Here is a 72,089-nt window from a genome sequence, read left to right on the forward strand (position 1 = left end):
AACACTATACTTAGTAACACATGTACATACAATTAAACTATAAATTTACAATGCCGACAAGAAAATGACAGGTAATATTATATATAACAACTTTGGTTGATGCTATACTATTATTAGTAACTATAGAACTATTATAGTGTTCAAAGCATTGACGTTGATTGGCACAATCCACTGGCAGAACAATAGGTTGTTGGAAGTTTATCAGCTGTGATGCCTGAGCATATATAATATTTATATACCCACATCCAAACATTACAGCTAGCTACACAGCTATCACACCTGATCTAAATGATGTGTATGTCATATGCTTTAGTTAATACATATGCTCTTGGAAAGGTAATGCCATGTTGTTGACATGAAACATTAAATGATTAAATTAGGAGCCAGAGTTAACTCTACGTACAAGTACAGTAAGAACTTCACTGATCTCACACATAACACAATCCAGTCCATGAGCAGTCATAAAGTCCCCAGGAAGGTCTGAATTGATATGTAGCAGTTGTAAACTGGTCAATTAACTATAATTTCACTTATATATCTGAACTACAATTAAAGTACTCGAGCTCTTTACAGCTACCAACAATATCCTGCATAACCGAGGAGTATAATACACAAGAGAACATCATTTACTAATCAACCATATGATTCAAGAAATGGAAAGCATACAATACTCGTTATCACAATATAGTTTGAAATAAAGGTAAAATAATATTCAAATGTCAGACTGAGTTTTTGTCAAAAATATTTCTTGTACAACTCAACCAGCATGTACTCTACTGGCTCCACACACACAAGTATACTGACTATCTACTGCTAAGTAAGCCAGTCTAACATCACTGAGTTTCTGTAGATTATCTTCACTGAATTGCATATTTAATACAGTAAGCTGTTGAAATACAAGGAACCAGCATTTCATTTACAAAGACAGACAAACGGTATGGTCATGAAATGGCACTGTGGATGCAACTTCTCATACTCAGCTACTGCATGTGGAGGATTCTTAATCGAGTGTTAGACTCTACATGTGGTGACTGTTCTATTAGAGTATGTGACTAAAGTTTGTCCTGTGCTGCACTTACTTAACATGACACATAATTGTGTGCCATAATGCATGGATAGCATAAAATGCAGTGGAACTTTAGTTATCCAGACCCCACTTATCCGGATTCTTGGTTAACCGAACTACGGAAATGACTGCTCTACTAGAGTAGTCACTGTATTTTGAGGTTATTTATACAGTTTCAGTGATACGGACTTTTCAGACTTATGGATCACCCCTGGTCTTAAGGGGTTTGGATAATTGAGATCATTGAGATTCCACTGTAATATTTTCCCCTAGGCTACCACACTTCTTGCCATCACCCTTAATTATCACTGGATGTAGTGGCAAATCCCCAATCACAGAGTGGGCACCTGATCTTTTACCAGAGAAAGGTCAAGTACCACAACATCACTAACAGGACTTACCCCAATCTGGCTCCGTTCAGGTACATTATGGCACATCTCAACAAGCTATAGCTTGATTTGAATTGATTTGATTTTTTGTTTAAACTCATGACGTTTGGCATAGCCGTTCTTCCACATCAGAGTACACTGAGACACAAACAAATACACAAGTACAAAACTGAAAAACATACAAGACATGACACATACAAAGCAATACATTTAAATAATACACAAATTAACTATTATTAGTCATATGTAATACACAAATTAACTATTATTAGTCATACATATAATTAGCTATTGTTAGCTGATTCTGCATCGACCATTACACAGTTGTAGAGGTGCACCGATATGGAAATTTTCCAATATACCGATAACCGATATATTGGCTACAAAAATTACCAAGTCTGATATTGATACCGATATCTGAAAATAAAAGGTTTTCAGTATGGACACTACAATAAATGTTTAAAAAATTTGACAAAAAGCTTAAAAGGTGGTCACTAAAACCTACGTAAAGAAAAAACAATGAATTGTGAAAAGGTAATGATAAAAAGGTGTGCAAAAAAGAAAAAAAAGTGTGAGCAACTCACCCTGGCCATCATGAAAACCTCTACAACTTGAGCCCTACGCTTTAACCATTATGCTACCAAGTCAACTATAGCATGCTTTTGACAATTATAGTATTTATGTGTAATGTCTGCTCATATCTGCTAAAAAGTCAACTTTTCACCGATACCGATATCGCGATTCGATACCGATATTGATATCGGTGCACCTCTACACAGTTGTAAGGCTTGCTTGCTGAGCGCCAATGAAGCAAGTCTCTTAAATAACAAATTAACAAAATGGTAAATAAGCACATTTAAAATTTTCTGATACATTGTTTGTATTTCTGTTGCTTCTCTTCTTCAAAGTGACAATACAGGGAGGAAACCTGGGCTCCCCAATAGCAGGGGGCGTCAGTATTATTTCTGCTGGCAGATCCCCTGGCAGGTACATCAACATGGGTACCATCCTCAACATTAGCAGTGGCAAATGTAAATGCATATGTACATTCACCAGTAAGAGGCTGTAAGGGAGGTGCAACTCTCACATCAGCGAAGCTGTAAAATCCTGCAACTCATTATGGCGGAGGGTATGAAATCCACCAGTAAGGCAGTTCATGGTTACATGCATTGGAAACTATGGAGGTCTGATGACCATGCATACACAGAGTGGCAGACAAAAGGTATCCCTGAAGGAGGACTTATGAAGAGCTATATAACCCATGCATCTCAACAGGCAACCCAATCTCACTGGCAGGGTTGAGAGTGTCAGATGGCAATGAAGAGTAGCCAAAATGTATTGTTTCTGGCTACCACACTTAGCTCAATCTGACATTGGAGATCCAGTACAGGGAAGTTAAACCATTACTGTATGCTGTTTCAACCAATGGATTATAGTCACCCTTTCACATTACAATTGAGACATCAAATTTGCCAATTCAGCTACATACAACAGAAAATCTGATCCATCATACAAACATCTCGAGTTATGTAGCTTGCTAGTAGCTCTCCAAGAAATGATTGTGAGAAAATTGTGCTTAGTGCACAGCAGCACATGCTTATATAAAATGCACACTTATGAGATAGCATTTGTATCTTAACCACTTTGACAATTTAGTTGGTAGCTCTCCATTCATTTAACTGCCAATCAATTAACTGTTATTATTTTTGTGTGCTGTAGTATAAATAAAATACCATGCACCCTCTTCCTAGTGCCTACCACATTATTCGAGCACATTTACAAAAGGGCACCATTTCAGTAGCAGTATATATGCAAAAACACACCAGGATTATGGCATAATCATACAGCTACTCCTAACATACCAATTATGGTTCAGTGACTGTTACACTACTATACATGATCTGTTGAGGAAGTCTATACATGGTGTTATTGGAGCCTTTTGTGCTAGTTCAGTTATGCTTTCTTTTGTTGGGCCTTTTGTTTAGAGAAGTGCACAACTTGTGACCATGATTATTATGCAACTCTAATTGCCCATATCAGCTATTGAGATATCTGAGTCCAACTTGATTTATGTTAGGAATCTCCTGTCCAGATGACTCTGATCAGTAGCTAGGAAAGATGATTGCATGCATATGTCTGTACAATTTCTTTGTGATCATACAGAGGTGAAATTGAGCAGTAGTTGAAGGCTTATTATACAGTTTAATTGCCTGATGATTAATGATCCCAAAGGTCTGATGTGATCAAAAAAGAATCATAAAAACTATAATGTTGATCCTGTGTTAGATTATGCTGGGAATAACAAGTTGCTGCATTCTGCAGCAGCTACCTGTTTAGATGAGTGTTGTACAATGATTCATGCAATGTAAGCTTGGTAACGCAAAAGCATGGATACAGTCACTGTTGCATACACCAGGTTCAGGACCAGCTATTATTACATACATATTGTATAACCTGCTAATAGACCTTGTACTATTAATTGTACAGCTATTTAATAGCATTTGCTATGAAGTATGTACTGGTTCCCTGCATGGTAACTAGCATGAAGTTACCTTCAATGGTGCAATCAGAGTTGAGTGCATGGTCTACTTGTAGGATGTGTCCAGCTGTGTATCATTTGTTCCATGTAACTGCCTGTATACAGCAGCTATAATATATAGCAGTGTGTGACTTTGTCGTGGTGACACCAGATTATCCAGAGTGATTGATTTTACCTTTATAGTTAATATTTAATCATATTCACTACTTGTCATATCATATACATCCACACACTGTGCTACCCACTCCACCACATCATGTGACAAACTTGTATAGGACTAAATGGGTGATCATGATGCATTGCAACACTATATGCAGCTGCAGAGAATATGCAAAAATTGCCAAGATAAACATTTTGTTTCCAGTTAACTATACTGAGCAGGTACGTAGGATAGCTAGTAGTTATGAGATAATAATTATGCCTTTAACACTAAAGCCATCCATTCAAACAAGAATGAAAATCAATACAAATAAAATACAGTAATGAATTATTTACTTTTATTTAATAGGTAACTATCCCAGGGGCGGATCTAGGATTTATAAAAGGGGGGGGGGGGGCTAACTCAAGGTACTAATCTCTTGGGTTCCAGCATGCAAAGCATGCTGGAACTAGGGGGGTCTGGGGGCATGCCCCCCAGGAAATTTTTGAAAAATAGATGCTAAAATACTGCAATTTGGAGACATTTCCACATAAAATGCATATTTCAGCCTGTAGATATCTTAATTATATGCCTTTATATATATATATATATATATGGTTCTCTGCAGCATTTGCTAACGGAAAGGTTTGGGTAGGTTCAGACAACCAAGTACATGATGCACCCTCTCACAATTGTATGCATGATAGAATAATAATGTTGAAACTGATATTTGAATGATACGAGATCGCGAGATTGAACCTTTTCAATGGATTGATTGAGCATTTTCAATGGAAATTGTGTACCTGAATAAAGTATATCAGTACCAGTAATAACTACACAAGTAGATGAGCAAACTTTTTAAACAGACCAATGTGCTTCATTGTATGTATAGGATTTTGCTAACTCTAAGAAATTTTGGAATTTTCTTAATTCCATAAAGGGCCGTTGTCATCCAATTCCGCCTCTCAAACATAATGATTCATCAGTCTCAGATGATAGTAGCAAGGCCAACATTTTCAACCAATTCTTTCATTCTGTCTTTACTATTGAAGATAACAACAGTCTCTCTGAACTGCGTCAATCCTTGGAAGTCCACCCTGAACTGATCAATTCAATAGATTTTTCTATGGATGAAGTTCATCAAGAGCTAGTAAGTCTCCAGAAAGACAAAGCCTGTGGTCCTGACTGTGTTTCTGCCTATTTACTTCAAATAGGTGCTGATTTTCTTGCTGCACCACTCAGCTAATTATTTCAACTTTCCCTCTCCATTGGGTCTCTACCCAGGGATTGGGTTACAGCTAACATTGTACCAGTTTATGAAAAAGGTGATAGTCATCTTTCATCCAACTACCGCCCAATTAGTCTAACATCAATTGTAATTAAAGTAATGGAGAGAATAATTCATCGTCACTTGTCAAAGCATTGGAGTCTCACAATCTTATCAGTAACTATCAGCATGGTTTCTGTGGTCGTCGTTCCACTGTCAGCCTGTTACTGACAGCAATTCATGATTGGGCAGCTTGTCTGGAAAAGCGTCACTCAATATACTGTATTTTTCTTGACCTAGCTAAAGCCTTTGACTCTGTGTCTCACTCCCGTTTATTATTAAAACTTGAATGTTTAGGAATCAAAGGTGATCTTCTGCGATGGCTAAAGTATTTCCTTACCAAGAGGTCTCAGAGGGTGATTATTAATGGATCATTTTCAAATTGGCTACCTGTATTATCTGGAGTGCCCCAGGGATCTGTTCTTGGGCCTCTATTGTTTTTATTGTACATTGATGACATCTACCAATCTATTTCTCATAGTTCAGTTCTAATGTTTGCAAATGACATAGCCCTCTACAAGGAAATTGTATCTTCGTCAGACCAAGCTATGCTTCAAGCTGATTTGTCAAAAGTTTTTGAATGGTCTCGTAAATGGCAACTAAACTTAAATCCTTCTAAATGTGAGACAATCTGCATTTCTTATAAACGTTCACCTCCTCCTGCAAGCTACAGATTAAATAATCATCTTTTATCCACCACATCTGTTGTACGATACCTTGGTGTATTCATCAATTCCCACCTTAAGTGGTCGGACCATGTCAAGTATACCGCTGCAAAGGCAACTAGATCCTTAAATATTCTTCGGCATTCTCTTTATACATGTCCATCTTCTGTTAAAGCTGCAGTCTATAAATGTATTGTCCGTCCTATACTGGAGTATGCTTCTCCAGTATGGTACCTGCACTCATCTGGTGACATCAAACAGCTGGAAAGTGTTCAGCGCAGGGCAGCCAGATGGGTTTGTGGAAGTCGTTGGAATCCTGCTTGCAAACAATGGTCCAGATCATCTGACTGTTGCTTAGATCAATTGGAGTGGCCATTATTACACCAGAGACAAAACTACTTCACTATCTGTCAAGTACATAAAATCTTGCACCACCAATCAGCTATCTCTTCATGGTATTTCTCTGCAGTTAATAGACAATCAAATCCATCAGCCATAGACACCTCTATGTCCACCACCAATGCTTATCGGTTTTCCTTTTTCATCAACTCACCTTTCCTTTGGAACAACGCACCTTACAATATCTTACAGATAACTGACCCCAAACTTTTCCGTGTTGCCCTCCAGCGCTTTCTTTTTTAACTAAATGTTGCTATGTATTTATCTGCTATTGTACTGTTTTATTTGTTGTTTTTGTATTTGTGTATTGTCCTTGTATCTTGTACCGTTTTGTCCTTTTGGGGAGCACGTTTGCAGGCTCAGCCTTTTGTGCAACCCTTGTCATTTGACTAAAATTGATAATAATAATAATAATAATAGGCACAGGCAGATTTGGAAAAGTTCCATAACAGAACCAAGTTTTATGCTTACACTGAATGTTCTATTAGAGTAGTTAGGTGACTGTTCTATTAGAGTATCTCGATCTTGTTTGATTGATTATAACTTTACAGTACTGCATACAAGTATAGAATAAGGGATGTACAATTAATAATAATAATAATAATAATAATGAACTTTACAGTGTACATATACATACATACAAGTTGCAGATGTTGATATGATAGAATCGAAACATATGGCAGCACACTGATGGTCCACTGACATCCTGTGTCAGTGGCCGGAAGCTAAATTGTAGTAATCATTAGCTACAAAGCTGAGTTTACTTACTAGATTACTTAAAAGGGGGGAAAATTAACAGTTAAAGGGAGATGAAGTTAGGTTGGTGAAGGATCTTTGAACACTTTGAGCATGGACATAGAAATGAAAAAGAGCAGGTGTTGTTGGAGGTGAAATTGGCAGTGAAATGATTCCACAGATAATCTAAAAGTTTGGCCTTTACAGTGCACCAAGGCATAAACTTCCAAAATTTAGTACCGATTTTTAAAATTCTGTAACTCTGTAATGGAAAGTGCTATTACCACAAACTTTGGAACAGTTATACAAAATTATTCACCTACAATTGGAGCCAATTTTCAGGTTGTTTCAAAGTTGTATTCCTAAGTTATAGATCTATCACTTCTTAAAAATCCTGATTTTTCATGAAACGCATCAAATCAGTAACAGTTTAAGATAAACTAGATTTATGGCATTTAATGTGTTCACCTATGGTACTGTGAAAAAGTTACAGAGCATTTTCTTGATTGCTGTTTTAGAATAAGTTATACAAGCGAATATCTGAAAAACTTAACAACGCATCAACTACTGCATGCTTGCAGGGATCCAAATTCTTTTCACAGAATAGAATATATATTATATATGTACAAAAGTTACAGAACCATTTTAGCATAGCTTATTTGGTTGGGTAAATATTGCTCAATCTTTGCAAGCGTGTAGAAATTTTCACTTTAAAAGTTTGTAAAATTGATTTAAAATATTTGATAATTTAAGTTAATTGGCCTATAAATTTCAATCAAAAGCAGCACAAAAAGTGTGAGAGGTGGTAAGAAGTTGCAGTGTTGCAGTTTTAAAGTTGAAAAAAAAAATTTATAAATATTTTGGAAGTTTATGCCTTGGCACACTGTATCTTGAGTGGGTTATCCTGATAGTTGATAACGGGAAGGGCATTCCAGATGCGAGGAAGCCGGTTAAAATAAAAGTTACTAGTGGAATTGTCAGGTGATCTTGTTTGGAGTAGCTTGTTTCCAGAAGCTAGACGTGTGTGACCAGTTGCAAATTTAATGAATTATTGATGTCAAATCCATTGTGGGGGTTGTTGAGATTTTTAAGAAAGAACATCACATCATTTACATCAAGAATGTACATCAGGGGTAGCATATGGAGATTTATAAGACGAGACTTGTAGTCAGTAGAGTAATCATTTAGAATGTATTTAGTTGCACGCCTCTGAACACGTTCAAGTTGTTGAATGTGCTTAATTAGGTGGGGTTTCCAGATGACCGAGCAGTAGAAAAACTGGGATCTAACAAGAGAGGTATATAGTCGAGATTTGGCTTGGACATAATTTTGTAGGGAGAAAGATCTTCTTATAAGTCCAAGTACCTGATAGGATTTGGAGATAATGTGGTTATAGTGAGCGTCCCATGACAGGTCGCTTGATACCATAATTCCTAGATCTTTGTATGTATCAACACAAGAAATCTGGGAGGTGCCGATATTGTAAGATGTTGGAGATTTCCTTTTAAAAGATAGCAGAAAGATTTTTGATAGACCGAATAGAAGATTCCAGTGGGTACTCCAAAAGTTTAAATTATTTAAGTATTCTTGAAGTTTAAGTGAATCTAGTGGTGAGGAGATAGTTTTGATGCATTTGGCGTCATCTGCAAATAGAAACAATAGACAAAATTTAATGATGTCCGCATTGTCCGGAACATCATTAACATATATGAGAAATAGAAGTGGGCCAAGTATACTTCCCTGTGGGATTCCAGATAGAACTGGGAGAAGGTGAGACAAAGAGTTGTCAATCTTCACACACTGATAACGATTAAGTAGGTATGATTCAAACCATGACCAAAGCTTGCCAGAAATCCCAAGTGATCGAAGTTTGGATAACAGTTCCCTGTGGGGGACACTGTCAAAAGCCTTTTTGAAGTCAAGATAGACTACATCAGTTTGGTCATTAGTACTATGTATGGTGTTCAACATGAGAAGTAACTGTTGCACTGTGGATCAATTTTTTAAGAAGCCAAACTGCTGAGGTGAGAGAAAACTTGAAATGTAAGAAATGGTTTTGTTGTAAACTAGTTGTTCTAATACCTTAGATGTTATACAGAGTAGAGAAATTGGACGATAGTTAGTAACTTGAGTCTTGTCACCAGATTTATGTACAGGAACAATCGTGTGTATGCGCCATTCATAAGGTATGGAACAACTATTTAAACTGATTGTAAACAAATGGTGCAATGGCTTAGCAAGAATGTTAGCATATTGTTTGAGAATCCTTGGGCCAATACCATCAATACCAGTGGCCTTGTCAGAGACGAGTGCTTCATATACCTCCTGTTCAGATATTTGGATTGATACTAAGTGACATCTGACAGATGGGTCAATTTTGTCAGGGTAGGGTGGGAGTACGAAGTCTGAGGAGGTAGACACAGAGAAGAAATATTCATTAAAAAGAGAGGCTTTATCAGCACTGTCAGTGGCAGGAGCACCGTTATAAAGGACAGAGGATGGTATAAAGCTGACACTTCTTATATATTTGTAGATCATGGAGTTATTATTATAATAAAATCTTTAGGGTACAGTACTGATGGTCCGCTAGCTCAAGGCTACCAGCCATTAAAAAATTATACTTACCATATTACATTACTTATAAAAATTACATTACTTATAAAAATTACATTACTTATACTTAAAGAGTTACATTAAAGGGGGACGGGGTGTGTTGGAACATCTACTACATGGACATAAAAATGAAATTGTACATCTCCAATGCTGATCCGGGTCCTTGTTACATAACCTTTAGCATAAATCCACTGATAATGCCTTGGAAAGATGTTTATAAGGTGGTTTTATGAGTATTTGTATTATTAGTGATCATATAATTATGCTAAGACAAAATTTCATTGTAATCCTCAGCATATTAATCCAGTAAAGCCTAAAGTGAAGGGGGGGGCTTCAGCCCCCAAAGCCCACCCCCTAGATCCGCCCCTGTATCCCTTTAGGGACCTGCAAGGAGGCTAATAATAAGCCTGTGAGGCAGCTCAGGAGTCATAAACCTCTATCAATTGTACGAACCACATATTAACACTTGCTTGTAGCACATACAGCCTGGCCCAACCTTGTGTCTAGAAAAAGCAACTACACACATATATATATATATATATAATTCTCTGTAGATATACTGCATATATCCAGGAGCATTAGTATGTACCCTTCAGGTACTTGATCTAACCACCACTACTTCATAACTTATTGCATATACATGCACACACACTTAATTATACAAGTAATAAATTGCATGAAATAACACACTTGAAGCTAGAATATAATTAATCAATATGTTTAAGAAATGATTCCCGAAACTGATTGCATTCTTCTAAGTCCTGTTCATAAAGGGTAAATCCATTGTCTTGGTGATGGCTATGGTTCAAGCTTTTGAAGAATTTGCACCTGAGTAAGTAGTCTCTCTGTACTTGAAACAGTTTATAGTGTAGCAGTTCTCCAGTTTTTGTGTTCTTGATTCTATAATCATATGCATGATAAATGACAATAAAACAAAACAGCACGAAAGCAAAATATCCAAGAATGTTCACAACACTATATATCTCATTGTCACCTTGAAAAAGTATATGTGTAGCAATACATAAAATTAAAAGTATTCCCATGAACAAGAGATCCAATACATTTGACAGCAGTGTTTTAAATGGCAGTATAAAAGTTTGTGCAAAGGCAAAAAAACCTACAACAAATATATTTGACAACAATAAAGCCTGTTCATTTGAAAATAGTACAGCTTCTGTCAAAGCCAAGTACATAAGGAGAACTGCTTTTGTTCCAAACCAGTAACGATAGTTATCTTTAAACGGAGCAGCAAAACAGTCCACCAATGGATAGAAATAGTTTATTAGTCGGTACCTCATAAATCTGTTAGGAAAGGTCAAAATCAATGCAAATGGAACAACAAAGAAGATCAAAAATAACAAAGCTATAATAAATAGTGCGACATGACCATCTGTAACGTAAGACACAGTAGGATCTGGCCGCCATGCAATAATAGATCCTTGTTTGGAAGATGAAATATCTGTGTAGGTAAATACGTCAATGACTGCATGTAAAATTTTTGCATATGAAAGCAAAAACAGTGTTGCAAACACTTGGACAGTGTGGGCCGGAATAGAAATTCTTTTGTGAGCAAAAATAATTACTATCATCAGCAACCACAAGTATACTGGAAACACAAACTGTAGCCCTGATTTAGCTAGTTGAGTCATTCCATCATAAAAGCATATTTCAAATCCCAAGTCCAGATTGATTAATGAAATAAACACTCTTAAAAATGAAAAATTTGATCTCTTGGTATTAAAAAATAATTGTTCATTGATGCTCATAACATTACAGAAGAATATCAATCCATTGATCATTCCAAGTGTGACAGTAATCTTCAATGCAAACAATATCAACACCAATACAATTCCCAGAATAGCATACAATACTATTGTGGCTAGCCAAGTGTTATCACATTTCTTGCATGTATCACTACCAAACACCCTACTAAAATTATCCAAACAGGCACCACATGCTCGTCCTGCATGATTATTCTCACACAACAGATCAATATCTGGAGTATCCAAGCTAAATGTGCGGGTGACACCATCACAATACGTTGGTAAACACAGTTCAACATATAATAAATCATCACCAATAGCACCAAACCATGATTTTGTTTGTACACGTTGTATTATACCAGTGTTAGAATCACAGAGAATGTCATTGTTAACATTGCTGAAGAAATCACTGCATACGCAACCAGCTGCAGTTTTGCTGAAATTAAATCCAACTGGACAACATTCAGAGAAATTAAAAAGAACTTTAAGCTCAGTTGGCCTATCAGATGATAAGGCAAGTATGCCTTCTGTAGGTTTGCTAGATGATAATGTATAAGATATTGTGAATTCCACTTTAGTACAGCTGTGGTTAACAGTAGAAAACTCTCTTCTAGACTGACCATCATCCAATGACAGTTCTTTATCAGCTACCGACGTATGATAGACTTCCGCATACAAGACAGTAGAAAAAGCAACTGATCCAACTTCATCAAGAGTAATGATTGAAAGATTAAATGAACGTCCAGGAATCACTGGATTTTGATGCTTCACTTCTCTATCTATTAGACATTGTGTAACATTGTAGTTACCATCTTCATCACACAAACAGGGCACATAGGCTAACACATATATATGATCATGAGGATTAGTGTCTGGGAGAAAATTGAATAATGAATGATAAACCGAAGGTCTTGTGTTATTGACAAAAGGCTCTTGTAAGCCAAATGGAAACAGTACAAGTGTTTCAGTGAACCAAGAACAAACATAGAATAAGTTAGACGAGATAGACTGCAATTCACCATTCACTGTGTTGTTATTGAAAGTTATGTTAAAATGTTGAGTCAAATTAGACAAATCACTAACTTGAAAGATGGGCTGCACTGGATGCTGCTGACTTTCATCAGGGATAAACTGAATTGGGCACACCCTCTGAGATTTTACATCTGTTCCTGTCATAGTGATGTCAATAGCTCCCCCTCGTTCATTTGCTTTATTATTACTGAAGTAAATATGAGACCCTGCTTTAATGTACAGGACACTGGAATGAAGACAGATCGCTCCTCCTAATCGAGCAGTATTATTATTGAAAGTGGCTTTACCAAACATCCGCATCACCAAGGAATACCCATACAAAGCAGAAGGTTGATTGTTTGTGAAATAACACTGCTTTGTACATATGAGGGAACATTGGCAATTCACAAAAAAGAATACACCAGTGACATCATTTACCTGAGAAATTTCTAAAGTTGTACCGGGCAGCAAATAATTATCTGTTGCTTTCACGTTATTTATAATTACATGAAGACTTCCACCACTAAAAGTTAATGAGGAAGTTGTTGTATCAACTGCATGCAAAGCAGAGCCACGATTGGCTGTGATTTCATTAAATAAACAATCTTCAATTCTGACAATTATTGTCAACCTATCTGGTGAAACTTTTTCTATGTGCATAGCTGCACCATAAGCACCATTTAGTCTGGTAAAACTACAATTGGATACCTTGTATAGTTCAATGTCACTTGTAGAATCATCATCAAATACTATGATGTCTCTTTCGACACCATCAAACAAAAGAAAATAGAACCCTATTCCACCCACAGCTCGTCTTTCACTGTTTTCATCAAAAATCAAATGGTTATCTTCAAACTCACAATTGTAAAATGATGTGATTGATTCAATTGAAGAAACAGAATATATGCTAACCCCTGAACAAACAGTACTGTTATTGTTGTTAAACTTTGTATTGGAAACTACAGTGGTGACATGAAAGAATCTCTGTACATAGTACACTGAAAATACTCCTTCTCCAACAAAAGGTATTTTTGTATTAAAGTAACCAGTGGTGAGGGCTTGATAATGGACATCTAGTGGTTCTTGTGGATAGAAGACTTGATTGTTGCTAAAACTACATCTGTCAAGAATCATTGAATTGTTAACACTTCCATTAAAACCTTGTGGATCGTTCACATAAACAGTTACCATACCACTTCCAGTGCACAAATAATCTGCAGCATTTGTTCTATAATAGTTATTGCTATTGTTATTGCACCGAGGGTCATTTTCAAAATTTGTATTTTCAATGTGTACATCAGTGATATTAGTAATACCAAATGGGTTTAAAAATATCATGCTGTACCCTAATGATTGTTGCATGTTTAGTTGACTCAGTGTTGTATTAACAGATCTGAAGAACATGAATACAGCTCGGGTCTTGCTAACAATGTAAGAGAAAGGAACGAGCTGTATGTAACTTGCATTGACTTTTTCATTTACAAAATCTCCACAATTCGTCATTTCGATGTTACTAATTAAAATATTTTCTGACCACATAAATACGAGGCTAAAGTTATTACATAATATTCTTGTATCAAGTGGTGTAGAACCCATTCCAATCATTTCAAATTTTGTTTTGTTATTGATTATGCATTGGTCTTTGCTACTTAGGAAATGGTCTCCTGGTAAAAGATAAAAGGTAACTTCAGGAATGGAATCCAAGCAGGAACAGAGAAAATGTCCCAGTGGTCCTGAGCAGTTTCCATCTGATACTGTCTTCCCAGGTGTTATACTGTACTCAACATCAGATGCTGACACCAGTGGAAGAATTAGGAGAAACAAAGTATTAAGAACCTTCATGTCTGAAATTATGTAAAGATATGTACAAGTTAGCAGCACCACATACATGATTGCTATATACTAACATTGTAAATGTTCATGGCACAGACACATGGCTTTTGTTGTTGTTGTTGTTGTTTAATTCCTACTTCATGCAGTCATACAGAATATAGCCATGACCAATGTAGGAATTAAAAGTCCACTTAGTATATACCTGTATAGCTATACAGCTGCATGTAGATTACTTCAGTATCATAGAAGTAAAAAGTGATGAAACAACATCAATTTTTCCTTAAGACTTATTTTTTGTAACACAATTTATGACTGGCAAGCCACAACACATACAGTATCAAAGGAAAGAATGGTGCCAGCCAGGCATATTGTAAAAATTGAGCAACTAATTATTGATATGTGAAGTGGCCATTCCACTTCTTTTCAGCTTTGTTCCACCTGTTATACAGCATTACAAGTGAAGAACAGTACAAGAAGCACATTTGCAATCAATCCAGCCACTACGAAAAATGTGTACTCTGACTAAAGGAATTAACCATAGTTGAGTAATGTTTGGCTGAAGGTATCAGTTAGTTAGTCAGTTAATAGAAATTCAGTGAAATAGGAAGTTTTAAAATTCCATAGAAGCTTATTTGAAGGATTTGGGGTCACTCAAGGCCAACCCATTAGTTCCAACCCAATGGTGTCAAGCAGTCATGAAGGGTGATCTTTTTGGATAAGAAAACCCATAACCTCAATGATCCCTACTATACAGTGCTACCACACTGTATGATAAATTATCAACACAGCAATAATAAAGCTAGTTATACTGCTACTGCATAAGCCAAATTTAAGGGGCTTCACCTGAAGCCAGAGTAGATCCATCACTGGATTTTGTCTTCTTCACCCTCCAGTAGTAAATAAATCACTGGTGTAGTTGCAGGTGTTAATGCATGGCCTCCCTCCTTTCATTGCTTTAATCCCTACTCACTAACCACTATAACTTAAGCAAAATCTTTTGTATAAAGTGAAATGGGACAACTTATTACAGGGATTAACTGCACATCACTAAGTATTAACCAACTTGGTCACTTTATTCCTTGCATAAAGTTCTGTCACAAACTTATATTCTTCATAGTAAGGTGACTTAAAATTCCCCATAATCATATTCACTCCATGTGATAGACATATGTGCTCTGAATGCCACTGTACCATACATGTCTATACTGTACTACCCACCACTACACCATCCCACACTCTCTGTAACCACTAATGACCTCCTACATACAGGACCATAGCATATCACAAAGACTCTAGTGTTTAGAAGTACAAGTAGCTAGGGATATTACAGGACAATATTCCAGGATGGCATTATTTAGCGCTATGCTGTGCTCACTTTGTTTGCTTGCCGTTTGCTTTTATTTGCTTTATCAGTTAGGCACTAGGAGGCAGAGCCTGTATGAGGAGCCAAGGAATCTATAAGCAAAAGCCTTTAACTACAGTGAAACGAGACAGAAAGGTTTGAAAAAATCCAACCCCAGCATGACTCAATCCACAGACTACCTGAATACTAGCTAAGCATCACACTCAGTAGTTAGTCAAACCGGGGAAACCATGCAGCTAAGTAGGAGAAGTTGTTGTTTGCATAGTTACTATAATCATCTGTATCAGCTGTCTTAACAAATAGTGTCTCAAGATTGCTGATTCATGCAGATTTTGGTACACTATAGCATTACCAAAAGTTTATAATGGTGCACCATTATAAACTCTTGGCATTATACTAAAAGCCAATATAACATGATGAAAATGATCAATGTAGCCAATCTGCACAATATGGCGCATCTAGACTATATATATACATAGGATTTTCAGCCTAATTTGATTATCTAGTAATGACAAACACTCTGTCAGTAATGTACAATTAAAGGCATGCTGACACGGGTGCCCTGCTGGCACTAAAGGCAAACCATGTCAAGGTGCTGCAGCTGTTTGAGTAAGGTGGATGGCAAAATACTTGAGTGGTTTTCTTGTTAGCAAGCACCACTGAGCGTGTGGACCTAAGAAATGGCCTAGTATAATCAACCAAATAGCATTTTAAGAATTCGGTTAGCTAATCAGTGAACTTTCACAACTGAGGTCACAAAAAATATAGCTAGGACTGATACTATACAGGCTGTGGCTTTTACCCCTTAATAACACATCATTGCTATATGTACTATGCTGGCTTCAGTATTTATGCACATTTAATTAAGATCTTACCAAATGCATATTTTGGCAAAACACTTGTAGCGGCTATTGCCAAAAGCTATGGCACTCCTTGCCTAGTTTAATCGAAGCACGGCCAAACCAACCGACTTTTCTTTTTAACTGTGTCGCATGCATGAGCAAGCAATAAAGTTGGCACAATGAATATACCACTCTGGCTGTGCAAGACGACGTTCATGCAAAGGGCCTCAGCAGCACTTATCTGAATGAGGATGTGAAACGAATACGGCATTCACGCTTTGGAGCGCTCATATTGATCAGCTATGCAATAGACACGCTTGCACATGTTAATATATATGCCATGGCAATGATATATGCTTACACTCACATTTCCTCGGCTTTCCAGTGTATGTTTCCAGCAATAACAATAACAATAACAATAACAATAACAACGTCACTTTCGACAATCTTGACTAAAGTATACAGGGCTTTTACACTATCCGTAATTTTTAATTATTGGCACGTGCACTTGTGTGGCACAAACATGGCGGGGACAAACGTCAACCAATGTGTAGGTAAGCCAAGTCCGGATGCTTTGTGATTGATTTTACTATTTGGTCATCCAGTTCCTAGGAATTTCAGGCTGCTCGAAGAATTAGAAGACGGTCAGAAAGGCGGTGGCGATGGAACTATCAGTTGGGGACTTGAAGACGACGAGGATATGCAAATGACGAATTGGAACGGAATGATAATCGGACCACCAAGAGTAAGCGTGTACTATAACGCTTTTTCTGTCGTTAAGTTTGTTCATATTATGGTGCGCATTAAATGGGACAGTTTATATATGTGAAACACTGTAAGTAAGTACGTTACATAGGCTGAACTTTAAGATAAAAATTGTGCATCTGTTTTTAGCTTTTAATATCAGCATGAAGTTTTAACGTGTAGATATCCAGAAACTGGTCACATGACCAATAGCTACATTTGGGCAGCCTATATAATAGCTTTAATTGGCTTAGGTGTTCTACAACACAATTATATTTCTAATAATAACTTCTACATCTTGTATTGCCATAACATGCATGAACACGTCCAATATTTGTGTTAAAGCATTGCTATGAGTTCTACATAGATAAGAAAACACAAAGCATGCAGTATTTAGAGTATGAGGCGAATTGTATAGCACGAGCAAGGCAATGCTTTATTTATGAGTGGATGAAAGCTAGCCCAGTGCATAATAGTTGTGATAACATGGCAGCTTGTATAATTATGGTTGGTGTGCTAGCTTGCATGTGTTAACACTAGTCCAGGTGAGTGTTAATTGTTCAAGTCCATGTTATTTAGCTTCCTGAAAGTGTACAACAATCCTGTTATCTATCATCTGTAAGCCCCAGTTATTTTCTGTGGACTAAGCTGCTGGTTACAAACCACTCATGCCTGTGTTTTATTTACTTTGTAGTTCTATAAAGTACAGATGGTATTGATTAAAGTACAGCTCATACCTCAAGAATAAAATGTTTCGTTTGATGCCGCCCACGCAAACTTCTATTATGGGACTTGGTCAAGTGACCATTTTTGGGTATTTACACATGTCACAACTCTTATCGTAAAGGTTGCTGTGTGAATAGTGAAAGGAGGTGCTTTCCTGTTTTGCAATAGAAATACTTGTTTACTGTTTCCGATACAGGGAACTTGTATGTAAAGTATAGCTATGATTGTGATGATGCTCATATGAGAAAGTTTATTTCTCAATAAGCCTTTTCCATAATGACGTCACATCAGTTTTCTATTTGGGGTACTCTTATATTTTTGAGTATTGCATCCTATGACAACCAAGTTTTTCATGAACCATTTAGTTGCTAATAAAGAATGATATTGAAGCTAAGTTACCGGGTATGGTTACAACGTATGTAAAGGAATGCTATTTCTACTCAACCGTCAAAACCAGCCGAGATTTTCAAAATCCACATAAGCGATTGCGTTGTACCCATACGTGGTAGTTTTAGCTCGATATCTTCCTGAATCACAGAAACAATCGATCTTCATTTGTCGCCCAATATCGCCTGTACTTGAAAACATTACATTGGAGTCCCCCAAATAGAGGTCACCATTTTTTGCTCTGACGCCAATACAGAAAAGGCTTATGGAAATATTAGTGTAATATTAACCTATTATAGTGAGGATTAGCAGGTGTCAAGACTTTGAGATGCCTTTAAGGGTGTTCATGCTTATAATAATCTGACATTCAGTTCTTAATCCACTCATGAACCAGCCGAAACATCTTGTTTTAGCTGCTATTGTGAGTCACCAGTTTTATTAGTTGTAGTTCCAGCCATTGTAATCTTGTACCTACCCTCTGGCCTTCATTTAGGACTGGGTATTCATTTGATCTCAGCTTTAGTACAGATCAATAAGGTAACAAAAAGTGGCACAAAAAGTGGCACAAATAGTGATTTCCTACTACTATACCATAGGAAAAATTCACCATTCCCTTTGTGGGAATTATAAAAGGAATGTGAGAAAGTGAAACAATTCCCATTATGGGAAGATCATAATTTCCTGTCATATTACATGTGATTATCTAGGATTTCAGCTTTGGGACTTGTATTTACCTTTACTACAGGTATATAAATAAATACAAGTAAACCTCCCCCCCCCCCAACTATCATCCCATTATAGGAATCACATGTAAATGACAAGAATTTATGATTTTCCCATGATGGCTATTCTCCCACATTAATTTTATAATTCCCACAACGGGAATTGTGAATTTTATAGCTCATTTGTATCATGTACCTTCTGGTATCTATCACATGTTGCAGGTATAGAGGTGTGACCTAGACCAGCGGCACATGACTGTTTTTGGCTCCCCATAACCAATTGATTAAGCAATTGATTGGTTTAATGCTTTTTTTTTTTTTACATTTTTCAGTGTAATTTTCTACACCATATTTACTTCGTTAAATGTTACACATTCAGTAGTAGCCACACTTGAGTGGTGCCATAATCGATTTTGATAATAAGGGCTTTAACATCATTTTCAAGAATCGAGTGTTGGTCAAATTCGAATAGCTGCCATACCAATTTTATGAACTAAAGTAATACGTGCCAAGATGTTTGACCTCAGTATTAACAATGTTTTTATCAAATTGACTGAACAAACTTGCTATTTGGCATATACCAGGACAAGTTTGATGCTATCTTCTTTCCATGAACTGGGCTGCTAGTATCAGTTGCAGATAGTTGCTCTGCATGTACCACACCCACAAAACTGTCTGACAGACATGAGACAGGCAGTACACGATGAATAATTTCAATAGGTTTTCAATAGCAAATGTGGCTGGATCTGCAAGAACCCTACACGTTAGAGCATTTTTCAAATTCTTTTTGTTATATATATATATTCTTTTATCTAGATAGCCAGAGGAATGGTCAACCGAAGTTTCAGCCCTAGAAGCCGAAGCTACAGCGCTATAAAGTGTTAACAACTGAAAGATCAATTTGTACAGTGACAGTATGGAAAATATACAGGTGTACTATAGGCACTTAATTAAATGGTTATAACTAACAAATGTAGTCCTCTAAGGAGATACAACTTAGACCATCACGTTCGTTATGAACAGGCAAATCCATTTCTGGGTAAGTTATGTCTTCCAGGTCCTTCCTATAATCAAGGCGAGTGCAAAAACTTGAGATGAAAAATGAGAGGGATCACTCCTCCAATGCAAGACAGATGAATGCATCACCTTGATAGCACTGAGACGAAACAAAGATTTTCAAACTCCTCTTGCTTTGGGGGAACACATTGTCTAATAATACATTTGTGACTGAATCTGCAAGAATCCTGCATGTGCAAGCATAAAATGCAATGGAGGTACTCCACTACATTTGAGTAATAGATTAACCAAATATGTACATTTCCTTATGTATTAGTTAAATTTGTCCAACATGTGTTATATGGCTGCATGATGCAATAACATACATGAGGTATACCTTAGCAACCGCCTTAATTAAAGGAATATTATCATCTGCAATTAGTAACTCATGGTTTGTAGCTTAAGAGTATTCTAGAAATGGATTTCTATTACTAGACCAGCTATGAAGGACGGATATACAGTCTGAAAGTAGAATGTGGTCCAAAGTATCCTGATGATCCGCCCATTGTTCGGTTTGTCACAAGGATTAACTTAAATGGTGTCAATGCCAATGGAACAGTAAGACTTGTACAGTAATGTGTTGTAATTAGGTCACCTATAGGACCAAATGTTGAGGCTGTGTTGTACTCACCTACTAGAGTCTTTTATTAACAACCTGGCCACTGAATTTTCACAGAACCACAGTTTTCTGCTGGGAAGTATGTCCAGTTGCAAAAGCTTGTACATCATATAAAACATAATTGCAATACTGTGTAGGCCTTGTACTTTATGTATGTGTGTAGTGTGCATGTGTGTGTGTGTGTGTGTGTGTGTGTGTGTGTGTGTGTGTGTGTGTGTGTGTGTGTGTGTGTGTGTACACACACAACTAAGTGAGGTGATTAAGAATGCTAGCCTGGTAATTACTTGTAAGCTTCCAGGTTTGAAGCACGGTATTGGTCAGTTGTTCTGATCCTTAAGCCCAAGGAACACATTGTTCCAGTCTACCCAGTTGTATAATGGTACCCGGTGGTCTGGTGTCAACTAAGGAAGCAAATGACCAATTACCCACTCAATTTAGCAGTGTTGGAGTCCCTGTGAAACTTTTGTGTTCTACAACCTCTATGTATCCATAACACTTGGACAGAGTACTCCTGTGGATAGTCCTGTATCATGGGATTTGACTCTAGTACTTGTATCACAAGTACCCCAGAACTGGCTGACTGCTATAAGTCGCTGGGTAGCGATAGCTGTGCATTGCATGGTTGCCAGAGGCTTTGCTGTGTACCATATTTGACCAGCTAATAGCCACAGCTTGTATTATAGCTGCCCCAGAATAGTAGCCAAGAGCCACCCTCAAGTAAGAGTCGCAGCTTGTATCTGAATATACTAATGCAAGTGTTTATAAGACACGTTTGGAGCAGAAACCAGGCAAAGAAGTTGTTTTATGCCAAGAAGTAGTTTTTGGAAGAAGTTGAAATGAATAATTGCAGTGAAGAATGATTAAAAGAGGTTAGTTATTCACGGATCCGTTTAAATACCACAGGCTTCTGCCACACAAGCCCATATTGGATAGTAATGCTACCCACATGGTTTTCCTTGGTGAAAGTTATAGTAGCCACGGCTATTAACCAGTCAAATATGATGCATGTCTCTGTGTGTAGTAGTCTGCATATACATTCATGTTTATGGGGTAGTATGTTTGTACTGTATGTAATGTCTCTTATAGTGTGTATGTGCAGCCTTCATATATGTGTGTGTGCAGTTACTATGGTTACAATGTTTACAGGTTGATAAACGAGGCCACCAAGTATTGGGTAGATGGCAGAGACAGTACACAATTAAGACTGTGTTGATAGAACTGAAACGGTATAGCTGTGTTAAGTTGTGCACATTGAAACTGTATAAATGTAAAATAGTGTAGATATCAATTGAATATGCAACATTTTTTGGTTAGTAGGTCCCTGCATACTCCCATACAGTGGGTGTATATGTCTCTTTTCTAAAATAACATCTTTTGGGAAACTTCGTCTGTGCACATGTTTAGTTTTCTATCTGCACCAACATTAAGAAAGAAATTTTTAAGAGTAACTGTATGTGTGATGTGAAGCCTATATACATGTTGTATTGGATGCCATGGCATATTAGCTTTGGTACAAGATTTTTTGTTGTGCTTGGGGGCATGTCATGCCATGCGTCTGTATACGGAATTAGCTTCATAAATAGGTGGGTAGCGTTGTGCTGTATATTCAAGTAATGGCTATAAATGTTTGGGCCTAAAATAGATTTTAGCTGTGTTCGTATGTGGAAAAACCTTGAAAGGGACCCTCTAACAGCTATTTTTTATCTGGGTTGGTTGGGAGTGCAAGTGTCAGCAAGGTGGGTAAGTATCATTCTACAACTGGGCACTCTAAAGCTCAACCAGCTACATGAGCAAACCATTCTTTGGGTTGCAAGAAGCTACAACTTTCTCCCAGCAAGACATTTGCTGTTTAAATTATTATTATTAAACTTCATGTCTTTAGAGGATAGGGTGGACACTGATCGAGTAATGATACACAAATGAATTTTAAATTTGGTTGGAAATGACTGTTCTATTAGAGTATTTTGTGTACACTGTATTTCAAGTGCATGTTCTATTAGAGTATTTCAACAGAGCTCTATACCGTATATGACCATATTAAAGCCGGGCTCAAATACACGCAGGGGCTCAAATATATGCCGGGTACAGCTAGGGGACTTTCATAATAAACGCCTGGGCTCGTTTTAACGCCGGGGTGCTAGTGATATGCACTAAAAGGGGTTCTAAACTTGTGTCAGCTGCTAACTATACAGTGATGTCTTGTCTTGTTCGACTATGCCTTCTCTTCTGGTGATGGCCATAACGTATTTATCGTGGTCATTGTCATCTTTCCGCCCGACTTCCAATGTTTCACCCAGCAGAGGAGTCCAAATGGGTTTATGTACGTGATGGGCTATGGATTTCATATTTCGTAGGTACTTGTACTGGCACCTGTCATTCTCAACGAGTGGCTAGTAAGAAATAAACGTCCGGGTCCAAATTAACGCCGGTCTCGTTTAAACGCCGGGTCAAAAATGATTTATAGGAAATAAACGCCCGGGCTTCTATACGGTCACATACGGTACTTTAGTTATCCTAACTATTCACTTATTTGAACACTTTTATCATTGTTTGAAAGCAAAGGGGTTTGCATAACCAAGAGTTCACTGTAAAAGGATAGAAACAATTCTTAGGCTTTATACAGACAGATCAGTGAACATTATCTAATTGACCTCTGGTGGTTATCATAGATAAATGACTGTTTAATTAGAATAATTTGTTTGAATGTATCTTAGAGAAGGTAAAGAAATAATAAACATGTTAAGACTTCATTTTAAATCACCAAGTTTTTTTATGTTTTTAAAAAAAATCTATACACATACCTCCAACAGACCATACGCTGGCTATTTTTATCTTTTGCATGTATTGACACAATTAGAATGTTCATTGACTTGAGTATCTTATAGGAAGCTATGTCCTCTATAGTACAATGAAAGTTTTGGTGTGACATTCCGCTGTAAACCACAATGTTAGTAACAGTTCCATGTTGCAGCTTATTAGGACATTACTGTTGTCCATAGGCAGCAGAGGGGAAGGGGACCCCCCAAGTGCATTGAGGGGGCTAAGGTCACTGTAATTATTTTTCTTGGAGTGGGCTGAACTACAAAAGATTGATAGAACATTCAAATACCCTAATAGAGCAGTCAAGCACTTCATAAAAATGTTTTCCTAATAGTTCAAAAATGAAATCAAGTTCATTCTCCACACACCACATGCTTACTTTCGAACTTATTGCTCATGTGGGTGTGGGCAGATAGACAAGCACACACTAGTTTCTCACACTAACCACAAGAATCAAGCCTGGCAACTTCAAGCACATGGGAATTGTAAAAGTTACATTTATAGTACATGGCAGCCATGTTTAAATTTTGCTGTTTACAGCTCCCCTATCTGTTTGGGAGCACATAAACTTGTTTTTTCGCTGCTATTTGCTTATAGTTTATAGCACCCTATGCTTTTCACCATGACAACTGAAAAGTAGATGGTACATATGATATGTGTACATTTATAGGTAGGCAAGCTAATTTAATTGGATGCACACCAGTCTGTCTATGTTTGTCCCATACATGTTTTTAACAATTCAAAACACCAAGATTTTATTCGAACATAGACTTGCACTCTTACATAATATTAAAATCAGGAATAAAGATGCTTGATAAGAATGCTATAATGATGATGACACAGAGGTGCGTACTATTTTAACGTGTATATTACAGGTTTTTGCAATTGAGTTCATCGCTTTTGCAATAGAATTCGTCGCTTTTGCAGTTAAATTCGTCCGTAACAAGAATGACAGCTGGAGAAAACATGATGTAGCAGCTGCTACAAGAACTTGTTTGAGTATAACAGTAGTAAACAACTCTTTATAAGGCAATAATTCTTCCTCTACAGCCTATCCAGCAACATTCCAAACTCTAGTATGCCATTCGTGATGGGTGTGGTCACTCGCGAGCAAGCTAATTAACTTTTTGGACAGCTATCGGTTTCGCATACTACCAGCTCCAATTACCTTCTAGTGTCTCAAGTGTAACTCTCCATGGCATAAATAATTCATCTCTTAATGGACGGTTGGTTTTTTAGAGCCGTTTTGTTTATGACGAATTGTAATGCAAACGCGACAAATTCTATTGCAAAACCGACTAATTCAATTGCAAACGGGACGAATTCAACCACAAAGGTGACAAATTCAATTGCAAAAACCTGTAAGAGTCATTGGAAAATGAAAAACCAAGGGGTTTGTGAGGGCTGTGTTTACTCACGTCAACTAATGTTCTTTATTATGACATCAAGTTGTGGCCGGTTGAGCAAAAACCCATTGTTTTCGCACATTACTCCATTTATCAATTCTCTGCTATCTTAAGTCACATTAAATGAATTGGATATGTTAATGTTTTCACAGGACAAATTTTATTCAGTCAATCTATTATGCTTATAACAATGATGTGGCAAAGTTGACACTTGTTTTTTATGCATCACCACATGTTGTCAGAAAATTCATCAAATAGCTTTTTACTAAATAATTTATTTGTTTTTCAGAGAAGTTGTAGAAGTCCATGTTACTTGTTGATCAAAAAAGAAAACTCCACAAACTCTTCATTAGTACAGTACTGCCCAGAGGTAACGTTACACTCGCGAACAGTTGACACTCATGTAGCCAATTTTCGACCCGTGATTTCTTTGGCATGTGTGTGCTAACTGACTCACCACGTGTAGCCACGACATGCAAGCTCCCTTGGGTGGCTGCTCCAGTAACTGCATGACTTCGCACGTGATGTATTCCAGTCGTGCGTTGTGTTGAGTCGTGGCCTGGATTTGAGCACTCACGAGGGATTGTAACGTTACCTCTGGGTGGTACTGTATCTGATGCATCTTTAACAATCCACTTCTGTACCGTCAAACAGTTCATTGTCTTCTAGTCTCAGTGATGCTGCTATTTCCCAAATAATGTATTGTCCAACCTTTGCTGTAATTCCAAAATCTGAAATGCAACCTTTTTATATCTGGGACCCAACAATCTCAGAACAGCAAGTAACATATTGTCTTGAATTTTTGATTCATTCTTTGCAACAAACTATCTATAAGTTTTTGTACTTCTGGTTTTTTAACTGAACAGAGCTTTTGTAGTGCTCTTGATAGTCTAATATTTTTTTAGACTGAAATATATGATTCAGCAGAAATTTCTCTGGTCACTGTTTCAAAAGGTTGTAGTACTTCTATGATACCTTTTATGACCTCAACTTCTTCATCAAAAATTGTTAAATCATTTCTATTTAGTAGATAAAGAGCTGTTCGGACAACTTCTTCCTGCTCTACAATCCTTTCAAGCATGTAAAAAGATGAATTCCAGCGAGTTTCCACTTCTTGTATCAGTTTGTGATTATCAATGTTAAGATGACTCTGAATAGGATTGAGTTTATCAGTAGCTTTGGTATTCTTATGAAAATAGCTCACAATATGTTTGCAGCATTGCAATAAAGCTACCACTTCGGGCACATCTTGTAAATAATTGGTCGTTATTAGATTAAGATTATATGCAAAGCAAGGCAAATGATTCCACTTATTGTGGCGTATTGCTGCAACTATGTTGCTAACATTATCTGTGACTGCACACAGTGTATAGCAAACCTTGTCTGTAATCCCCCACTTATCTGTAATGCTAAGAAATGGGACTCCAATGTTCTCAGCAGTATGTGAATCCTGAATCTGAACAGTGTCTAGCACAACCGACCCAGTCATCTGTGAGAAAGTGATAGGTTACAGTTACATATCCCATGGTGGTTTGAGAGGTCCATAAGTCTGTAGTGATAGAACAATACTCCACCTTCATAAGCTGACTATGCACTTCTTCTATGGAATTTTTATACAGGCCAGGCGTATAATCTCTCATTATTGTATGACTGCTAGGAGGTATGTACTTAGGATCAATTACTTTTAAGAAACTCCTGGGATCCTTTATCTTCAACAATGCTACCAGGTTGCATATTAATAGCTAGCATTTTCACCAGGGCTTTTGTCGATAGCTTTACGATGCAGTGAATCTTCTGTAATGTACATAATGTATAATGTGCTGCATGAGTATAACATGTGACATTCTTCCATAGCCAACTGTGTGACTAAAACTCTTGTGTCAGTGAGGTCTGCTTGTGGCGTGATGACAATTTTTGTTGTTGTTGTTTTTTTTTACAGCTTGTGAAGCCTGCTGTTGTAGTAGCGCTTCATATTCCTTCTTGTGGTGGTAAGAAAGGTGCTGCAGTATTACCAAAAACATTCAGTAAACACAATGTTAGAGTCATAATTAAAGTTCAGACTGATGGGTGTTAACCTTGATAAAGAAACTAACCACCACAGCCACTACCCATAGGAATTTTGTGATTGACCACACTCACAGTCACAACTCCTCCCTTTGTTGCAAAACACACTGATGTCTAAATACAATACCTACACTAATACAATAGCTACAACTACAAACCTTGTAGCAGCATCACCAGCTGCAGAGACTACCGTCACATAATAGCCAAGCCAGTAAGCCTATAAGGTGGTGTAACTATTAGCAACCTAAACAAATTATGTTTAGTACAAATAAAACATCACTAACCTTGACCATATTTGTAGTATTACCACTGGTAGATACCTTCATGCGTTGTTGATTCCCTGAAATATGACCACACTAAACTTCTCTTCTTCGTACAGTGTGTGAGTGTGGGGTGGCTACACCACTAGTTGGTCAGATATAATGATGAGCTCAGGCTGCCCTGCCCTCGGCTCTGCCATGCAAGTGCTGAAACAACTAACTACCATTGCTATATACCAGAACAGTACCATCTAAACACCAGGAATGCCTTGAACCATAGGTTTAAGATATTAACTCCGCTTCAAAACTAGTACTAACAATGAGAACTCTAACAACAAATGAACAAAGCTGGAAAGCATCACGTGGCATAATTAACAATTAATCTGCGCATCCTTGTGGAGGTTATACGTAGGCTAGTGCAGATCACGTGAGATATCGTATTGAAATATCGAGATTTTTAAAACTTATCGATATCTTGATATTGACAAATTCAAATGATATTGATATAATATCGATATATCGCCCAATACTACAATGCTGCACAAAACCACAGCCAGTGCAGCATCTGTATATTACACTGCGGTCAGTGCATTATAACTTATAATGCACTCGACACTCGCTGTGGTCTGCACTGAGCAATGCTATATACAAAATTGTGGGACTGGCAGCACCTTTGAACTGCCCACGTGGAGTGGTACATTTCTTTTTATATCACATGAGCATTTGTTATTACCATGTCGTACAGTCTCCAAAGTAGTCTATGCCACCATTTCATCATTTTCCTCCTTAGCGAGTAGTAACACATAGCTTGGTCCCCTAAGTCTACTCCTCCCATATAATCAATTGTAGTAATCTAGTAGTAATTTATGATTTCTGGACAGGGCACTTCCTCCAAAGTAAAAATGTCATGTACATCACGATTATCACTCTGCAGGGTTACCATTGTAGATAAAAGAGATAGTATCTCTTGCCACATCCTTGAAGTACTCTGGGAATCCTTTCAGTTAGTATGCAAAGTTCCAGTAGCAGTTGTTCCTGCTACAAAGAGATCTTTAAATAACAGGGGAGATGAGTACTATTTGTCCATATGAACCATATGTCCTTTGCACAAAACAAGGCTCCATTAGTTTGAAAATAATAGTATAAGCGATACCCTTTGATGTGTCAAACTGTCTTGAAAATAATAGTATAAGCGATACCCTTTGATGTGTCAAACTGTCAATAGAGTTAGCATCACAGCATACATCAAATGTATAAAAATACTCATTGATAGAATCTACACACACCCCATTCTTTTATCCCCCACTTCACCGCCTGTATTTTGTGCCAATCATCCTTTTGTCCAGAGAGTTGTGGATGAGGTTCATATAGTTGTACACATCATCTCGAAAAGGCATCAACTAAATCTTGCTTTCCACGATTTATCATAGTCTGTGTGAGTTGTCAGCCACATGTAAATAAAATATCTTTAAAATTTATCAAAAAAAACAAAAATGATTGAACACTGATCAAAACCATAAATGAGCCACTAAAGGATTTACTGACCAGTAATCAGCGGCAGCTGTACAAAACCCATTGGTACGTTTAATCCTTTTCAGCATGTAAATTGGTTTGTGACAGTATTTTGTCTCACGACTACTACTTCTGTTTCTGACTTGACTGTTACTCTAGTCTCTAAATTAACAAAGTAACTTTCCCTTTTACAACTACTCCTTGGACAACGACTACTGCCGCTTCCCCTTCCGCTGTCTCTAACTTGGCTGGTACTTCCATTTCTAGCTAAAAGTGTTCCTGTCTGTTTTGTCTACCTGGGTTGAAAGTGTTCACTGTCAGTTGTCTAACTGGGCTGGTACTTCTATCTCCAACTGAAAGGGCTCCCCTTCTGTTGTCTCCAGCTGGACTTATGCTTCTATCTCTAACTGAAAGTATTCCTCTTCCATTTTGTCTGGTGCTTTCATCCCTAGTTTCTGGAGAGAAAGTAACAATTATAAATGTTGTACATATGTTCACATACCTGGGACAAACAGTGAGTTAGAATGGGGTGATTCATCATTTACTACAAATGCAATTGGAACTATCTACAGGAAAACAACTGCCATAGCTAAAGCCTATGAAATAATAATATTATTATTAGTGAAATGTATTACAGCATGCATGGGCCACCGTTAGTGACTCTTCTACTTCCATATCTAACAAAAACAATGAGTCTTGTCGTGCCACTGTTGCCAGCTGATAAGGTGACATAGCCTTTGGCTGTCAGGATGTCACACTCTATTAGCATCTCTTAACTGTCACCAGTAGAAAAATCTCCTCTGCCTCACCTTCATCACAGTTTTCTTTGTCCAAATCCATGCAGAGTTCATCCTCGAATACCTTCTAGCAGTTGAGAACTTCCGCAGCTGATAGAAATACACTATTACTTGCAGGCATAATAATACTTTATGAGAATTTACAGCACGATTGCCATGCCAGTCTAGCATGTGGCTGTCATCTTTTCTATTCTTTAGTTGAAGATTATTCTTGTGCCGAATCAACTGATACTAAATTTTTGGATGTAGTACAATGGAGTAGAGTGGTATAAATGCATGTGTGTAAACCCAGGTCTTTATGACCCCTAATGGCTGCAAAAGGGATTCATGTAATTGTTAGTTAACATTTTAATTTCTTGCCATTCATACCCTATCTAGCTTAGATAGTAAGTGCTAACAACCACTGGCAGTGCTTGGTTGCCTGTGATGGTGTGGCGTCAAGCAAGAACCCAGACAGTAAGGCACCTACAAATGAATGCTCCCACTTAAAGATGGCTGGTTGTTTCAGGGTGTGTTTCATCCCATAGTTACTTCTTATAGCTCTTTGCACTATGATTGTTTGCTATGTAGTTGGTAACCGAAAATATTAACTTTTCTATGGTTTCTTGTAATGTAACACTTTGCAGGGTTGTAGCCAGAAATTCTGGGAGGGGGTTTCCACTGGTAGTAGATCTCAGACACGGGGGTCTGGGGGAAGCCCCCAGACGCTGGCGAATATCGCATACCAAAAAGGGCTGATTTTCATCTAAATTGAAATACAATGTACAAGTATTGACCTGCATGTAAAAAAAACAAAAGTGTGTGCAAGATGTTACAAGTTAGTTGATTCCATTAAACAACGCTTTTTCTTTAGAAATTCCGTCCTTATTTCTTCTGCAGTTGGTATGTATGGTGTGGAATTGTATATATTCAACAACGCCAATCCATTTAATCTATCCTGGGTCATTATTGTGCATAAAAATGTTTTAATTCTACACCAAGTACTAAATGATCGTTCAGCTTCACGTGATGTAACTGGAAGCACCATGATGCAAATCAACATTTTCCTTACATTAGGAAAAAGCATTGAAGTGGCATGCTTAAGTGACAGCTCAGGTGTATCAGGGAGTGGCTCTCTGTCTTTGAAATGGGAACACCAAAGTTGAAGTTCCGCCCTGGTGGTAGATAGGTAATCTATGTCAGAGCTGAAGAATTTTAGCGCTTCGTCATCATTTGTGACCCCACACGAAAAGCATGAAGATATAATGCTTAGGCATTTCATTGCCAAGACAGCATGACTAGTAAATCTACCATCCATTTCAGATTTTAGATGGTCTAGGAGGGGATAGCTAAAGACCTGTGGTAGTACTCCTCAGTGGTATCCCCTGGATGGTTTTCACGTGCAGTTTGCCTGCTGCATCTTCTAGGAGCAACTACTGTAACACCAAACTTATGTGCACACCTTTTAGCATTTAGATGTATTGCATGAAATTGCTTATCAATATTGGAACAAGCATCTGAAAGAACCTGCTTTAAAGTAAAAATATGCTGCACGGCTTGAATAATATCAAGTGCCCTAGACTGTAATGATCTCGTTAAGCTCTCAGTGTACGACATGTGCCTTTCAACAACATGCAGAGCAATGATGAATTCAAAATCAAGAATGGATTTAGTCAGTGGCACAGCATCAATTACAGAATCCCGAGACCACTCTGAGGGGTTGTTTGCAACATGTTCAAGTGATTGAACAATGCTGTCAAACATGTCCAAGAAAACATGAAAGGCATCAATACGTTGAACCCACCTAGTTTTGCACAAGGATTTCATTTTCATTGTAGAATTTTAACAAAATCCATTAAGACAATACTGTCGTTTAGGATGATTGTCAAAAAAACTTGTAGATCTTGTTGATCACAGCAAAAGATTTTGTACCACAACAGAATTACAAGAGCTAACTATAACTAAATTCAATGCATGAGAGCAACAATATTGCTGCACAACTCTTATACCAACCCGACATATTACTCGCTCCATCGTAAGCCTGCCCTCTTAGCAAAGAAGGACCCAAATTGCACGTGTGTAATACCTTCTCAATATCATTTGCTATAGCCTCACCTGTCACACGCTCACTCAATTCAAAAAAACCAACAGATGACTCGCCTACTTTATTATTTGCTACATAACGAACTGGTAAAGACAACTGCTCCTGATTAGCACCATCAGTGCATTCATCACAAATGATGGAAGAAAGCCCATTCTCCTTTACTTCAGCCCCTACTTTGCATAAAATGAGGGATCTACATAGCTTAATGATTTCATTTTGCGTATCTGAACTAGTGTACTGTGCATTCTTTGGGCCCGATGCAAGATGCTCATGCAATAATGGATCACCTATGGCTCTATAATCCATAATTGCTTTAAAGTTGCCTTTGTTCTAATTGGTGCCTTCATAAGTGTTGGCATCATTATGACCACGGAAAGGGATGTTCTGTGTGCCACACAGAACCACACATTCAATTATTGCATCCAATTTTTTCACAATTCAATTTGAAAAGTTTTTGTCTGCTTGTACTGTATGCTGTATCAATTGCAGGCTGCCTACCAGAATGGGCATCTTACCGCTTAAGGGTTGTGCATCTTTAAAGCTTTCTAAAGTCTGAACACAATCAATGTGATTAAGGGAAGTGGAATGTGCTTTGACCTTTTCATTAAATTTGGTCCAATTAGAGTAAGACTTACGAACAAAGTTGTCTATGCTATCAGAACCTGACCTAAATAAGCAACACGGAAGGAACAAGCAGCTATCTAGCTGGACTGAATATCCCAACCAATTAAATGACTGTAATGGTACTGAAAAGAACGGTTTTTACCATATTCCATTTTTAATGCAAAGTGATGTGTAGCACTAGGATTGTATGCTGAAAAGTTCAATGCAATATCTAATTTGAGCTCATCTGATAACTGAGATGAAGCAGCACTCCTACATCCTTAGGTGGCATAATTGCAGTGCTTTTTGTTGAAGTACCTCATTGCTCGTTTGCGTCTCATCTACTGCTGATATCTCATCCATTACTGAGGTTGACCTTTCTGGTTGTGCATCATCACGAGATTGTGAAAGATCGAGAGCTGGTCTCTCAGTTTCTGACTGGCTTTGTTCATGGCTCTGACATGGTTGAACCCGGCTGAAATGTAAGAGAACTAATAGCCACCAAACTGGATAACATTAAGTGTCAGTGTTAGGTGTCTAAACTTGAATTATTTAAAGCATTTGGCTAGCTAGCATTAACACCACTCATAATTATACAATAAATAATTAAACAACATAATAGCAGTCACTTTCACAAATGATACCTTTCTTCCTCTGTAACATCGTAGGTAATGTTAACTGGCCTGATGGTTTTCGCTTCATCACTCACGTGGACACTTGTATGCATTAAATGACGTTTTATTCTAAGTAGAGCACACCACGTGCTAGTTATGAGTGAGTTGGGAAAGACAGCCTTATAGCCAGAGATGGTGTGGAGGTAAGCTGCAGGTTGTTGTAGATTGTGTATATAATCAATACCATTAGGTTCTCAGCTGAGTTCAATGCTCTCTGCTGTCACTGACATTTTCAGGGGGGGTTTCCTGAAACCCTTGGAAACCCCACTCCCTACGTCCCTGCTTTGTTTCAAGTAAAAAGCTACTGGTTCCCAGTCTTGTTTGATCTATAGCGAAGTATCTTAAGACAATTCAGTGTTGTTATTGATACATTGTATCAGTTTTGGTAACAATATTGAGATCCACCTATATTAATCGAAATCTCTGTATTGGCCACCAGTATGGTATATATTGGTACTCCCCTACACAGGTGCCTGGGTTTTGTTTCAATATAGCAAAATAGAATTTTGTCATTTTGTGAAAACAACAGGTTTTTGCTCACTGACTATTCTGTGGTATAAGAAATTAGTGCGCATGCAGAAACAATGAATTCTGATAGCAAAAGTCTGTGTACTCTTTCGAACACATGTGCTCACGCACATGCGCATGCAACACGCACACACAAGTTGTGTTAACAGTTGATAATCCTTTGCTCTAAGAGCACAAGTATTTGAACCTAGTGAGCAAATGTTTAGTGGAGGAAGCCAGACATGTATAGAGTGGTACCACACACCAACACAACCTCCTTTATCCAGTAGTAAGCAATACTACTGTTGCCCAGATTACACACACACACGCACGCACGCACGCACACACACACACACACACACACACACGCACACACACACACACACACCCATTTCATAGGTCCCCTCTATCTGCAGTGGCTTGTTTGTACCATTCAGATTCACAGAGGTTTCACTTTTCCCAGTTCCCTCCTATAAAGGATGTTTTTTTATATTTCACATTATCAACCTCATTTTTGAGTATGTATATAGCTAATTTGTGTCAATTTGTTTGCTAATTAGAAAATTTACTTATTTAATTTTATAGTGTAGTAAGTGCTAATTGCCTAATTGATAGAGTATCCGATAAGTGCAATCATGCTGAGCCTTCTCAGCTGTTTTCTTTCTTTATAATCTGTATTGCATTTCTTTAACCCACACTTGGGCCTGTACATTTTGTCAAAGTGGCCATGTCTGCTGTTTATGCTGGAAGTGCTTTACTGTACGTACACGCACACACGACAATACACACACGTATGCACTACACATACATGCACACCTGGGAATTCAGCATGTATAAGGGTTCAGATTTGATTTAGTGTGAATGCTTTCTCTCACAATAGTGCAAATACACTTGCAAACAAAAACATAGCCATGTTTTTAATATTTTCAGCTAACCCATTAACCGCCACTGCCACCATATGGCAGCATGGCATCATAACTCACTCATAGAATAAACTTTAGCCTTGATATAACTTGTAAAATGCATTTTGGACATGCCCATAGAGGTCCCGTTTATGGGATAACCGGATCCTTCACGTACTAGTGCGTGTTTGTTATGAAGTATAACCTTTATAATTGGCGAATTAAATCATTATTCGAGTTGAAAATAAGTAGTTAATAACAAAGAAAGTGTTAATGCATAGATGGAGATAGGTAGTCAACAGTTGGCTGCTTTATCCCAGACGTGACATGGTAGACACAAGTGCAGATACACATGTGCAACAGCAAAAATGGGACAAATCACTAAGAAACCGGCTGTGGAATGGATAACACTGTAAGTAAACTGTATAGAATAGTTCTTTGGAGTGCAATACACCTTAGTAAATAGCCAGTTGGGATTCCATTGTTCGTTCAGGCTGGTTTTACCGAAGTTTAGACTTTGTTGTTTGATAACTTTGTTGCGATTACTGTTATGTAAACAAAAACAACACAGTTGACCTCCTTAGTTTATAGCGAGTATTTAGATATATGGTTACTAAGTAGTTCTGTGTATTGGACAGTTAGTATGATACATTTCAGCAATTCGGCCAACAGTCTTGGAGAATTGGCTGTAAATGGGTTTTAACATCAATACACTGTTGTTATGCACCTCAATGTTCTTGTTTAATTTAAGCTATCCCTTTGAGATGTATTTTTATTGGTTGTAAAAGGTGCTTAAACTGTCGTACACAGTAGAACATGTCTTTTTATATGTTAGTACTAGTGGAGTCTCACCTAAAAAGGTTGACCAGAAACCAGTATTATATTACCTTTACTAGTATTCGTATTGGTTAGGTATAAACATGCCTTCAAAAGACTCAAACACTTCTGATAATTTTGTACAAAATGTTTTTATTTTATCAGAACTTTTTCACTGACTGGCTCACAGAGTTGGGGTAACTAGTTACTTCTGTAACTAAGTTATGTAATACATAGTAACTAAGTATTATAACTAGTTACATCCCTTGTAACTAGGAACTTGTAGCTGGTTATATTATTCTAAAAAGTAACAGTAGTTCTAGTAACCATGCTTTTTAAAAAATTAACCAAAACACTCCAATTTTAGTACCATACATGCTACAGCCAAATTAAGTAGACACGTGTACTCCATGACTCAAGCTGTGTAACAGACAGAATTTTAGTCCACTTTAACTAATATTTGGGAAAGTACATATACAGAAAAGTTCTATTCTTCCCTTGGCAGGAATATCTGAGTGGAATAATCATATAAAGGTGAATGAATAAACAACTGGTAACTTATCCACTAGTATCATCATTATATATGACATGTCCTACCGCCTGCATAATGTCTGCTACTGTGGATTAAGTAAGTACTGATATGGATGCTTCATGTCCTATTCTCAGCTGCATTTCTGGCCAAACATATCTGACAAAAGAGTTATCCTGCTTCCCACCGATTAGCATTTGGGGTACACGTCTCTCATACAATTCATAGCCTAACATGTTTGGTACCATTCTTTCCTTTGATGCAACATATAAAAGTAAGTTGCGTTAGTAAAAATGATTAGTAAAAGTACCGAAACACAGGACTCCAGATCATCACCTGACGTGCGAATAATCCCTCCTTTTGTCATGCTTGTTTTTGTTGCTAACTACAGTATATGGACTAAAAGTATGGATTACGTTTGTACGTCAGGTGATGGTCGTCCTCTGTAGGACTCTTTTCTTTGTAAAGCTTGTAGCATTAAATGGTGTGGATTTTACCACAAATATCATGGGGCTTGTGGGACTGTTCCCTTTTTTACAGTAGGTTGTCCACCCTCCTTGCTTGTGTAATGTAATACCTTTGGGTGTGATTTGAGGTCACAATTAAGAGATGGTTGGTCTATTGTGGCGAGTGTCAGCAGTACCCAGAAAAGTTCCCTGTAATGGAAGTGCTTGACCACTAAGTACATGTACTTGTGCAAGACTTAATTTTATTACATTACCATGGATGTCTGCTGACTGGAAATTGAACCAAATGGATGACACGGCTAAAAGTTATAATGTTTGGCCATTGTGCAATATGGAATGTTTAATACACAGTATTAATTGCACACAACATGATAATTGTCACCGTTGTGTCATTTAAACTTCCATGATACAAAGATTTTGGTTCCAAGCATTTTACTCTTGCAATAGCAATACCTGCACAACAGATTTTATATGTAAAGATTTCATTTTAAAAGTATTTTATGATGTAGTTGTTATTTAGTGGTGTGCCTTGTCCCAATTTTAAATAACAATGACTACCGCATTTCCAGACTATGAGTTTGATTGTTGGTTGTGATTCAAGTGTTGTTATTAGCCACAATAGTGCCTTTTCCACAATCAGATGAAGTTGATCACGCATCATCATGAGTCTTATGACCTCAAAAAACAAACAAAAATTTTCAACATTGCCACCTCAAATTGATGCTACATGTTCTTATGGACATTATGTCCATCTTGTGTGTATCCTAGGATCCTTCAAAACTTTACCATTTGTGAGTCGATAAAGAAGCCCTAGTACCTTATTTAGCTTGGTTAAACAATCTTATGTCATAAGGTTATGATGTGCAACCAACCTTCTCTGATCCAACATGGTTGACCCTTGGTTTGGGGGATGAGCATTGTTGACATTGCTAGGTTGTTGACATTGCTAGGTTGTTGACATTGCTAGGTTGTTGACATTGGTAGCAGCTAGTGTGATAAGGTTTAATTGAAGGAAGTTAAGTAGTTTGGCAACTTTGATGTCTTAGGAAACATATTGTCATGTACAAGAAACTTCCCATTAATTTGATCTAGTGTACGGCTGCCACTTTGACAGTACTGCATATTTTTCATGTGAAATAATTTGTTTTTTAATGTAATCATGTTTGGGAAAGAACCTAAATGACATGTTTTTTAGCTCGGTACTTCCAGGTTATGGTTGCGGGTTGACATATGCTACGTAATTCTAGTAATAATTAATTGTCAAATGTATTTTGTCTGTCTGTGTGTGGTAATTATCAAAGTGGCTTCAACATTTATATGGTTTTATGTAATATTCATCGTCACATTATGCTTACTATATAGTTTAAAAGGTTTTTACTGACAATGCTGTGTAAATTGCATACCTTAAGCAAAAAAAGGCCCTTGTTTATGGTGTAGTGCATAGGAGGCAACTCGTGTGTATAGCATGTGTGCATGTCTGTGTGTGTGTGTGTGTGTGTGTCATGTAGTGTACTATATGTTTGTGTATGTAGTAGGTGAGTAGACACACACACACATGCAGAAACTTGTATGCTGAAGTGTAGTGATATAGGTGCAAGCGTTATTGTTTGTTTTGTTTCATTACTTTTATGGCAAGACCTTCCTGTTTCCTTTTTATAAAAGCCCATGTATTGTCCATCAGCCCACTGGGATGTCATACAAGTGTCCATTAGTATCATAATTGACTGTTTCAATATCCTAAGGATTTTATTGTAACCATGAATATTTTTTCTTGGAAAACTGTCATAATTAGATGAAAGGCTGTTGTTTACTATAGTACTAAATGCAATAAAGAAGTGTGTATAGTTAGTGGTGAAAGGCATGTGTAACTAAAAGTACTTAGGAATTTCTGTTGTCTGGGGAACTCGGGCATTTGGTGAATACGCCAATACATTTTAAATATTGTTATATCGATAGTTTGCATGTATTGGTATATAACAGTTAGTTGCAGTGTCATAATTGTGTAAATCAGTTGAGCAATGTAACTGTATTTATTTATTAAGATTTCTCATTCCTACTAAACTTTTTATTTTGATTTGGTAATAGTTGCTTTGTTCTTTTTGTAGTGCTATGCAAACCAAAGAAAATATGAAACTATCTCAGCCACCAGAAGGAACTACTTACTAATCAATATAACTTTATGTTCAATTGTTGGCTACACGTAGATAAAAAAAATACGAAAAAAAGTAGTGATTTTTTTTATTGGTTAATATTCTACATTATACATCTTTGCAGCTGTTCATAATGTACGTATAATATATTATTTGGATTATAAAGTGTATTTGCTTGTAAGATTTTGTGTATGGCGTTTTTTGTAGCCACAACTACATAAGACATGCTTGATGAAATTCACATCTTTACACATACTTGTTAACTTACCAGGAATTGAGTTTGTGGTTTTACTAAGTAATTGGATTGGTCTAGAAGACATAAGAGCGTGTGGGGTAGGCCACAACCCAGTTTATTGTTGCAACTTTTAATTTTGTATCCATAGCAATTTCATTGTGTATTTCAGAGTCTCGTACATCCTGAATGGCGTCATACCATAGAGGTGTTATGTATTTGGGACTTGTTTCTGGTTTTTTTTTAATATATAATGAGTAGTTTAACATCCTCTCAGAGTGCTCAACCAGGTGCATTGCGTAAGACTTAAGCAAGCAGAGTTTGCACTTTACAAATAACTGTGATGAAACTTCTTTGATAATGAGACAAGTACTCCCATCCTTGATCAGTAATTACAGGTTGCTTTGTATATAAACATTTTGGGACTTAGTTGGCTGGTGAACTTGTTACATAGTTACCTGTTTTAGATAGGTATCTTTTGTTGTTTTATCTGGCTTCAAGATTACAAAGATCATTTGATGATCTCTTGGTTATTGACTTGTTGTACCTTTGTCCTGGTGGGTGTTTGAGTTACACACATTGGTGTATCACTTAATTTTAGAGTGATAAGTGTTTCTTTCCAACTAACCAACTACATGTATTTGACCTTGTCACTATCACAAGATTGTTCCTACAGAAGTGACATTAAATTACAACAGTTCATGTGTGTGTGACAGGTCACACTGTCAGAACCCACCCAAGTGTAACACAATCACCTAAAAGAAATAATCCCAGCTTTGAAAAACACCTGCGTGTAGCCAGTCTGCAAATATAGCAAAATCCTGATGAGGAACTGAAAATGAAAGCCAAGTCATGTTACCAAGATTTACTAATTAATTAGCACCTCAATATAACTGCGGCAAGTTGATGACAAACATCTTTAATGATTCAATGTAGTTGCTAAATTAAGTGAACCATGGGATACTCAAGGAAATACGTATTACTACTATATAAGAGGTACTGGTTGGCTTACATCAAGTAGTTCAGTTCTGAGTTTAAACACACTCTAAACAGTATTATACAAGATGGAGTTGATGAAAGTGACGGTTGTACTGCTTGCAGTAATGGTGCTTACACCGTACATTACACATGCCCTTCCCATGAACATCACTGAAGACGATGGTGATCGTCCCTACTGTACCAAAACTACAGATACATCAGTCATCACAACAGAGACGTATTGCATACTGAAGGATGCACTGGCAACACTAAACACTTTCTGCAATAACAGCTATTATAATTTGGTAAGTGTACACAAATGATATCAACATGCATGATATGACCTCTGTAGGAATGTACTGTAAATGGCAAAAATTTTACATTTGGAAACAAATCGATCGTGAACGGCCAGGTAAATGAGAATCTGGAGGCAATCCTTGGAAAGTTGCATCTAGCAGAGGAGCTATGTAATAGTGAAGTGGACAAGTTGTACAGGGGAGAAGAATCTCTTACACTAGTGTGTAGTGAGCTGGAATGTGCAGTCACACCTGTTGCCCAAAAAGTGGCTCAATATGTGAGTAGCTCTAGCACCATAAATTCTCAAATTTTATGTAATCTCCCTGTACAGTTGCTGTTCGAGAAGTGTGGCTGTGAAGGTGAAGAATGTTCTTACACTCCAGGACAATTTATTGAACCCATCGGAGTATTTGATGTGACTCAACTGTTCAGTACACTTTATGACAGCGTCCACTCTCTTTATGAATTGTTTTCCTCCATTTCAAAGGTGCCCTTAATGGGTGCAACTTCATTGTGTAGTAACACCCCTGAGGAAGATACTAGTCCAATTCGTCCATGAACATAATAGGACAGAACATTTCAAATATGGTATCTAGTATTATGGGATTTTCATTTATCTTTGTATTTTGGATTTGATTAAGATTTCAAGTGTAAATTGTTAAGTATCAATGTCTGTAGTTGAGTGACTTATTATAAACAAAAACTGTCAAATAATACAATGCAGTGCATGTTGTATAGGTACTCAACAAAATGGTACATATTAAAGCTCTAATGATATAATTATTAATAAACATTACATCATTGTGGTGAATTATAATATTGGGCCGGGCATCCCTTCATGTGTCATTCTTGGGCCGATACACAGATAAAACACACATGTAGGGTAGAAAGGTCTTACTACTCGCCAGCAATCACAGAACTGCTTGGCAAATGCCTGACCAACAATATAATTTTGACCTTTGTTTTTGTATAAAATAAGACTGAAATATGTCAATTATAAATTTAGCTGCAAAAGTGATGAACTACCAGGAACTAAAATTCATAAACACTGTATTTTTGTATTGTGCTGGTAACTAGCTATAGCATGAATTAGAAATTAGTAATCAATTACAGTGTGGAAATAACTTCCCAAAAATATTATATTAAGGTGGGAAATTAAAGTATAAATCAAATTACAACATAGCGGTGAATAACAATGCAAAATAATACAGTATTATTCTAACAATGCAAAAATACAATACGATGACAACACAATAGAAACAAGATGGTTTAAAAGGACGCAGCAGTGGTCTGTGAACATAACACGAACAAGTTAAAACTTAAACAAGTTATACAAAGAGAAAAACAAGATGGTATACAACTCTATTGGAATGGTTACAACGATTTTAATGACAGTGTTGGCGATTGCCAGTGCTGCACCAACAAACACCACTTCTGATGACTTTTCCTACTGTGATGAAGAAGGCGGTACTAGTACACCACTTATGGGTGACAAAATTCTAGATGAACTTTATGATGATTTCGATAATACCTTGGACATTCTGAGACAGTTGTGTTTGGATCACAGTGAAGTTCTAGTAAGTTGGATACTAACTCACCCTAGGGTATAATTACATCCACCTTGTTTTCCACCAATAGAACTGCTCTGTTGAACCATTATCACCATTCACTCTGTCAAAGGATAGAGAGCTACAAAATGATTTTGTCAATGGCCAATTAGAGGTGTTCAAAGGACGACTGCTGTTGCTTGATGCAGCATGCAAGGTTGAAGAATGCAAGGCAAACAAAGGAATGCCTTCACTCCTTGAAGTTTGTGGTGTGTTGCGATGCACTTTGCAACCACTCAGTTGGAAGATAGTTGAATATGTGAGAAATAACTATGTTTGTGCAATGATATCAGAGCAGCGTGCATGCATGTATACATGCACATGTATGTACACAGATACATGCACATTCATGTACATACATTTATACACATACATATTATAGTACATCGTACATATAGAATACGATGACTGGGCAATCTATCTTTTGTTTTAGTTGGTAAATGAGAAGTGTGGCTGTGATTCAAACTGTCATTATCAACCTGGAAAATTTATTACCGATACTACCAATCAAGATACATCAATAGAACAGCTACCATCAATATTCTACAACACAGTTAACTTCATTGATGCACTGTTTAGTGAAATTGGAAGAATCCGAGGCACTGCAATGTAATTACATAACTGATTACATTCAAATGACTTGAATCAGGCATTATTTATATATTAGTAATTGTATATATGATTATTATTAACAAACAGTTCACAATTTAACTTGTGTATACAGTGAAATATAGATCATTAGGGGTCTTGCATAGGGAACTGCAACTTGAACAATTAAAATCAGCTTGTTTTTTAGAATTTAAAACTAATGGTGTTTATAACTTAGGATAGTGCCAATTCTGTACAGCTGACTTGACTATGACAAGTTAAGTGAAGACACACACGTACACACAAACACACACACACACACCGAACATGTAGCAAATACCATATCAAGTGATTCTATGTAGTATGCATGAGTGTGATGGGAGAAAGAAATCTTTTCTTGCAATATGCAATCACATATACATCTACCTCCATCATATCCTTACCAACTATTTTGAAAGGATGAAATTCATCAAGCTGTATGTGCGGTGCAACACCCTAAGCTACAAAGTTTCCTCAAATTTCCCACAAGTATAATGTACACATAGCTTTACGTGGGCTACGAATGCTTTAGTGAACAAAAAGATTTTGATTATAATTAATACATCCTCACATTTAACCTTTTCATGTTATGTTACACAACCGTATAGCAGTTGATATTCAAGACACAAAGATATTAATATCATAATTAGTATGTAATGCTTAGCTTGTAGTACTGTCAATGACTCAGTTGTGTGGTAATCTTAGTGGTCACTAAAAGAAGTAACTTTATAAAATTCCCTTATCTGCCACATGCCTTATGAAGCATATATTAGGAAGTCCAGGTGGTATAAAAGTAACTGATGAAAATGTTAACATCAGAATAGTTGATTTGTGAGAAATAAAGAAAAATGGAGCTACTTGGAGTATTCATACTGATTGTTGGACAAGCTATGCTACTGCTACCATCTACTGCTGCTAATCCGATCACAGCACTCAATATCAGTTCTCCTATAAATTCTACTGCTGTCAACGTTACTAATGTGAATACTACCAATGGAAATGCCACTAGTGCTAATGCTACTAGTGTTCCAGTGTGTAATAACACGCATGCTTACTGCTGTAGAAAATATGCTGGTGATGTGCCAACCCTTGGAGAGTTATATGCTGAGATGAATGGTAACATAGACTATCTATATGTTGCTTGCACCAATGATAGTTTTAAACTCAATGTAAGTTAGTAAAATACATAAGACTGAACATGTTTGAATACACGTGTGTTATGTGTAGGCTCCATCTGATAAGCTAAACTTTAATTTGGAGAAGAACAACAATGATACACAAAATGATTTCATTCTCCAAGCATTACACAAGCATATGGAGATCATGTATGCTGTTAAATCGGCATGCAGAAATGAAGCAAAGAAATTCTACAAAGGAGAGGAATCCAGGACAGATGAATGTAGAATGATGAAATGTAATTCAACAATTACTGAGCAACAGATGGTTTCATATGTAAGTAAGATATGTAATTTTTACATATAATATTATTTTTTGCATTTCTTACATTTAGCTTATTGGCAACAAGTGTGGGTGTGAGAAAGATGGTACAGTCAGTTGCAACTATATGCCATCACAAATGAGACACAAGAATTTCAGGAATAAACATCATCTGATGCACCAGCCCTGGTCAAACCTTGTGTGTTTGCTGTGGGACTCGTACAACTATATGCAGATAATCATTCAAAATATAAGTGAGCTACGTCACTTAGGATAACAACAACAGTGGATTGCCAATTCTATAATAAACTCATAATTACCCCCCTCTGATCACACTGTAAAGTGTACAAGTAAAAGCATTTATTTTTGAATTTTTGTATCATATAAGATAATTAGCATATCATAGAATTCAACATAATATGGTGTGTGTACATATAATTATATTATCAAACACTACTATAGTAGACCTGCAAGAGAATTATTCTAAAAGCCTGTGTACAGTAGCTGGGAGACAGAATGTGCAAGAACTAGAAATAACTACATCTTAAACTATTATAATATTATGCTTGCAGAATATAATTATTATGGGTATATGTAGTGGTGAGGATTAGCTACTGGTCTACCACCAGTGTGGAAGGTGACCATGCAGTTTACAGGGATTATTTCAGCTGACATTACACATAAATGATTTTGTAACAGTTTTTGTTTTGAAGGTGGAAAAATTGGTATACCACATTTGACTCAACATATTCTTTGACAAAATAATTTGTAATATTTAATTCATAAATTACTGCAACTTTCCAATACAACAAGAGTGGTATTTATCCCAAATTTCACTGCTACCCATGCTATTCCCAGTTAATACCATACTCGCTGCATATACGCATGCTGTGCATTAGCGTTGCCATATACGCAATTTGTCACTATGTACTAAACACGCGTTGACACTAATTGGCGCTACATTGTTAACACCAATTCTAGCCAATGAAATTGCAATTACAACTGTTTCACTGCTGTCAGTGAAATACGAGATAAATTTCACTGCTACTATTGAGACTTTTGTATGGGCAGTGAAACAGGTATGGTATTAAATTCATAAATTACTGCAACTTTATACACTTAATCACAAAATGCATCAGGTGCCAGCCAATTTGTAATAGATCAAGACTGTGCTATACGTGCTAGATACACGTTTATCATGTGTAATAGCATTATACCTGTCAGCTATTGTCAGAATACATTCCATAAATTTAAACCAGTTCCAATCTAGACTGTCTGAGTTGTAATTAGCTAGCACACGTTTGTGTATACAGAGCTGCATTGTTAACTAGTGGGACCTGTGATGTTATTCTAAAAACTTAGCAATTAGGATACGGCTTAAATTATAATAGCTAATTTATGTGTGCTGCATTGACAGTGGTGAAATATATTAAGTTATGCAATTGCATTAGGAGACTTATAATGTGCAATATGGGAGTATGCATGGCCATCGGTTATTAATACTGTCCATGAGGCATGAGTTAATGTTCCGTTTTCCTGAGGAATTTAACACTGCACTAAATCTTCCTAGGAATTTTGCACAATAATAATGTTTCTACATTCCTTGGAAACGCCATACAGTATAATTCTGAAAACACCATCAGTTACAGAGTACAGGCACCAATGAAAATGTCAGTGGGTACATGGTACAATTATAAAGTATTGGGAAAGATAAACCAACATGATCTTGTTCCTCATACAGAGATATCCTGGAGTTTCATATGTACGTGGTATGAAGTACTTTTTATGTTTGAATCAAAAATGTGTTGACTGGTTATCATTAATTTTTACTATACCTGAGTGTACAATGTACACACATGCACACAACATTATGTAGCATGACTGGATGTAATTTGACGACGTCATTCCCCTACAGTTATACAATAGTTATGGTAGCAATACATTTGAGACTTGTGCACACATCAGCTGGTGGTGACAATAATGAGATCTGGTGATTTCCTACAAGTGACCACATGTTGTACCCTTGTAGAAGAACACTGCTACATCCTCACAATGTGTAACAACCATGTGCAGAAGGATATATATAGCATTATATTTATAATAAGGTTATATGACCTTAGAATTATGAGGTCTGATGGGTGGCATTATTTCAGTACAGGGAATTGCACAGGCATTATGTCATAGAAGTGTAGTACCTCCAAGTCAAATTTTTATATGTCTTAATGTAGTGCTTGTTTACCTGGACACTCTAGCAGCACTAAATACATCAAACTTAACCCAGACACATAGTTGAGACAGTAATGGTATTCTCTAAACTGACTTGATAATCAAGACTGAAGACATAAGAGGACAAACTCCCCACTTTGTCATGGACTGAAACCTGTACGTATATACGTAATATGGACACTTTAGAACCAATAAATTTCCCATACCTCACATACAATAAGGAATGTAATTTATGGCTTGTAAGCATACCGCTTGATCTCAGAACTGTGGCCATTGTACATGTGTTACAATGTGTACTCATTTTAGGTACACATGGAACATGCACAGCATCACAGACTGAAGCTTCACTCACATTGGGACTGACGTTTATCCATAAAACTGAAGTAGTTAACTAATACATGCATGACTTATAAATCTTCCAGAAAAATAAGGTCAGGTAAAGTCAGATGTCACAATAACTACTACAACACATGCTACATGACATAAAATAATAACCCTTGTATCACACTATTGGTTTTAGCCCACCTATCATCATGTGCAGGGTCATATACTCTAAAGGTAATATTAATTTCAATGGATAATATATCCTTACTGAAAGATGGAGGTATTCAATCAAGTGTAGGGAAAATTGGTAATAGTACATATCCTAGTACCATTGCAATGCTACAAAGTATTTATATACACATGTATATATATGGATAGGCAATTACACTGTATGTAATGGACACTTGAAGCCAACTGATATATGTGATGTGATTTTAATGCTTCACGTTAATGCTGAGATTTGTTTATGCCATCTGGGTCCATTGTTTAACCTTTATGTATTTTAGTTTACAAAGTACTCAACTTAGTCCTTGTCTATTTATTATATATCAATGCACATATGTAGCTAACTATGTAAACATGAAGGAGTAACGTAGTAGGAGTAGGAACCAATCCATGGCCTACCAACAGACAACACTATGACTCTTCTGCTTTTGACACCACAATAATATGAGCTGTGTATATATACACATTGCAGATAGGACTGACAGAATTATAACAGCAGGCAGTTATGTATAAAGGTTGTGTAGCTGAATACATTAATTACTGCTAGTATAATTATAATGACGCTGTTATTGATAAGGTAATAATCAAAGTTGTGAAATATTAATTTGGTAAACTACCTTGTCTTATAGTAGTAAGGATTCCCAACAAAAGAGTTCCTTACAAAATCAGGTCTTGCCCTTTTTTACATACATTCTAAAGTTGAGTTTTGCCATTCCAACCAATATTATCTTGTCCTGATTATCAACATGTCCTGATGTTCCTGGTAATATGTGTGGATACTTTGGGACCTTAACAATGTCTGGATTACTGATAGCTCTATGGATGTCCTTATTTTAAGTGTCCATATTATTATGAGTGTCCATATAAACAGTTTTTGTATAGTGTGTGCGTGTACTTGGGTGTGTGTATGTGTGTGTGTGTGTGTGTGTGTGTGTGTGTGTGTGTGTGTGTGTGTGTGTGTGTGTGTGTGTGTGTGTGAGTGGTGTCAACTGGGGAAGCCTGTAACACGAAGGGACTTCAGGAGCCCACACCTTTACTTGTGAGACATGATACAGCCTCCTGTGGATTACTAGTCCTGCCCCAGGAGGAGGATTCGCCTGCGCTAAATAGCACCTGAGTAGCCCACAGGTGTCCCAGTGTGCTGTTTCATTGACCATGGAAGGCTCTGTGTGTGTGTATGTTGTGTGAATTGTGTGTGAGTGTGTACATGCAAATGTCAAATGTTTACTTACCATGTTTCACCTTACTAGATGAGGTCCAGATGAGACTTTGAGTGCCCAACTTTCCATACTTTCTTCTGTGAGACATAGTGTAGCCTCCCCTGGAGTGCTGCTATATAGTCCTGAGGAATTCCCTGAAACACCTGAGTAGTGCACACTGAGATACTTCAGTGCTTAAGAGTAGGTGTGACATGGCAGCCAAGGGCTTTGCTTTGTGTGTGTATTTTTGTGTGTACCCAACAGTCCCAAGCATAAATGGGGACCAGGGAAGCAGTCCATCCAGCTGTGCCCTGTAATACCAAGGTAAATGCCAACTGACGGTATTTCACATAAGAGGTGAGGGTATGGTAGGACCTTGGGTGTCCACATCTTCACCTATTAGCTGCAGCCTCCAGTAGGGTAACCTGTACTGACCTTTGCCACCTCAGTAGTGAGGCCTAGGTAGGTATGATCAGACAACATGCACCTGGCAATAATTCCATAGGTATAACGAAGTGCATGCCAAAGGTATACACTGGACTGGCCCCGACTATGAAAACTAGCCCTGTGTCCACAGCCACTAATATGCAACAAATTTAAGCTAGATGCCTATTCTGGTACATAATATATAGGAGGATTGAATTGTTAAAATTGATTGGCGTTGACATCATTGCAGCCATTTCTTGGCTGCCACCTTTGACTTCACAAATTTTTCTCCCACATTTTTGAAAGCTGTTTATTGCTTAGCTGTTTTTGTATGGTACATACATTCGCATTGAGCTGATTCCTCAAAAACATGTAATAACTCTGGAATTACATATCTTGAAATTCGGCTAATTTGTAGTACTACTTGACCTACTTATCTTTTCATTCAAATGTCTGCATGGAATCTAATTTATAACCAATTTAAAATTCCACTATACTTCCTATGAGGAAGCCATAAAGTGCACAGTCTGGTACAATCCTTTCTCAAACTGATAATGGAGCCAAACCACACATGTCTATTTCACTCCTTTACTGTCATCACCAGCCACCTAACCAGCTGAAATGTTATTCAAGGCTAAAAGCCTGTACATGCTACTGGAAAGTCAAAATCCTTACAAAAGAACTACATACATATATATACACTTAATACATCTATAAGCAAAATGAGTCATACTCTAGCGAATTAGGTGTGGAATTATCTCAATAGCTTACCAGGTACATGGTTTAAATGTTATATGGTATGTGCTGTGATTTGATCCTACTCAACCCACCTACAATGACCAGGTTTGAGGTTTCTACTTTAAAATCATCTTCTATTGATCTGTGTATTTACAATAACAATGATGTCATACTACTTCCTTTTGTGTCATGGAAACATTGTAAAGAATATAGTCACTAATAAGGAGCCATATGTACACCTAATAGTACAGGATGCTAATATCTACATCACCATGAGAAAACTATTATTACATCTTACACATGTGACAGACATAACTGATAAAGTCACACAAATCAAAATATTTGGCTACATTAGTTTATACGTATACACTCTACAGGACTTCACAACAGATTTTATTACATAATACATATAGTGGAGAATAAACAGGATTGTGTTAGGCATCCATGGGAAATATTACTACATACATGTGCATAGTCGAGGTATGGAATGCACAATATATCCAATTACCCATATGTATGTATCTTAATGTAGACTTATACAAATAGTGTAGATCTTGAGCTCTTTGTGTGCTAACCATAGCTACTGAATAAACATTGTATTCCCTGGGGTATTTATAAGCACCTGCAGTTATATAAACTAAAGGTTGTTTAGAACAAACATCTATTCCAACTCCACAAGTTTACATAAACATGCATACATAGTTATGTTAATGTGGCTATTAACTTACACACTTACACACAAAACAAAGTACACACACACAATACATACACACACTCGCGCACACATGCATACACACATACACACACTTAGAGATTGTGTATACATGTGCTCTCCTTGATATTGTAATGCATTGCAAGGATAATAATGATGCATGCCCAGTCATACAAACAAGGCAGCATTTAAATCAGTGATGGTATGGCACGCACATAACTTGCATGTATATCAATACCTTTCAATAGGATGTAGCCTTCTGAAGTACGTACTAGTACCACAAGATCACATCTATATCACTATCCTGCGTTATACAGTCATGGTTTCTAAAATGCAAGTAATTAGAGAGTGCAGAAAGAAATTGTACAAGTTAAAAATAATGTCATGGTGAAATAACACTGGCTCGGAGCTATAAATAACCGCACAAAATGCTGATAACTCCACCTTAAATTATTAGCTATAACTTAGTGGCTTTGGTTTTGTACAAATTATTGAAGTACTGAATTGTGATCAGCTATGAACAGTGTGGTGTTAGTTGTAGCTACAATTTTAATATATGTCAATGCTGCTCCTGTCAACCAAAAGTGTCCTACCAATGATGACTTGTTCGCCTACTGCAATCAAACTCCCAATACTTCACTGGCAGAGAATGGCGTAAATGAGCTTTACATTGAATCAGATGAACTCATAGATGTGTTACTGGACCTGTGCTTGAATTACAACGATGTAGTGAGTTAAACTATCATGTTCCATGTTTCTCAATTACATTAATATATTAATTGTATTGTTAGTACAAATTACTGCTTGTTAACTTAAGGTTTGTGGAGATGAATGTGATGAAACACCCCCAATTCAACTAACAGAAGATAGGGAGGAACAGAATGATGCTCTTAATGGACAACTGGAAAGGCTGAAACAAAAATTATTGTTGTTTGATACTCCATGCAACGACAGCAACATGGGATATGATGAAAATTCTTCTTATTTTGGTGTGTGCAACAAACTCCAAAATGCCCTACATAAATTTGTTCAAAACATAGCTCATTATGTAAGTTAAGTGTATTAAAGATCTTGATGTTTATATCCTTTTTTTACAGCTAGAAAATGAGAAATGTGGCTGCGGCTCTAATTGTTTCTACCAGCCTTGTATGTCATATCTGTACAGCACTGATTACACACCAGTACCCCTGCAACATCTTCCTTGTACCATCTACAACTCCATAAAGCTCACCCAAGAAATACTCGATGCAATACTCAGGAAACGAGGTGTTGTTTGAAGCAACACAAAAATGCCAAAGAGAAAACTGTTTATTAGGAATTAGCAAGCAACGTGTTATATCTATTAGACATAACCTATTGTATTTATTTACGCTTCAAAAATTACATTATGTCAGTAAGTTGTGTAGAAATCATCAGAGGGCAATTTAATACTATATAAGCATGCTAACATTTTGTATCCTCAACTGCATATCACAAACATCTTGAAAATCATCTTTATGTGCTATTTTAAGCATCCTCATATTTTTATAATGTTATTATGAAATTGTATATTGGATAGTTGCATGTAGAAAGATGCTCATATATGTTGTGTATATGCGTAAATGTGTAATACACAATACACACGGGAATCTTTCTGTCATCCTAACAGTTTTAAAATTACGTATAAACTATGAGAATGGCAGTAGCCTGCATGTATAACAACTGGTGCTCCTATACAGAATGAAAATTCTATATAATAATCTGCACATCCTTCAATCTAAGTACTTGTATGAGGCATTGAATACAAGTATGTACACTACATGTGTCACTTGTCATGTATTTTGAGTGGCATTAGTGTACAGTGCACATAGGATAGGGTAATATGTATTGCTCAATACAATTATAAAGTTCATTTTTTATTTAGATGTTGTATTGACAACACCTTCAACTATTTACACGAGATTCTAAAACATTTAATATGACAACACATATCCATACAGCTATTTGTATCACTAAACAGTTTGTTGTAAACTTTCCTATACATAATAATTATGTAGTGGATTATGAATGATGCATTGATTAAACGTTGTGTGTATTGCATGTTTACTCTTCAGTTAGTATTGAAGTCACAATAAAGTTAACACCACAAAATTTACTTATTGACGCAAGAGGTGTAGCAATATTTCCTACCCCAGCGTCACTGAGTTTCCTCTTGTAACTAATCACAAGCAATATTGAATGAAGCCCTGTAACTATATAAAGGTAACCAATGTGTTTGAATTTATACTTCAAATGCACAGTGCAGATTCATAGAAGTGATTAAAGAAGAGTTAGTTAGTATGAAAAGCATGAAGCAAATACTGACGTTTGCACTGGTGGCTGTTACAATTACGTTACAGACACGAAGTACTACTGCTCACCCAGTTAATTCTACTAGTACCCCTAATGTAGATTCAACCGCATGTGACAACACCTATGCTTACTGTTGTAAACAGAGACCAACTAGTTCACCTAGCATTGATGACTTATATGAAAATCTGGATGGAGTCATAGACACACTGAAAGCTAGCTGCACAAATAAGACTATTCGGGATAATGTGAGAGTAGTTACACATAATAAAAATATGTGGTGTATACATACTATTTATTCTCTGCTATAGCCTCCATCTAAAGATATTATATTTACACTGGAAAAAGACAACATAGATTCACAAAATGACTTTGTTGTTGCAGCATTAGCAAAGTACATGTTGCTTGTACAGTCAATGAAAGCTTCCTGCAAAGCTGAAGAGCGAAAGTTTTACAGAGGGGATAAATCCATGATGGAAGTATGCAATATTGTAATATGCAACACTGATTTTGCTGAACATCAGATAATTTCTTACGTGAGTTAACGCTTAAACTTTTTTGTACAACATTATTTTGCTTTGTATACAGCTTCTGGCCAACAAATGTGGCTGCAAAAAGAATGGTCAAATTAACTGTCGCTATGAACCACACTTTTGGAGAAGACTGCAACAGTTTGACAATCAGCACCAACCTCTGTCAACTGTGATATGCCTGCTGTGGGATTCAGTCAACTTCATACAAAATATATTTGCAGAAATAGGAACACTCAGATATACCAGCAGATAACATTTAGCAATGAACTACATTTTCCGTTGTCACATCTCACTGTGACTTGACCCATGTGTGGCTGACAAACGTTTATCATTTAGGATTTGTAGTATATGCTGCATGTACAATGCTATCAGTAGTCATAACGATTGTACTAACTACGGTATTATTTTATATATAACTTACAGAAGTACTGACAGAACTTCAGTTCTTCCCGATTATCTAATCAATCTCCTTTGAATTCCAATTCCTTTATACATACAGTGCAACAGAAGGCCACTACTGCTAGTATAGTGACTTTCTATTAATCTATGTGGTCATTGGTAGCATATGTTATCATGAATCATTATATGAGATTATGATTGGCATAGGTGAGTATACAATTAATGCATGTAACAACAGCACTATTGTCTGCAAATATTGCAGGTAAAATAACCCCAGGGGGCTTTTACAGTGTACAAATCGTAGTACTTTTGGACACATATAGAAACAGATATACAGAACAATGGGCATATGTCTACAAAGGAACAAGTTAGAATAACACCACTGTAACAACTAACCTGCCCACCATCATATGATCGCTTGAAGGGAAAGAATTCTATTTTATCAAGTGCCAACGTGTGATTCTGGTGGCCGCAACTGTTATTTCAGTTTTGATTTTGTAAGAGTTGACATGTGACCTGAATCAGCACCATGCTGGTATAACATGTACATATATAGTGCCTCAGGGGGGATTTATGTTATAATATTTTATTGTTCTTTTAATCATATTCATAGCTAGCTGCTGTATAGGGATCATGCTTAGCATTTAGTTACTACTATAATTTAATTAGCTAGGCAGTTACAATTAGTTTTTGTGGCATAAGGATTCATTATAGTTGCATGAAACAGTCTGATGCTTGTCAAATATATTATCTATATAAATATTGCTCTTTTCTTACACCTTTCTCTAGAGGATGTTAGCACTCAGTGGTGGTTTGGTAAATGTATTTAGTGGCAGGAGGTTAAAGCTGCAGAAGGCCTATTGAATCAGGTGGGTATAGGCTTAGTTACTGTCTATCCACCAGAAAAGGAACATAATACTTAGGGGATAGCAGGGGAGGAGAACAGTACTCAAAAGTTGGGGGGCAATTCATGTGGGTTGGCTGTGAGTTACAAAGTGTTTTAAAATCATTAACTGTACCTTAGTGTGTTTTGCACTCTAGCATGCAAAGTGTGCCAATACTAAGGGGTCTGGAGGCATGCCCCCAAAAGGAAAATTTTGAGATTTGGACGTTTTGGACGTTTTGAGTTTGAATCTGAGAGCATTTTCAGTGGAACATGTGTACTTGAATAGGAGACTGCTATGCAATGACTATCATTGAGACACTGTACAATTAGGTACATCAGTAAATGAAGGCATTTCAGTTAGACTCATGCTGTTGATTATATACATATAGATATAAGTGTTAATGAAGACATATTGAATTAGTTGCATATAGCAGGGAAAACTTATAACAATTCCACTGAATGTTCTATTAGAGTAGTTAGGTGACTGCTCTATTAGAGTATATCGATCTCGTGCACTCCCAGTACTGATTCATGCAGTGCAGTGTTCCATGCTTGCATAACCTTTAGCACAAATCCCAGTGAATAAAGGCAAAGTAAGGTGGCTAATGACTAAAGTAGTTGGCAACTGGGCATTGGAAAAAGTGAGGGGGCACTGCCCCTCGACTTGTAAAAGTGGGGGGGCAGTTGCCCCTCTGCCCCCCTATTTCTCCGCCACTGGGATAGGATAAGTGGAATAAATGTTTTATTTCAACTTAGAGCTCGACTTAGAGGGCATGCAGTTACCTAAATGGATCTCAGCAGTTCTGAGTCTTCATCATTATACAGTTCTGAGCATATACAGTCCGCACCATGTGTAGCTACGTAGTTCATATGAGCATAAATTGCTACAAATTGCGGTAGCTACGTACAATTATTATTATTATTATAGCTAACAAATTAATGACATAAGATAAAACAGTACATAATAAACAAAAACAAATTATCTTAAATATGGGCCTCAGCGACCTGCACAGCAATCGGTGCCTCAGCAATGGGACAGCGCAAACTGGACCTGGCACCGCGAATGCACATAATTGCAGACCTCAACAAAGAGAAGCTCAATTTACATCTCAGCCATCCCATCACTATTCCATAAGAAAGACTGTGCTTTGCACTCAAAAGGTTGGCCAATCTCTTATAAAACTGAGCAGCAGCATCACCCATTCCACCAGTAGTAGTAAAAATTAAGGGAGTAAATGAGGCATTCTCTACTTCATGAACCCGTTGTTGGTATTCACGTCTCTTTTCCTTGTCATGACGTCGGTATGCAGAGTGTAGGGGTTGATTTAAGGATGCACTAGGGTTAAAAATTCTGACATCAAAGTATGACCTCTCAAATCGTCCTCTCCAAAAACCATTAGCTGCAATGTCAAGTCTTGCGTTATCATCACGATTAGCTGTTTTGTATTGAAGGGTCTCACCAGAAAGAGGCTGAAGGTGGGGTTCAGTGACAACATTGTTACAGACCTCGGAAAGTAAATTGGCAGTTAGATCACGCACTTCATTATGTCTCAGAGAAGGAAACCCGCCCTTTGGGCAAGACAGAGCATGTTCTATGGTAAAAGAGTGACCACAGGCACAGGAAGTAGGGCAGGCAGATGGTAGCCAATGATAGCGAAGCGCAATTGCATCACGAAAAGCAGTTTTATGAAGCACAAAATTATGCGACTTTAATGGAAGACAAGAGAGCCAATTCGATGCACCCTTCTCCTGAGCCAACATGACTGAGGAACGCATGCTAGGAGGAAGTTCATTGAACAAGTGATTGGCAGATTGAAGTTGCTCTTGATGGCTCCTAGAGTGATACTTAGATCGCAACTGAACCTGTGCATCAAGACAGTCACCTAGTTGATGTACCTGAGAGATAATCAAGCCAACGAGACCAGCATTTACTTCTACAGAGCAGGAACGCTGCTGTGACACAACAATCGAAGGATCAAACACACCAAGGCCTCCTAGCCGGACAGGCAAGGCAAATAGCTTTCTCTCAACATCACCAGGGACAGTTCGACCCAATAGACTAGGAAGGAAAACAGATTTAACAAATGTTCAAGAGGAAGGAAAAGGTCTGTAGAACAAGAAGAAACATGAAAAAAATAGTTCCATCGGAAAGAGAGACCATGACAAAAAGCAGCATAGGAAGCATGAAGTTGTGTTTTGGCAAAGAGGCTCAAGGTCTTAAGATCATCAATCCAGCCATCCACTTTACGTCTCAAAAATAGCTGTTCAAAGGCAGGAGTGCCAATTACACCTCCCAGATAATGGTGTCCTTCAGCAGTAACCTGAATGTCACAGTCTCCAAAGATTGTTCTAGCATCAGTTAAAACAGTTTTCTTGACTATCAAGATAGTTTTAGTAGCATTTGGAAAATAGCCATAACGGGGCCCTACAGAAGATAACAAGTCCCACCATTGCTTAAGCTTGGAAAGCTTGCCACCAGTAGCAGAGTCATCAGCATACAATTATGGCACTCATTTTTCCTGTCACATTCCTTCTGTAAAGTAAGACACAATATACCGTCCATAAGAAACCTCCTGCCACTATTAAGGAGTCCAGCTATGGACTGAAAATGTTGTACACTTTCTTTTTGTGTGTGTATTTGTATATCGCCTTGTGTACTGTATCCCTAATGGAGGCCCGGCTGCCCAGTATCAATAATAAATAAATAATTTTATTGGTGAGTTCAGCAGCTAACAGTTGACCATATGCTCACTACGATATGACTACTGGCATTTGACAATCTGCAAAATTAAATCTTCATCAGCATCTGGGCTATGCCCCCCAGATCCCTGCACACCAGATCTACTTTACAGTGGAAACCCCCTTTGAAAAATCCTAGGCACATCCCTAAAAACTATATATATCTTCAGTTCTGCTTACCTTCACAGTTTCTTAGAATCCATTCACCAGGTGAATTAGCAATACCCTAAGAATTCATATTTGATCATGATAGCAATAAAGTGTAGCAATTCCATTCAAGAGGTTTTGTTTGCTTCAAGACCTATAATATATATTATAGGCAATATACAGAATTCAACCATTCCATCTGGTTTTATAACATACGTGTATTTATGGTACACTGTTGACAAATTTTGTGTTGTTTTGTAAGGAATATGATAACAATATATGCAAGTACATAAAATGCAGTACTCATTTATGAGATTTCTTTCGGAGGGAACTTGTTGGAGATTCAGTGTACGTGTATTTTAGCTGTACAGTAGAACATGAAAAGTTAGCCATGTCCCCATACTTCTGTGTATTATAGTGATTGTGTGGAAATGTAAGCATGTGTAGTACAGTAACATTATATATGTTTAACAAGCATGTAGAAATACCGTGTGAGGGTGCTTGTGTATACATAGAATAATATGTGGGGGACTATGGGTATGTATGTGTGTATATTCAGGCACAGTATATACCATAATTTGCTTTTTTTCATTGTAAAATAATTTTCGTATGCAAAAACTTGTACAAAAATTTCTTATGCAAGGTTGAATTATGCTAATAGAGCAGTCATTCATGTAAATTATATGAAAATATTTTTACACAAAAATTTCTATCACAAAACATTTTTGCACAAAAATAAAGCAAATTACAGTACATACCTATAAATTTCCTTTAAAACGTTCCACTTTATTTTATCTGTGTGTTCTCAAAATAAAATTGTATTCCTTGTATATCATATTCTCAAGATGTTTGTGCATGCAGGTATCTGGTGAGTCTTTATGCAGTAGCACCACATAGGGGCTTTACACAAACTTCCCTCAGTCACTTCATCAGTTGCCTCCTTCAACTAATACGTACATTCTACTGGGGTGGTGGAAGGACTCTACGGCGTTTCTGCATTGACCAGGCTACATCACAACCCCAATTCTCTCCTACATGGTAATAGGAAAGTTCTAGGGAGGCAAGCAATTAGTGGGTGCAGAGCCCCTTAATGGTGATGGGTTTTTCTGCAGTTGGTATTGTCTGTTCCTTTATAGGAGGAATATGACACGTACAGTTGAGTTTCAATTAGAAAACTGCATGCCTTCTATTGGAAGTAAGTCTACTTTTTGTATAAATTAAAACACATTAACCCCCCCCCCCCCTTGCACTGACTCAAAAGCATTATGTTCCTTTACTGACAGGTAACCTGTAACTAAAACTGTAATGCCTACCTAATTCAGCAGGCGTCCTTGCAGCTGGAGCCTCCTGTATATACACTTACCAAGCCATCACCCAAACTGGGTGCTACCATCCTTCAGAGACTGCCCATGCAGTGTCTATAGGCATGGAGGTAGAGGAGGGTATAAGCAAGGAGTGACATTAATACAGTTCTACTGGATATTTAGTTTAGAAAGAAGAGTTAAACTGAATACACAAAGTCTAAATGCAAAGTGTACAATTACAACTATGAGCATATGTTGCTAGACTTACCAAGTCAGTTTCACTACACAGTTTATCAAAATCATTTAATGCATCATCAGTAGCATCAAACACTTCAGTTATAGTCACTCTGCAAGAAGTAATATTTGTTGTGCAGTAAGAAAATTCTTCTTCTGCGATAGTCATATTAGTAGGAGCACCATACACACTATTCAAAGTCAAGGCTACTACTAAGACAGTTAGAAACAAGATTTCTTCCATCATCTGGTCTCTGCTGATAAATGACTGTTTGAAATACACTGTTAGACAGTTTCATAGCAAGTTCGTGACTATTCCATCTACTGCGTTGCATTTTATATACAACGATACGTGTTGAATATCCCATACTCCACCGGAAATTCGGAAAAGAGCTAATTAAATAGTACTTTTTTTTTTTCTCACAGCCACTCATCATATAAACACTCTAATTCATTGCCATAGGCACATAGTGATTTAATCTGTAATTAATTATCTGGCTTTTCAGCTACCTTATTTAAACATGTATTGCTTTGGTACTTTTATGAAATATGATATGGTTGTGTCTTGTAGTGATGCTGACCCACACAACCATAATAGTGACACATTTATACAGCAATATTGTCATGCATAATGTACAAGTATTGAAAGTGCTATCCAAGTAGCAAGAAGACTAGACCCTGTAATTACAACACATACATTAGTTTGTTAGTTCATATATAATCACTTTATTAGTCTTTCATTTTTTAAAGAAAATTCAAAATTGGGTTTCAGAGTAAGTGGTCTAGGATCTTAATTGTGGCTTGCTAAATACAAAAGTTGTGACTACATTACATTGTACATACAGAGCAGGGTACTTACAAGCTTTGTTGATGTCATATAAGCATTTAAGTTGGGGGAATAGTGAATTGATAATTTATGTACTTGTGCCATTAGTTTTGTATTTCGCATAATGAAAGTGTGCTGTATGGATTTGCATTCAAATATTACCGGTTTTGGTTTGGTAACTATAGAACACTGTAAGCAGATACAGTGACACTAATATTAAACATATGGCTTGTATCTTTCTGTACTGTTATATGTTTTCTAATGTAAATATTTAGCTTCTAAGAAAAACCACAACTATTACACTTGAAGTGTCTTGACACTTGAGCATGAGGTGATGCAACACAACGTGAAGCATGTAGTAGCCAATAACCTAACATCATGTATTGTACATCAGCCTTCAGTGTTGTTTGGGGCAGTCTTACTAGAACAAAGAGACTATTCATAGAACATCTCACATGCTATGTGGCATTCTACTAGTTATTGTTATTGACCATAATGCTGATTTTCAACTGATTGGATACAGTTAGCTAAAAGTGCAGTTAAGATAAATTCAAGTTTGAAATTATTTTAACCATAGTTAATATAGCACCATACACATGAGTATGTATGGACATGCACTGATGTGCGCATGTGCAGGATAAAGTGTATATCAGTAACTATATATGTATACACAATACAATTAAACAAAAGTAGCATTGTTCCTGGTCAAGTCTGTTAGGTAGGCTGTTACTGTGTTGCCAACACTTGGTAGACTATGTTGGACCTTTGTATTTAAATTCCCAGTTCTGTGGGTAGGTGGTGGTTGGGAATGGAGATTTCGTTATGTAAAATTTTAAATAGCATGATAACCCAGGAGATTTCTTGCCTATGTTCCAAAGATATTCAGCCAAGTGATTTAACATCCCTGTGACACTAGACATAAAACCATAATCACCAGTCACAAATCTTACAGCTCTGTGCTGCACCGATTAAATCAAATTAATGTATGTATTCATAAATGGTGACTACACCACACGTAACCTTGTGTATCAACATGTAACCCGTGTGTCCGCAGGGAACAGTGTGTATCCACCTGTGTATCCACCTGTGTATCCACCTGTGTATCCACCTGTGTATCCACCTGTGTATCCACCTGTGTATCCACACATAACCCACTGGTAACCCTGTGTATCCAGAAGTAAGCATGTGTATCCACATGCCTGTATATCCAGAGGCAACCCTGTGTACCCACCAGTAACCCTGTATATCCAGAGGTAACCCTGTGTATCCACCAGCAGTAACCCTGTGTATCCACCAGCAGTAACCCTGTGTATCCACCAGCAGTAACCCTGTGTATCCACATGAAAACTTGTGTATCCACATGTAATTGTTTTGGCACTTTTATCCACTGGTAACTTGTGTGCCAATGGTAAATTGAGTGTAATCTACTTTAATAATAATGTTTAATGCATATCCTAATTCAAGTTGAACATAGTGATGGGTTTATACTGGCAATTAATATTGCATTAGGAAGCCTGGATTGGTTATAGTTTTTAATGCATAAGTGAGTTATTATAATAAAGAAAGTACACATGAATAGTTGTAACCTTGTAACTTCTGTACAACACCAATTTTCAGAAATTTCATGTGAGGAAAATACCTCGTATTGAGCCACATATGAGAATTACATACAAAGGACCATATACACTTTATTCAAAATTCCTAGTAGGCTAAGTGTACCCATATTGCAGATGCAAATTTTCATACTAAACAAATGTAAAAATGTGACTCAGTCTGCAAAAAGGGGTCTTATAGCCTTTTCAATTGCATTGCATGTACTTGGAAACCTGTAACTTGACTTGTGAATGTAGTAACACACTGAAATTTGGTCTCCTTATACTCCTACCATAGCACTATGGCTTGGTGTAATATGAAGGTGATAGGTTGAAAACATGAGGAGTTATGATTAGTCACACTTGACAATTTGGAAAGGCTATAAGACCCCTTTTTGCAGACTGGGTCACAAATAGTGTTACATGTGGTGACTGTTCTATTAGAGTACTACACTGACTGCTCTATTAGAGTATCTCAATCTAGCATACAGGAGGCTGTGCCCCCACAGATCCGCCACTGTAATAATGTAGATTGACGTACTTTTGTTTGCCAACAAATCAGCAACAACACACAGGCATTACCTTTGCTTGCCACTAAGTTAACAATTTTAATAGGGGTTTCCTAGAACACCTGGAAACCTTCCTTGGCTCACCCCTGCTTTTAAATAATTCCAATATAATCTTACACCACTCTTTGGTTGTTTAAGTCTATCAGGATATGCATTAAAATTAGAATGAGTACTTGTTGGAATTCTTATTAAAGTGCTTTCTTAATTTAGAGAATTCTTAAAAGGTGTACTCTTTCAATGTAACATGTAAGATGGTTTATGAAGAGACAAATCAAATATTCTTAAGACTACTTGAACAGCAAGGTTAATTATATGTCATACAGTTATGTATGCAGCAGTGAACCAGATTGAAATAGATGTGTTGCCAAGATACCAGAGGTTATAATTACTGGCTTCACAATGACGTGAATGCTAAATAGAATAATATTTCTTATTAGCCATAAAACTGTACATTATTTAATTACTAATATTCATACTGAGGTGCTAATTTCTAAGATACTCCTAATGTAATAGTTGTGGTTTTTCTTAGAAACTAAATGTTTACATTAGAAAACAAAACAGTACAGAAAGATAAAAGCTATGTTTAATACTAGTGTCACTGTCTATACAAGCAGTATCCACATACAGTACCAAAACCGGTAATACTTGAATACAAATTCATACAGCACACTTTCATTATGTGAAATACAAAACTAATGACAGGTACATAAAATTATCAATTCAGTATTCCCCAATTAAAAATTTTATATGATATATCAACAAGGCTTGTAATTGTGTAAGTACCCTGCTGTGTAACTAAGTACAATTCCCTGCTTTTGTGTTTAGCAAGTCACAGACTCACAGCTAAGATCCTAGACCACTTACTCTGAAACCAATCTTGATTTTTTTTAAACAAAAAAAGAGTAATGAAGTGGCTATATATATATGAATTTACAACTAATGTATGTGTTGTATTTGTAGGGTTTAACTTTCTTCTTACTTTAATAGCACTTTCAATACTTGTTTATTACACACCAAAATATTGCTGTATAAATGTTTCATTATTATGATTGTGTGGATCAGCATCACTACAACACACAACCATATCATATTTCATAAAAATACGAAGCATCATATGCTTTTAAAAGGTAGCTGAAAAGCCTGGTAATTAATTATAAATACATGTCTGCAGCATTGAATACAGAGTGCTGATATAGTGATTGGCTGTGGAAGAAAACACAATTAAATTTGCTCTTTTCTGAATTGCCAGTTGGGAATGAGATATTCAACACACATCATTGTATATAAAATGAAACGCAGTATATGGAACAGTCAAGAACTTGTTACGAAACTGTCTAACAGTGTATTCCAAACAGTCATTTATCAGCAGAGACCAGATGATGGAAGAAATCTTGTTTCTAACCGTCTTAGTAGTAGCCTTGACTCTGAACGGTGTGTATGGTGCTCCTACTAATATAACTATTGCAGAAGAAGAATTTTCTTACTGCACAGCAAATATTACTTCATGCAGAGTGACTGTAACTGAAGTGTTTGATGTTACTGATGATGCACTAAATGCTTTTGATGACCTGTGCAGTGAAACTGACTTGGTAAGTCTACAAATACATGCTCATATATTGCAACAATCTTTCAATCTTTCTGTAAGGAATGTGACCCACTTACCCAGTTCACTGTGCAGCCGGAGACAAACAGGACAGTGATAAATGATAGAATTAATGGTGAGTTAGAAAAGCTGATCGGAAGGCTGAAGATACTTGATGAGCTGTGTGAAGTTGAAGAAGACAAGCTATTTTATGGAGAACAATCACTCACTGATGAGTGCAATGTACTGAAGTGCAGCATCAAACTAATTGCTCACAAAGTTGCCCAATATGTAAGTTCAGTGTCTATCAACATAAATTTCTATCCCAACTTTTTACAGTTGCTTGATGAGAAATGTGGCTGCAATGAAGGGTGCTATTATGTACCTGGAAAATATGTTGAATATGATGGGGCAAAGGACCTAACCCATCTCTCCAATGTGCTTCACAATGCAGTAAATTTTCTTCAGATAATTTTATCAGATGTTGTGATAACTGGGGAGTGCCAAAATGCTGAAGGAGTAGGAGATTCCACTATCCAAGAAGGTTCAGCTACTATGGAAGCACTTGAACCAGAAGGAAAACTTGCTGGTTCAAAAAAGTAAAGCAAAAACACTGGAGCTAAAATAGACACCGCAAACTCTTGTATTTCATTTAGTTGTTTGTAAACTTTGTATTCATATATTGTATTCAGTTTAACTCTTCTTTCTAAGCTATATATACCAGTAGAACTGTATTAATGTTGTTCCTTGCTTATTCCCTCCTCTACCTCCATGTCTAGACACTGGGTAGTCTCTGGAGGATGTTAGTACACAGTTTGGGTGGTGGGGTTTGGTGGGTATACAACTGCAGGGATGCCTACTGAATCAGGTTGGTATATAGGGGACAGGTTACCTGTCAGTAAAGGAACTTAATGTTTCTGAGTCAGCTCAAAGAGATCTATGTTAGGAGTAATGCGTTTCATTCATATGAAAAGTAGACCAACTTAGAAGGCATGCAGTTTTCTAATTGAAACTGTCATGAAAAGCCCATCATCATTAAGAAGCTCTACACCAACTAATTCTTGTCTTCCTACTACCATGGATTTAGGAGAGGATGGGGCCCTGGTCATTGCAGAAACATCCTATAATACCATGTAAAGGCTTTACACAAACTTCCCTCAGTCACCGGCTTTATCAGTTTCCTCCTTATGATCATGTAAGGAGGACAGTGAGGTCACTTCAACTGAAGCATTCTACTCTGTGTGTATATATGTGTGTGTGTGTGTATGTGTGTAGGAGGTGGGGTGTTAGCTAAGTAAACACCCTACTACTGCATAAAAGGCTCACCAGATGCAGTACCTGCATAAACATCTGGAGAAATAAAACAGTTTTTGGAAGGACACATATATACTCAACAAAGTGAACAATTTACATATAACGGAAATTAATTAATTTAATTAAATAGGCATGTATGTACACTGTACCTGAATATACACACATTAGTCTCACACACACTTTTCTACACAAGTACTCTCACACACTATTTCTACATGCTTGTTAAACATGCATAATGTTACTATAATTACATACATACATGTTTACATTTCCACACAATCTTCTTACGTGTATATACATATATGGAAGTATAGAGAAGTTTAAAGTTTACTTATCTCTTCACTCCATATTCAATAGGTGGGATTGGCTATGAAATTTGTCTGTTTTTCTTGTAAGTGCACCTTTAATTCTCTCCAACATATTCCCTCCAAAAGAAATCACATCAAGCAAATTGGCATTTATAGTTAGGATGCAGGTAGAGTTGGTGACAAAATGAAACATGTTGTTTAAATATTTCATGAAAACCCAAATTTTGACTGTGTTTCAAAACTGTTTGAAACATTTCCGCCAGTTTTTTAAAGGGGCTGGTTGTAAATATAGTTCTATGGGTCACAGTGAATTACATGCTGGTACTACGTATGTTAATAATAATAGGGACTCTTGTTTATAGGCATTGGTGTAAAATAAACATTGAGTGTGTTCTATTACAGTGTTTGACCATTTCACTGAAAGGTTATGGTTATATGAAAACTACGTACATTTCTTAGAAAAACCAGAAGATATTGTGTTGCTGTTCAAATGTAAATATCCAGGATATCCACACAAAATTACACAAAATGGAAGTACATATCCCAACATGACATGCCTAGACTGCATGTTACTGGGGATCAAGTCACCACTGGGTCTGGGATTTTTTCTGCATTCTTCAACATTTCAGTTACATGTTTCTGACTCCCTGTATTCAAAGGCTTTAGCCTTCTCACAGGTCCCTAGTGGGATAGCATTCACAGATATGACACACATGTACAATTTACCAACTTTAATGGTTCAGATCGGAAGTGTTTAGTCACAAGAGAGCTGTATATATACACAATTTATATCTTGGCTGTTAGCTTGTTTTCATCTATGAAAACAGCTTTGCATTCGAATGCTGCAGCTTTAGCTCCTGCAAGTGTGTCAAAATTTCTTATTTTATTAATAAGCTCAATGATGGTTTTTTGAGTTGTTACTTGCTATTATATTTCTTGTAAAACAGCACAAAATTTATCGACAGTGTATGTGAAGTTAAACATAACTAAGTATATATGTGCAGATGGCAATAAGTGAATGGTTGCATGTTATACATTGCCTACACTACATGTATGTCTTGTTTAGTGTATACAGCAAAGTCTTTTGAATGGAATTTCTGCACATCACTGTAATCAGATTGAAGGAACAGATGAATTCTCAAAATATGGCTAATTCACCAGATGAATAGATTCTAAGAAATTGTTATGAGCAATGAAAGTAACTTAAATATTAGTTTTGGGAATAAGATAGGGTCTGGCAACGAAAAATACTGTACAAGTGATGGCTTTATCCGCAATGATGTTACACAATAGAATTCCACATATGCAATAGTTTTTGACAAATTCCAATGTAATCTTTGGTACAGTGTAATTCAACTACACTGGAACCTTGACACCATTCTTGGTTATTAAAGTTTCACATAAGGGTACACATTAAATATAGGAAGAGCACCTGTTAAAATTCTTTGGCTTTATAGATGGTTTATGAAGAGACAAGTGAAATATTCACTTAAATAGTTAGGCTTGCAGCAGTTCACCACAATAAAATGGATGTGTTGTCATGATATCAGTGGTTACCGGTTTTGCTGTGTTGTGAATGGTGAGTAAATATTTCTCAAACTGGGTGCTTCAGAGACTGCCCAGTGTCAAGGCACGGAGGTAGAGGAGGGTAAAAGTAAGAAGTGACATTAATACAGTTCTACTGGTATATATAGCTTAGAAAGAAGAGTTAAACTGAATACAATATATGAATACAAAGTTTACAAACAACTGAGTGAAATAGAAAGAGTTTGCAGTGTCCATTTTAGCTCCAGTGTTTTGCTTCACATTTTCAAACCATCAGTTTCCCTTCTGGTTCAAGTGTTTCATGGTACGTAGCTGAACCTTCTTGGATAGTGGAATCTCCTACTCTATCATCATTTCGGCACTCCTCAGTTATCACAACATCTGATAAAATTATCTGAAGAAAGTTTACTGCATTGTGAAGCACATTGGAGAGATGGGTCAGGTCCTTTGCTGCATCATATTCAATATATTTTCCAGGAGCATAATAGCACCCTTCACTGCAGCCACATTTCTCGTCAAGCAACTGCAAAAAGTTGGGATAGAAATTTACACTGGTATAGATGCTGAACTTACATATTGGGCAACTTTGTGAGCAATTGGTTTGATGCTGCACTTCAGCACATTGCATTCATCAGTGAGTGATTCTTCTCCATAAAATAACTTGTCTTTTTCAACTTCACACAGCTCATCAAGTATCTTCATCCTTCCAATCAACTTCTCTAACTCATCATTAATTTTATCATTTATTATTGTCCTGTTTGTCTCTGGCTGCACAGTGTACTGGGTAAGTGGGTCACATTCCTTATGGAAAGATTGAAAGATTGTTATAATACATATATGAGCATATGTTGCTAGACTTACCAAGTCAGCTTTACTGCACAGGTCATCAAAAGCATTTAGTGCATCATCAGTAACATCAAACACTTCAATTATAGTCACTCTGCAAGAAGTAATATTTGTTGTGCAGTAAGAAAATTCTTCTTCTGCGATAGTCATATTAGTAGGAGCACCATACACACCGTTCAAAGTCAAGGCTACTACTAAGACAGTTAGAAACAAGGTTTCTTCCATCATCTGGTCTCTACTAATAAATGACTGTTTGAAACACACTGTTAGACAGTTTTGTAACAAGTTCTTGACTATTCCATCTACTGCGTTGCATTTTATATACAACAATACATGTTGAATATCCCATACTCCACCGGAAATTCAGAAAAGACTTAATTAAAAGTATTTTTTTTCTCTCTCACAGCCACTCACCATGTAAACACTCTGATTCATTGCTATAGACACGTAGTGATTTAATCTGTAATAAATTACCCAGCTTTTCAGCTACCTTTTAAAAGCATATGATGCTTCGGTATTTTTATGAAATATGATATGGTTGTGTCTTGTAGTGATGCTGACCCACACAACCATAATAATGAAACATTTATACAGCAATATTGTCATGTATAATGTACAAGTATTGAAAGTGCTATCCAAGTAGCAAGAAGACTAGACCCTGTAATTACAACACATACATTAGTTTGTTAGTTCATATTATCATCACTTCAATACTCTTTCTTTTTGTAAAGAAAATTCAAAATTGGGTTTCAGAGTAAGTGGTCTAGGATCTTAATTGTGGCTTGCTAAATACAAAAGTTGTGACTACATTACATTGTACATACAGAGCAAGCTTTGTTGATGTTGTATAAGAATTTGAATACTGAATTTTATGTACTTGTGCCATTAGTTTTGTGTTTCGTATAATGAAAGTGTGCTGTATGGATTTGCATTCAAAAATTACCAGTTTTGTTAACTACAGAACACTGTAAGTAGATACCACGGCAACACTAATAATACACATAGCTTTCTGTGATGTTATATGTTTTCCAACGTAAATATTTAGTTTCTAAGAAAAACTACAACTACTACACTTGAAGTGTCTTGATCATGAGGTGATGCAACTCAAAGTGAAGCATGTAGTAGCCAATAACTTAACATCTTGATAATTCATGAATATGTAGTATTGTACATCAGCCTTCAGTGTTGTTTGGGACAGTCTTACTAGAACAAAGAGACTATATATTCATGAAACATCTCACATGCTGCATATATAAATGGGCATAAATATTTATGCTATTAGTTACAGTATATGATAAATGATCATAATGCTGATTTTCAACTGAGTTGTGTGGTTAAGATATTAAATTCAAGTTTGTGATCCTTTACACCATAGTTAATATTGCAACATGCAATGAGTATGTATGGTTATGCACTGGTGTGTGCATGTGCAGGATAAAGTGTATATGTGACCGGATTTGCAAAAAGGTTAACAAAATGTGACCAACTTTTTGAGTTTTGAAGCTTTATAACTTTTTATCATTGCATGTAAATGCCTGAAACTTTCCATGATTGTAGCTAAAGCATCTGGCCACATTTTGAAACTAAGAGCAAGTTAAACAGTAGAAGGAGCCAAGTGTTACATCATTTTGTTTGCTGGCATGTAAAATGTGTGGAAAAGGTATCTTTTCGCAAATCTGGTCACATATCACTAATTACGTATATATATATATATATATATACACAATACAATTAAATAAAAGTAATATTGTTCCTGGTCAACTCTATTAGGTAGACTGTTACTGTGTTGCCAACACTTGGTAGAACTTTGTACTTTAATTAATTCCCAATTTTGGCTCCTGGTGGTAGATGACCCACATAATTCAATCTATTCTCATAGTTTAAAATTTAGTCTTCCTTATAAATGTCCCACTTCACTTTGTTGCATGCACATGTGATCCCCATCTCTCCAAAAAAGCTATTTGGCTTCCTTGTATTTCCCCAGATGGTTGTGTAGGTTATGATACAGTGAAAGGCAGCATGTAAAGCCAGTGGCATGTAAAGCCCTTATATACATACATACATACATGGTGTCATATGGTGTTTCTGCAATGACCAGGACACATCATCCCCTGTCCTCTTCTATGTACCATAGTAACAAGAGAAGTAGTAACCATAGTAACAAGAGAAGCAGTAGTAGCTCAAGTGGAAAGTTCCAGGTTTGATTCCCAGGCTGGAACTCGCTAGCTACTACTGTTGTTTTGAGCAAGAAATTTTACTCCCATTGTGCTTTAGCCACCCAGCTGTAAAACTGGGACAGTATTATCTATTGTATAATCAGTGCACAGCTAAAAGCAACCTACTTGGTTGATGCTAGCAAGAGAGGTGACCAAGAAAGGTTAGTGTACTGTCCTTACATGGTACATACGTAATAGGGTGCTTCTGCAGGGTACATTGTCCCCTGTCTTCTGTTACATTTCTGTGTACATGATAGTAGGAAAGGAGACAAAAATGATAAAATAGTCTGCAGTCCTAAGTCAGCTGTATTTCGTGTTTCAATTACAGTAGCTGGATGGCTGTTCCCAATTCATATTTTAGTAGTGGCAGGGAAAAAAGGAGTGTAAATAAACATGAAAGTGAGCCAGCACCTGTATAAATTTCTGAGAATGCCTTCTTGTGCATGTAGTTGTTTGCATAGGAAGGTGGGGGGGTTGGGAATGGAGATTTCATTATATAAAAGTTAAAATAACAGAATAGCTCTCATTTACATTTCAAGGACATCCAGCCAAGTAATTTTAACATCTCCATGACACTAGACATTAAACCATAATCACCAGTCACAAATCTTGTAGCTACCTCTAAGCTGCACTGATTAAGTCAACCTAATGTATGCATTTGTAAATGGTGACTACACACTACTAGCATACTCCACACTAATCTTACCATAGACCTATAGCAGGCTTCTTTCACCCTAGCTGGGCAAGAACCAATATTTCTTTGTAAAAAACTTAACTTGGTAATTATATGCTTGATGGTCTCACAATCACACGCGCACATATATACCTTGTATCATTATAAAGAATACAGTAAATCATGATTGTGTTGGTACCATGCGGTACCATACAAGTAGTTCTACATAACTAGCTATCCAGTTAATATATTAGCTATGGAACACCAGTTAACATTACAATACTTTACCCAGTAAACACAAATTGATCAATAGCTGTGGTAATCAGTGGAAGTTGTAAGTACTCATGTATGCAGTTGAGTTATGAGCCTATAAAGTAAATTGTCATTACAAACAAAGGACCATGTACATTTTATTTGTAAAAATTCCTAGCAGGCTAAGTGTACTCATGTTGCAGATGCAAGTTTTCATACTAAACAAATGTAAAAATAGTGTTGCATGTGATGACTGTTCTATCATGAAACTGACAAGGAGAAAATATCCTGACCTCCTGTAAGCGTTCAAGTGTTAATTGGGTGGCTACAGGTTCAAGGCTGCCCAGGTCCAGTCATGGATTTTTTCTCATTTCTCCACCTTTTCAAAAACAACAACTTTACACAGGCTGCAGGACCAGGTGTCTTACAGACCTTCAGCACTTGTGCTGTAAAGCCTTAACAAATAAAATAAAAATTAGAGTATTTCACTGACTGCTCTATTAGAGTATCTCAATCTAACATACATTGTTTGGAGAAGATGCTGTATCCCCCCCCACCCCCCCCCCCCCGGTCCACCACTGTAATAAGGCAGATTGATGTGCTTGTGTTTGCCAACAAATCAGCAGCAACACATTTGTGTGACCTTTGCTTGCTACTAAGTTAACAATTTTAGTAGGAGTTTCCTTAAACCCCTGGAAACCTTCCTTGGCACACCTCTGCTTTTTACAATTTTTGGTACAGTGTAATCACCACTCAACTACACTGGAACCTTACACCACTCTTTGGTTATTAAAGTCTATTAGAGTATGTATTAAAATTTAGAATGAGCACCTGTTGGAATTCTTATTAAAGTGCTTTCTTAATTTAAAGAATTCTTAAAAGGTGCACTCATTTAAGGTTATCATAACATGTAAGATGGTTTATGAAGAGACAAGTCAAGTATTCTTAAGACCGCTTGAACAGCAAAGTTGATTATGTCATACAGTTACATATGCAGCAGTGCACCACATTGAAATGGATGTGTTTTAAGATACCTGAGGTTACTGGCTTCACAATGATGTGAATGCTGATAAGAATAATATTTCTTATTAGCCATAATATTGTACATTATTTAAATATTAATATTCATACTGAGGTGCTAATTTCTAAGATACTCCTAATGTCATAGTTGTGGTTTTTCTTAGAAACTAAATGTTTACATTAGAAAACATAAAACAGTACAGAAAGATAAAAGCTATGTTTAATACTAGTGTCACTGTCTATACAAGCAGTATCCAATTACAGTACCAAAACTGGTAATTTTTGAATGCAAATCCATACAGCACACTTTCATTATGCGAAACACAAAACTAATGACACAGGTACATAAAATTATCAATTCACTATTCCCCAATTTAATTTTTTATATGATATATCAACAAGGCTTGCAATTGTGAAAGTACCCTGCTGTGTAACTAAGTACAATTCACTGCTTTTGTGTTTAACAAGTCACAGCTAAGATCCTAGATCACTTACTCTGAAACCCAATCTTGATTTTTTTTTACTTTACAAAAAGAAAGAGCAATGAAGTGGTTATATATATTGAATTTACAAACTAATGTATGTGTTGTATTTATAAGGTTTAGCCTTCTTGTTACTTGGATAGCTTTTTCAATACTTGTATATTATGCACCAAAATATTGCTGTATAAATGCTTCATTATTATGGTTGCATGAGTCAGCATCACTACAAGACACAACCATATCATATTTCATAAAAATACCAAAGCAAAATGTGCTTAAATGGGGTTGCTGAAAAGCCCGGTAATTAATTATAAATACCTGTCTGTAGCATTGAATACAGAGTGCTGATATAGTGAGTGGTTGTGGGAGAAAAAGAAAACACAATTAAATTTGTTCCTTTCCGAATTTCCGGTTGAGCATGGGATATTCAACACATATCGTTGTATATAAAATGCAACGCAGTAGATGGAATAGTCAAGAACTTGTTACGAAAACGTCTAACAGTGTGTTTCAAACAGTCATTTATCAGCAGAGACCAGATGATGGAAGAAATCTTGTTTCTAACTGTCTTAGTAGTAGCCTTGACTCTGAATGGTGTGTACGGTGCTCCTACTAATATGACTATTGCAGAAGAAGAATTTTCTTACTGCACAGCAAATATTACTTCATGCAGAGTGACTATAACTGAAGTGTTCGATGCTACTGATGAAGCATTAAATGCTTTTGATGACCTGTGCA

General features: G+C 36.8%; 2 protein-coding genes across 2 annotated transcripts; both read left to right on the forward strand.

Annotated features, from left to right (window-relative positions):
- Positions 1 to 17,112: 17,112 nt before the first annotated feature.
- On the forward strand, positions 17,113 to 38,709 carry LOC136263043 (ubiquitin-conjugating enzyme E2 variant 2-like). Its single transcript, XM_066057493.1, has 5 exons — positions 17,113 to 17,238; positions 17,290 to 17,429; positions 20,755 to 20,877; positions 22,085 to 22,164; positions 38,484 to 38,709. The coding sequence occupies exons 1-5, from the start codon at positions 17,208 to 17,210 to the stop codon at positions 38,542 to 38,544; spliced, it is 435 nt and encodes a 144-aa protein (XP_065913565.1). The 5' UTR covers positions 17,113 to 17,207; the 3' UTR covers positions 38,545 to 38,709.
- Positions 38,710 to 38,911: 202 nt separating this feature from the next.
- LOC136263042 (uncharacterized) lies at positions 38,912 to 40,778 on the forward strand. The gene is made up of 3 exons (XM_066057492.1): positions 38,912 to 40,043; positions 40,091 to 40,312; positions 40,367 to 40,778. Exons 1-3 carry the CDS (start codon positions 39,825 to 39,827, stop codon positions 40,592 to 40,594), a joined length of 669 nt encoding a protein of 222 aa, XP_065913564.1. The 5' UTR covers positions 38,912 to 39,824; the 3' UTR covers positions 40,595 to 40,778.
- The last annotated feature ends 31,311 nt before the right edge of the window (positions 40,779 to 72,089 follow it).

Source organism: Dysidea avara, chromosome 8 (assembly GCF_963678975.1).
Source record: "Dysidea avara chromosome 8, odDysAvar1.4, whole genome shotgun sequence".
NCBI lineage: Eukaryota > Metazoa > Porifera > Demospongiae > Dictyoceratida > Dysideidae > Dysidea > Dysidea avara.

What these genes read in the sequence shown, in the direction of transcription:
- LOC136263043 (XM_066057493.1), top strand. Translation starts at nt 17,208, where the DNA reads ATGGCGGGGACAAACGTCAACCAATGTGTAG. An exon ending in AAACGTCAACCAATGTGTAG is followed by an intron (nt 17,239 to 17,289) that starts GTAAGCCAAGTC and finishes TTGGTCATCCAG; the next exon opens with TTCCTAGGAATTTCAGGCTG. An exon ending in GTGTTGATAGAACTGAAACG is followed by an intron (nt 22,165 to 38,483) that starts GTATAGCTGTGT and finishes TTCTTTTTGTAG; the next exon opens with TGCTATGCAAACCAAAGAAA.
- LOC136263042 (XM_066057492.1), top strand. Translation starts at nt 39,825, where the DNA reads ATGGAGTTGATGAAAGTGACGGTTGTACTGCTTGCAGTAATGGTGCTT. An exon ending in ATAACAGCTATTATAATTTG is followed by an intron (nt 40,044 to 40,090) that starts GTAAGTGTACAC and finishes TGACCTCTGTAG; the next exon opens with GAATGTACTGTAAATGGCAA. An exon ending in CCCAAAAAGTGGCTCAATAT is followed by an intron (nt 40,313 to 40,366) that starts GTGAGTAGCTCT and finishes CTCCCTGTACAG; the next exon opens with TTGCTGTTCGAGAAGTGTGG.